General features: G+C 43.9%; 2 protein-coding genes across 2 annotated transcripts; one reads left to right on the top strand and one right to left on the bottom strand.

The window, feature by feature from the left end:
* Positions 1–27854: 27854 nt before the first annotated feature.
* LOC133445735 (interferon-induced protein 44-like) lies at positions 27855–35224 on the top strand. The gene is made up of 11 exons (XM_061723125.1): positions 27855–27918; positions 28358–28384; positions 28905–28937; positions 29267–29299; positions 29892–29915; positions 30158–30191; positions 31214–31415; positions 32440–32592; positions 32701–32869; positions 33615–33715; positions 33809–35224. Exons 2-11 carry the CDS (start codon positions 28369–28371, stop codon positions 33968–33970), a joined length of 927 nt encoding a protein of 308 aa, XP_061579109.1. The 5' UTR covers positions 27855–27918; positions 28358–28368; the 3' UTR covers positions 33971–35224.
* Positions 35225–40541: 5317 nt separating this feature from the next.
* LOC133446347 (uncharacterized) lies at positions 40542–59581 on the bottom strand. The gene is made up of 9 exons (XM_061724360.1): positions 59296–59581; positions 58367–58437; positions 57871–57900; positions 57591–57773; positions 43624–43935; positions 42235–42264; positions 41950–42132; positions 41521–41709; positions 40542–40953 (listed from the first exon to the last, which is right to left on the bottom strand). The coding sequence occupies exons 2-9, from the start codon at positions 58371–58373 to the stop codon at positions 40937–40939; spliced, it is 951 nt and encodes a 316-aa protein (XP_061580344.1). The 5' UTR covers positions 58374–58437; positions 59296–59581; the 3' UTR covers positions 40542–40936.
* Positions 59582–72089: the final 12508 nt, after the last annotated feature.

Raw genomic sequence — 72089 nt, 5'->3', positions numbered from 1 at the left:
TGATGGGAATATATCCCTTTATTCAATTTTTTTTTTATTACTGATACTTGCTTTTTGTGTAAAGTGTCTTGAGATGTCTGTTGTGAGTTAGTCGTATATGAGTACATTTAATTTGACATTAGTATGAATACGTGTAAAGCGCTGATAGAAATCTGAGAGCCTTTTATTTAATTCTTAATAGCTTTTTCTGGAAGGAAGTGCTTCCTTCCAGTGCAATCGATATGAAAACGTGCTACCGTATCACAATTAATTTTATTTGCTTACTTGGTCGGTTGACATGTGGTGCAGGTTTGTCATTTTAAAGCAATACCATGACTCCTGAACATATCTTTATTTCCAGTGAGGATCTACACACTTTTTGCATTTGAAGGGAATCAAACTGGACGGCGAATGTGATGTTCTTTTATTATCCGTTACAATAAATGGCAATATTGCAGTATGCACTGTGGATAAAAAAAAGAAACATTCAAAAGTACTTTGTAATGTGTTTATAATTTCCTATTACAGCAGGTTCTTTCAGTAATGCCAAATTTCTCTAAACTTTTTTCTTGTATGTAAGATATTAACTGATGCACTAAGTAATGACTTCTTAATTTTGCACCTGTGTCTTACAGAAGTAACTTTCATTTGCTGAAGAAGAACGAGAAGCTTCTGAGAGAGCTGAAGAACCTGGACTCATGGCAGTGGGGAACACCTTTTTATTTGTATTTCAGTCAATTTCTCCTTCAACCATCTGCTCTATCAATTCATCATTCAACATTTCTAAGCTCATGGATGAAACCAGTTGAGCGTTACCGCTTTAAAATAGTGGTCATTATTTTCCTTCATTGTCTTCCAGCCGTGAGACCCATAAAATTGCAGTATTTTACGTTGCTGAAGGTCAAGAAGATAAACACTCCATACTAACAAACACAGCCGGCAGCAAAGCTTATGATGACTTCGTCTCAGGACTCGGTTGGGAGGTAAGAGCACATTCACTAACTTACCCGACAGTGCCTCTGTTTTTCTTTGGTTTCAATGGGCTGGCATCATCTAATTAGTTATCTATTTTTTACTGTATAAAGAGCAGGAGGTTAATTTCATCCCCTGGTAGTTTCTATGATAGATCATGTTTTGTTTTTTTTTGTTTTGTTTTTTAATGGGTTTTGGCATTTTAGTAGTGTGATAGTTGGAAAGCAATGACATTGTCAACCATTTTAAAAATTGGTTGGATAAAGTCCAGTTTTTCCTGGACTTGAAGGTGGTCAAATCTATGCAAAAGGTGATCTGTGTTTTTTGGCCTATTATACGCTGTGTGTTTGTGTGTTTAAGCTGGACGTCACCACTCACTGTGGGTTCATGGGAGGCCTTCAGAGAAATCGCAGTACGGGCCAGACCACACTTTACTATGTCACTTCCACCACCGAAGTCATCTACCACGTCTCCACTCGCATGCCCCATGACCAGGACCACAACCTCACCAAGAAGGTAACAAGATTCACATATTCTTTTAAAATATTTTGCTGATAAGCCTTTTGTGATGCAATGATAATTTTTAAGGATCTTCATTGTCAAAACAGATATTGCCATTTATTAAAGCTAAATAAAAGCTTGTGGAAGTCGTGAAAATAGACGAGCCGACAACTTCTCACGGTGCGGACACAGAAGCGTGAGAAGTTGTCTATTTTCTTTTGTTTACTTTTTTTTCTTGCTGAAAACCCACGTCACGCCATCAGGACATTACTTTACATGACTGACAGGTAGCCTATTAAGGTGATTGGAGTATTTCATTGATAAAAACTTTTGTTTTTTTTGCACCTGTTGCACCGCCGATATTTACGCCTGTGGTACCAGCCAACAATGACAGACGAGCTGAGGGAGAGAGTAACTGACCGGAGAGATAAGATGGCTAAGATGACAATGAGTCAAGTACCACCAGAATGTCTCCTAGATGATGTGAATGCAGCAATAAGAGTGAACCTGACTGCGACCATCACTGAAACCAATGAGTTGATATAGAGAACAGCAACAGGGATCCTGGAGATGTTTGGCTACAGTGACCTGAAGGACAAGAAAGAGGCACCATGGCGGAGACCTCCATAAGTAGTTAACTGCAGATAAAGAATGAAAAACATACAGACTTTGCAGATGCATAGCTCTCCTGCTGCCACTAGGGGGCCACCAACATAGATGTTACATAGGTAAGTATATTTTGAGATTTGTGAACTTGATGTTCACAAACTTGGCCTGTAACAGATGAATGCATCATCATGGAACACCTTAAGGCGGAGTTATGGTTCTGCGTCAAAAACGACGCCGCGCCTACGGTGCATGTCAGTGACGGCGTGTGGTACGCGTCGACGCGTACCACACGCCGTCACTGACATGCACCTCCCAAAAATTGTAACTACGACCAGACCAAACGCAGACGAGAGGGCTGTGATTGGTTCGGTTGGTAGCAGCGCATTTCTTGTGTCCGGTTTGAAGCAGTCGTGAACTTTCAGCGCTCTTTTCTTCGTGTATGTGTGATTTTTTTTGTTTTGGTTTTTTGCACAATAGTTGTCCTTATCTCTTTGATTCACTGTGACCGGAAAAAGTCGGATAAACCATTCAGGAAAACATCGCGAATTAGCGGCGTCGATTTAACGCAGAACCATAATTCAGGCTTTACTCCAATCTTACCCCAAACAAAGCTTGACAGATATGATTCACACTTTGAATGACCTTTATTTATTTTATTTATTTATTTATTTATTTCAGATCCCCATTAGTTGCTGCCTCAGCAGCAACTATTCTTCTTGGGGTCCAACAGTATAAAAAATATACTATAAAACTTTTACAGTACAATATAAAATGTTAGTTAAACAGAATATAACAAAGTAGATAACAAGTACAAAGAACAACAACTAAAAAGAAAAACAAGACAAAAAAACAAAAACAAATAAAAACTAAAGATAATAATAAGCAGAAAACAATGAAAAAAAGAAAATGAATTTTCCTAAATGAAAATAACAACCAAAAACAGATAGATTAAAGATAAATCCAAGTACAACTAAAGATAAATAAGTGCATACTAAATAAGGCAAAAACAAAAAAAACGTATTTCAATAGAAGAAAATTTAAAAATAAGTAAATAGTGAAAATAACCGGAAACGTCACAAAACTTCAGCAAAATAAAATACTAAAAATTGAAATTAAATGCAAAACAAGAAAATATGTTTATTTATATAACACCTAACTCAATTAAATCAATAAGCTAAAACCATTAGACACAATCTAAAACAACCAGTTTCTTTTGAACTTAGTCTCCTCTTGAAGCCAACTCTGCCACTGGTTGAAATAAGATTTTCTGGAAGTCTATTCCAGTAAGTAACTGCCGTGTGCATTACTGTTCTTTTTAGTGCATCGGTTTTAGGTTTGGGCAGGGTGAAATGACCTCTTGTGGCATGTCTAGTATGATAGCTGTGGCTATCACTAGCAAGAAGCAACTGAGAAAAGAGATAATTTGGTGTATGTCATGTGTAAATATTTTTTAAAAACAGTATAAGGCTACATGCTAGTCTGTCATTGACTTTCATCCATGATAGTTTATTATGCATTTTTTCGACACTATATCTATACGAGCAATGCAGAGCGAGTCTCACTGCTCTATTTTGGGTAAACTGGATCTTATTTATTTCATGTTTGGAGGCGTTAGACCAGATTACTGGGCAGTAATCAATATGTGACAAAACCAGAGATTGTATAACTTGTTTACTAATTGTATTGGTTACAAAATAGGCACTCCTTCTAATGATTGAGATGCTTCTACTCATTTTTGCTACAATGTTGTTTATGTGAGTGGCCCAAGACAATGTTTCATCAATCGTAACACCCAGTAATCTGGCCTCCTTAACTTGCTCAATTTCAGCTCCATGCAAGGACACACAAAATCTGTGTTCCTTTTTTCGAGCATGTTTTGAGCAAATAACAAGCCATTTCGTTTTGTCTATATTCAGTTTCAGTTTATTCTCAGTGACCCATTTAGAAATCCGCGTTAACTCTTTTTGAAGAATACTGCTCAGATCTGTGTCATTCTTTGCAGATGCATATATTGTTGTGTCATCTGCATAAATTGCAGTGTGAGCATTTTTTTAAATATAAGGCATATCATTTACAAATATCGAGTACAGTAGAGGACCAAGGCAGCTTCCTTGAGGAAGGCCACAATGTAATGTTTTAATACATGAAAAAGTTCCATTAAACATGACACACTGCCTTCTATTGAATAGGTAGCTTTTCATCCCGCTAATAGATGAGGGTTGGTCGGAAACCATAAGCAGCTAGTTTTGAAAGGAGCAGTTCATGGTCAATGATATCAAAAGCAGCACTAAAATCCAACAACACTGTTCCCACCAATAATTTACCATCAATTTGTTTAAGCCAATCATCTGTCAGTTGTGTGAGAGCAGTGCATGTTGAATATCCAGTTTTATACGCATGTTGAAAATCTGAATTGATATTATTTATAGAGAAGTAATTTTGAATTTGTGTAAATATAATTGTTTCCATACATTTTCCCAAAACAGGTAAGATACTGATCGGCCTACTGTTTGAGCCAGTGAATGGTTCTTTTCTATTTTTAGGTAAAGGAGTGACTTTAGCTACCTTCCACACTTGAGGATAAATACCCTCTTCCAAACTCAAGTTGAAAATATGGGATATTGGTCCAGCTACAATTTCAGCTGAGAGTTTTAACAGTCTGCTATCTAAATTATCATGTCCACAAGGTTTGTTACATTTCAATTCAGACAAAAGTTTTTTAATTTCTAACATGCTAGTGGGCAGAAATTTAAATTGACATCTTTTGTTGTGCATGATATGTTTTTTTTATAATTGATTCAGAAAGTTGACTATTTACAGGCAGCATACTGTTTCTTATTGTATTTACTTTATCTATTAAATAATTATTGAAATGATCTGCAACCAGCCAATCCTCTGAGCACCCTCAATTTGTAGCATTTTTTTTTCAATTGATCTTTTTCTTTCATTAATTTTTCTCAAGTCAGAGTCGAGCCAAGGTGCTTTGACAGATCTGACGGTAAGTTTTTTCAGTGGTGCATGCTTGTCACAGACAGAGGAAAACAACTTCATAAATTCATGTAGAACATCTTCAGTGTGAGTAAACTATAATACACTGTCCCACTTTATTTTGTGCATATCTTCAATAAATGTACTATCACAGAAATGCTTATAGATTCTTTTATATATAATTTTAGGACCCATTTTGGGGACTTTGGCTTTTCATGTTATGGTCACTGAAACTAATACAACATTTGAGTATTTATCAGTTGAGTTCGTAAAGAAATGATCAATACAGGTTGAAGATGATACACCAGATTTCTTTATATTAATTCTGGTTGGTAAGTTTACCATTTGAGATAGGTTACATACAGTGGCAATGTCATTAAGCTTTCTTTTCATAGGGCAGCTTTTTGAGAGCCAGTCTATATTCAAGTCTCCTACAAAATAAATTTCTCTGTCTGTTTCTGAAACATTCTGAAGCATTGAACAGATTTTTTCAAGATAAACAGCATCAGAGTTCGGTGGCCTATAACAGCAACATATTAGTAATGGCTTGAGATGAGGCAAATTAACCTGAATCCAGATTGCTTCCATATCTGGATAGTTAAGATCACCTCTTAATTTTGTTGGAATATGATCCTGTATATAAAAAGCTACTCCACCTCCGTGTCTGTTTCTATCCAGTCTAATTATATTGTAGCCTTGTATACATATTTCAGTATTGTCGATTGATTCATCCAGATGAGTTTCAGAAACAGTTTCTAACATAATGTTACTCAACTCATTTACCTTATTTTTCAGACTACAGATGTTCAAGTGGGCAATTTTGAGTCCTTTTCTAGGGAGTTTAATAGACATATTGTATAAAATCAGCTATGCCGATAGATGTCAGAAAGAACAAAAGAACAATTAGCAATACTAAACACAAAGTCAAAGTCCCACACACCTGAACCTTCTGCAGAATTTTCCTTCTATGCATATTTTTCCAAATCTTTCATGCTTCTGACAGCTAGCACTTTTGCCCGTTCAGGTGTACCATTTAGCTTTATGTAGATTTTACAGTTGGAGGTCCATGTTGCTTGAATTTTTTTCTCTTTGCGTAGGTAGCGTGCTTTTCTTGCAATATCAGCATTATTTTTGGTTAAATGTTCATTAAGGTAAACATTTGTTCCCTTGAGCCTCTCGCCTTGTTGCAGAAGATTGCTTTTGTATTTTCTGTTTGCAAACCTCATGATGATGGTTGCTGGCTTGCTTTTGTCTCTCTGGGGCAGAGGGTGGCAGGCTTCTATGCTGTCCTTGTTTATACTGATTCCCTTATTCTGGAGGAACTTAACCACCTGCTGCTCCACTGAGTCCAGATCCTGGTCAGTGGGCTCTGGTTGTTCCGCCCCGGACTTCAATGCAGCAGCAAATGACCCCGGTCTTATCGACAGTCCTGTGACAATGACATCATTCATCCGAGTATATTGTTGATATTTGATAATCTGCTTTCCAATTGTGCAATCTTGACATCTTTCTCTTCATTCTGCTTCTTCAGTTCTTTGATCTCTTTTATCATGTCCATTAAAATGTCTTGCTTACTTGTCATAGCTTCCATTTGATGTCCCATGAACTCCAAGGATTTTCTCAGTTCATCATTCGATCTCTTCAGTTCTTCCATGTCTCTTTTCGTAGCCATCTTGCTACTGATTCTTTAACCAGTTGCTGCTGGAAGCTTCCTGGCTGCTGGTAGGAGCCACTTTGTTGCTGGGAGAGGCCTGCTTTCTGCCACTGGAAGCCTGCTTGCTGGGGTAGCCTGGCTGCTGGAGGCCTGGTGCTGGCCTGGTGGTAGCTGCCGCTGATGCTGCTGGCCTGGTGGTAGCTGTCGCTGCTGCTGGCCTGGTGGAAGCTGCCGCTGCTGCTGGCCTGGTGGAAGCTGCCGCTGCTGGCCTGGTGGAAGCTGCCGCTGCTGCTGGCCTGGTGGAAGCTGCTGCTGGCCTGGTGGAAGCTGCTGCTGCTGCTGGCCTGGTGGTAGCTGCCGCAGCTGGCCTGGTGGAAGCTGCCGCTGCTGCTGGCCTGGTGGTAGCTGCCGCTGCTGCTGGCCAGGTGGTAGCTGCCGCTGCTGGCCTGGTGGTAGCTGCTGCTGGCCTGGTGGAAGCTGCTGCTGCTGCTGGCCTGGTGGTAGCTGCCACTGCTGGCCTGGTGGTAGCTGCCGCTGCTGCTGGCCTGGTGGTAGCTGCCGCTGCTGGCCTGGTGGAAGCTGCCGCTGCTGCTGGCCTGGTGGTAGCTGCCGCTGCTGGCTTGGTGGAAGCTGCCGCTGCTGCTGGCCTGGTGGTAGCTGCTGCTGGCCTGGTGGAAGCTGCTGCTGCTGCTGGCCTGGTGGAAGCTGCTGCTGCTGCTGGCCTGGTGGTAGCTGCCGCTGCTGGCCTGGTGGTAGCTGCCGCTGCTGGCCTGGTGGAAGCTGCTGCTGCTGCTGCTGGCCTGGTGGTAGCTGCCGCTGCTGCTGGCCTGGTGGTAGCTGCCGCTGCTGCTGGCCTGGTGGTAGCTGCCACTGCTGGCCTGGTGGAAGCTGCCGCTGCTGCTGGCCTGGTGGTAGCTGCCGCTGCTGGCTTGGTGGAAGCTGCCGCTGCTGCTGGCCTGGTGGTAGCTGCTGCTGGCCTGGTGGAAGCTGCTGCTGCTGCTGCTGGCCTGGTGGAAGCTGCTGCTGCTGCTGGCCTGGTGGTAGCTGCCGCTGCTGGCTTGGTGGTAGCTGCCGCTGCTGGCCTGGTGGAAGCTGCCGCTGCTGCTGGCCTGGTGGTAGCTGCCGCTGCTGCTGGCCTGGTGGTAGCTGCCGCTGCTGGCCTGGTGGAAGCTGCCGCTGCTGGTGGCCTGGTGGCTTGCTTTTGTCTCTCTGGGGCAGAGGGTGGCAGGCTTCTATGCTGTCCTTGTTTATACTGATTCCCTTATTCTGGAGGAACTTAACCACCTGCTGCTCCACTGAGTCCAGATCCTGGTCAGTGGGCTCTGGTTGTTCCGCCCCGGACTTCAATGCAGCAGCAAATGACCCCGGTCTTATCGACAGTCCTGTGACAATGACATCATTCATCCGAGTATATTGTTGATATTTGATAATCTGCTTTCCAATTGTGCAATCTTGACATCTTTCTCTTCATTCTGCTTCTTCAGTTCTTTGATCTCTTTTATCATGTCCATTAAAATGTCTTGCTTACTTGTCATAGCTTCCATTTGATGTCCCATGAACTCCAAGGATTTTCTCAGTTCATCATTCGATCTCTTCAGTTCTTCCATGTCTCTTTTCGTAGCCATCTTGCTACTGATTCTTTAACCAGTTGCTGCTGGAAGCTTCCTGGCTGCTGGTAGGAGCCACTTTGTTGCTGGGAGAGGCCTGCTTTCTGCCACTGGAAGCCTGCTTGCTGGGGTAGCCTGGCTGCTGGAGGCCTGGTGCTGGCCTGGTGGTAGCTGCCGCTGATGCTGCTGGCCTGGTGGAAGCTGCCGCTGCTGCTGGCCTGGTGGTAGCTGCTGCTGCTGCTGGCCTGGTGGTAGCTGCCGCAGCTGGCCTGGTGGAAGCTGCCGCTGCTGCTGGCCTGGTGGTAGCTGCCACTGCTGCTGGCCAGGTGGTAGCTGCCGCTGCTGGCCTGGTGGTAGCTGCTGCTGGCCTGGTGGAAGCTGCTGCTGCTGCTGGCCTGGTGGTAGCTGCCACTGCTGGCCTGGTGGTAGCTGCCGCTGCTGCTGGCCTGGTGGTAGCTGCTGCTGCTGCTGGCCTGGTGGTAGCTGCCGCTGCTGGCCTGGTGGAAGCTGCCGCTGCTGCTGGCCTGGTGGTAGCTGCCGCTGCTGGCTTGGTGGAAGCTGCCGCTGCTGCTGGCCTGGTGGTAGCTGCTGCTGGCCTGGTGGAAGCTGCTGCTGCTGCTGGCCTGGTGGAAGCTGCTGCTGCTGCTGGCCTGGTGGTAGCTGCCGCTGCTGGCCTGGTGGTAGCTGCACCTGCTGGCCTGGTGGAAGCTGCTGCTGCTGCTGCTGGCCTGGTGGTAGCTGCCGCTGCTGCTGGCCTGGTGGTAGCTGCTGCTGCTGCTGGCCTGGTGGTAGCTGCCACTGCTGGCCTGGTGGAAGCTGCCGCTGCTGCTGGCCTGGTGGTAGTTGCCGCTGCTGGCTTGGTGGAAGCTGCCGCTGCTGCTGGCCTGGTGGTAGCTGCTGCTGGCCTGGTGGAAGCTGCTGCTGCTGCTGGCCTGGTGGAAGCTGCTGCTGCTGCTGGCCTGGTGGAAGCTGCTGCTGCTGCTGGCCTGGTGGTAGCTGCCGCTGCTGGCTTGGTGGTAGCTGCCGCTGCTGGCCTGGTGGAAGCTGCCGCTGCTGCTGGCCTGGTGGTAGCTGCCGCTGCTGCTGGCCTGGTGGTAGCTGCCGCTGCTGGCCTGGTGGAAGCTGCCGCTGCTGGTGGCCTGGTGGTAGCTGCCGCTGGCCTGGTGGAAGCTGCTACTGCTGCTGGCCTGGTGGAAGCTACTGCTGCTGCTGGCCTGGTGGTAGCTGCCGCTGCTGGCCTGGTGGAAGCGGCCGCTGCTGCTGGCCTGGTGGAAGCTGCTGCTGCTGCTGCTGCTGGCCTTGTGGTAGCTGCTGCTGGCCTGGTGGAAGCTGCTGCTGCTGCTGGCCTGGTGGAAGCTGCCGCTGCTGCTGGCCTGGTGGTAGCTGCCGCTGATGCTGGCCTGGTGGTAGCTGCCGCTGCTGCTGGCCTGGTGGAAGCTGCTGCTGCTGCTGCTGGCTTGCAAAACCCAGGATCTGAGTCACTGGTGGTGAATCCTAATAGCATTGTTTAGGCTCAGCGATCTGTCATCCCACCAACAGGTAATATGATAGTAGAGGAAACAGGCAGTGCAATTTATAAACAAAGTTGACTTTTACAAGTCAAAAATAAACTTGAACAAATCAAAGCGCAAGGCAACACATTTTATTTGAAAGTCGTAAGGGGCAGCATATCAAATATCCTCAAATAACTGAATAACAGAATATATCTGACATCCCTGCACATAATGTTACATTTCAATAAATATAAAAAATAAAAAGTACATTTGTCAGTTATACATTGCAGCCAAATGCTGAATCTAAAAACATGATTCAGTGGATGGACACTTTATAAATTCAAAACTAAACATGATGATCCTATATAAGGCGCACTGCAGGTTTATGAGAAAATAAAAGGCTTTTACGTGTGCCTTATAGTGTGGAAAACACGGTAGATAACCAGAAAAACCATGGAGTCCACTGTCAATGGTATGAATATTCTCTTATTGATCAGGGGGAATAGATTCTTTGGCATTGGGTGGAGTCCTGGGCAGGGGCCGCAGAGACGGCGGAGTCCTGGGCAGGGGCCGCAGAGCCGTCAGAGTCCTGCGCAGGGGCCGCAGAGCCAGCAGAGTCCTGGGCAGGGGGCCGCAGAGCCGGTGGAGTCCTGGGCAGGGGCCGCAGAGCCGTCAGAGTCCCGCGCAGGGGCCGCAGAGCCAGCGGAGTCCCGGGCAGGGGGCCGCAGAGCCGGCAGAGTCCTGGGCAGGGGCCGCGGAGCCGTCAGAGTCCTGGGCAGGGGCCGCGATGCCGGCAGAGTCCTGGGCAGGGGCCGCGATGCCGGCAGAGGCACTTTCCTGTTGTAGCTCATTCGTCTCTTGGCTGAGCTGTCCATCATCTGCCCAAATGTTTCTCCCTTAGGGACTTTGAGAACCTTAACTGTGAGTATTTGCAAGAAAATATAAAGAAGGTAAAGTATAAATACAATAGATAAAAACTAAACACTGCAAGAAGGATCTCATATTAATGGAAATCTATAAGACTAAACGACAACTTGAGAGTTCCTTGACACAAAGCTGGAATACTTTAAGTTTAAGTTAGTCCATCCATCCATCCATCCATCATCCGCCGCTTATCCGTTCTCGGGTCGCGGGGGCAGCAGCCTCAGCAGAGATGCCCAGACTTCCCTCACCCCAGACACTTCCTCCAGCTCCTCCGAGGGGAGTCCGAGGCATTCACAGGCCAGCCGAGAGACGGTCGATGTACGGTCCGGTACATCGACCGCATAACTGCGGACGCTGCACCGATCCGTCTGTCAATCTCCCGCTCCATCGTTCCCTCACTTGTGAACAAGATCCCAAGATACTTGAACTCCTCAACCTGAGGCAGGACTTCTCCACCCACCCGGAGAAGGCACGCCACCCTTTCCCGGTGGATAACCATGGCTTCGGTCTTGGAGGTGCTGATTCTCATCCCTGCCGCGTCACACTCGGCCGCAAACCACCCCAGCACATGCTGAAGGTCCCGGTCCGATGAAACCAACAGGACAACGTCATCCGCAAAAAGCAGAGTCGAAATCCTGTGGTTCCCAAACCGGATCCCCTCCGGCCCCTGGCTGCGCCTAGAAATCCTGTCCATAAAAATTATGAACAGGACCGGTGACAAGGGGCAGCCCTCCCAGAGTCCAACATGCACCGGGAACAAGTCTGACTTACTGCCGGCAATGCAAACCAGACTCCTGCTCCGATCATACAGAGACCGGACAGCCCTTAATAGAGGGCCCCGGACTCCATACTCACGAGCACCCCCCACAGAATGGCACGGTCAAATGCCTTCTCCAGATCCACAAAGCACATGTAGACTGGTTGGGCAAATTCTCATGAACCCTCGAGCACCCTACGGAGGGTGTAGAGTTGGTCCAGTGTTCAGCGACCGGGACAAAAACCGCATTGTTCCTCCTGAATCCGAGGTTCAACTATCGGCCATATTCTCCTCTCCAGTACCTTGGAGTAGACTTTCCCGGGGAGGCTGAGAAGTGTGATCCCCCTATAGTTGGAACACACTCTCCGGTCCCCCTTTTTAAACAGAGGGACCACCACCCCGGTTTGCCACTCCAGTGGTACTGTCCCCTTCCTCCATGCGATGTCGCAGAGGCGTGTCAACCAAGACAGCCTTACGACATCCAGAGACTTGAGGTACTCAGGGCGAATCTCATCCACCCCCGGTGCCCTGCCACTGAGGAGCTTATGAACCACCTCACTGACCTCGGCTTGGGTGATGGATGAGCACGCCCCAGAGTCCCCACTCTCTGCTTCCTCAGTGGAAGGCATGTCAGTCGGGTTGAGGTGATCCTCGAAGTATTCCTTTAACCGTCCAACGATGTCCCCAGTCGAGGTCAACAGCTCCCCACCCACACCATAAACGGTGCCGGCAGAGTACTGCTTCCCCTTTCTTAGGCGCCGAACGGTCCTCCAGAATTTCCTCGAGGCCTACCGAAAGTCTTCCTCCATGGCCTCCCCAAACTCCTCCCAGACCCGGGTTTTTGCTTCCAGGACCGCCCGAGCCGCGGCTCGCTTGGCCTGCCGGTACCCATCTACTGCGTCAGGAGTCCCACAGGCTAACATAGCCCGGTAGGACTCCTTCTTCAGTCTGACGGCATCCTGTACTTCCGGTGTCCACCACCGGGTTCTAGGATTGCCGCCACAACAGGCACCGGAGACCTTGCGACCACAACTTTGAGCCGCCGCGTCGACAATGGAGGCAGAGAACATGGTCCACTCGAACAAGATGTCCCCCGCCTCCCCCGGGATCTGAGAGAAGCTCTCCCGGAGGTGGGAGTTGAAGATGTCCCTGACAGAGGGCTCAGCCAGACGTTCCCAACAGACCCTCACAATCCGTTTGGGTCTGCCCGGTCTGTCCAACCTCCTCCTCCGCCAGCGCATCCAACTCACCACCAGGTGGTGATCAGTTGACAGCTCAGCCCCTCTCTTCACCCGAGTGTCCAAGACATGCGGCCGAAGGTCAGATGAAACAACAACAAAGTCGATCATTACGTCCGGCCTAGGGTGTCCTGGTGCCACGTGCACTGATGGACACCCTTATGCTTGATCATGGTGTTCGTTATGGACAAACCGTGACTAGCACAGAAGTCCAACAACAAAACACCGCTCGGGTTCAGATCGGGGAGGCCGTTCCTCCCAATCACGCCTCTCCAGGTATCACTGTCATTACCCACGTGAGCGTTGAAGTCCCCCAGTAGAACAATGGAGTCCCCAGTTGGAGCACTATCAAGTACTCCTCCGAGGGACTCCAAGAAGGCCGGGTACTCCGCACTGCTGTTCGGCCCGTAGGCACAAACAACAGTGAGAGACCTTTTCCCGACCCGAAGGCGCAGGGAAGCGACCCTCTCGTTCACCGGGGTGAACTCCAACACATGGCGACTGAGCTGAGGGGCTATAACCAAGCCCACACCCGCCCACCGCCTCTCACCCTGGGCAACTCCAGGGTAGTGGAGGGTCCAGCCCCTTTCAAGGAGCTGGGTTCCAGAGCCCAAGCTATGTGTGGAGGTGAGCCTGAGTATCTCTAGCCGGTATCTCTCAACCTCACGCACAAGCTCCGGCTCCTTCCCCCCCAGCGAGGTGACATTCCATGTCCCCACTGTGAGGGTTTTAGTCCAGAGATTGGGTCGTCCAGGCACCCCGCCACGACTGCTACCCAGTCCACATGGCACCAGCTCATCATGGTCCTTCCTGCGGGTGGTGGGCCTACGGGAAGGCGGGCCCACGTCGCCGTTTTGGGCTGAGCCCGGCCGGGTCCCACAGGCAAAGACCCGGCCACCAGGCGCTCGCCTTCGAGCCCCAACCCCAGGCCTGGCTCCAGGGCGGGGCCCCGGGGCCCCGGTGACGCCGATCCGGGCGACGTAGCGGTCCTTGGTCTTTTTTTCATACTTTTTTTCTTCTTTGGTTCATGATTAGCATGTGAAGTTTATATTTTATTTAGGGACCAAAATAATGTGGCTTCTCCTTCTGACGCTTGAATATTTAGTTATGAATATGTAATTACTGATCCATTTCAGAGGAATAAAATGTCCTAAACTCTGCTCTTTTTACATCCATTTTGTGCCATTTACCAAATGATTTGTCCAGAATAATAACAAGATAGCAGTAACCTAAAGGAGATTCCTGTCATTCATATCAGTGTTTTATATACTTTCTGTGTTTAAGAGTTCAAATTAAGTCAGTTTGTTTAAAGGAACTCGATGTAGAGGACCACTTTATTACATTTATTACTAAGGTTTCTTTTTTCCAGACGAAGTTGCGACTTCTTACCTTCAGTCTGACAGTTTCGGCGGATCTCCTGCATTCCTCAGAGTGTCACGTGATGGGAAGTGACAACGTCCTTCAGTTGTTTTACTATGAGGGCGTGGCCGACCTGCCAGGTTTGACAGGTTTCGTATATTACGTTGCATTTTTTGTTGTGATCTATTTTGTCCTTCGGGTGCACTAACAGTTGTCTGAGTTTTGTGTGTGGTTTGACCGGTGTATTGATGTTGTGTTTTCGCATGGCTCTCTGTATTTTTTCTGTGACTCCTCTGATGTACGGTATAGTCACGGTTACTCTGTCCTCGGTGTTGTTAGTGGGTTTTTTCTTCTTTTTTGGTTCCGTTTCTTTGCTCCTCACTTGTTCTGCTCCTTTGTTTATGGCCCATTGTGGGTATTGACATGCTTTTAATGCTTGTTTGATGTGTTTCTCCTCCATTGCTCTGTCCTCTGGGTCCATGATTATTGTCGCGTGTTCGTGTAATGTTCTGATGACTGACATCTTGTGAGCTGTGGGGTGTTCTGATGTCCATAATAAATATTGATCGGTGTGGGTGGGTTTCCTGTAGATTTTTATTTTGATATCTCCGCTGTCTGTGTGGTGTATTTTTATATCCAGGAATGCGATGGTGTTGTCTGTCTCTTCCTCATGGGTGAATTGTATACTTCCAGTGGTGTCTATTGCGTTGAGGTGGGCTGTAAGTTACTGTGTTCTGTGTTATTTTTTCCAGGATGTCGTCCACGTACCTTTTCCACAGCGTGGGTCTGAGCGCTGCAGGTGCTGATTTGATGGCTTTTTCCTCTTGATCCTCCATGAAAGAGCTGCACATTATGGCTGGCAGTGGGTCCCCCATCGCGAAGCCTTCTTTTTGTCGGTATATTTGGTTTCTGAAAGTGAAGTATGTGGATGTGGCAATAAACTGAAGTAGCCGTGTGATGTCCTGGGTGGTGAAGTTGGTGCGTTTCTTGAGTGTCCTGTCCTTCTGCAGTTGGTCTTGCACAATTTCCAAAGTTGCTTGTACTGGTGTTTTGGTGAAAAGTGAAATGACGTCATGCGATATGAATATCTCCTCCCGGCCCACCTTGATGTTCTTAAGTTCTTTTGCCAGTTCTTTTGAGTTATTGCAGTGTTGTTCTGTTTGTCCTAGTATGGGTTTTATTATTTCTGCTATTGCTTTTGATAAGTTGTATGTGACTGAACCTATGCTGTCCACTATTGGGCGTAGTGGTGTTCCTGCTTTATGGATTTTCGGCGTGCCGTATATGCGTGGTGTGATACTTGCCGTGGGTATCAGATGGTTGTATGTTTGTTTGTTTATTTTATTATCATTTAGTAGTGGTTTTAACAGCGCCATGAGTTTATTTTTCTTCTGTTGGGTCTTTCTTGAGGATTTTGTAGGTGTCTGTGTTGTTCAGCATGTCTTGCATCTGCTTTTCATATTTTTCCGTGTCCATGATGACTGTGGTTATTCCTTTATCCGCCGGCAAAATGGTGATTTCCTTGTTTTTTGTAGTGCTGGGCGGTATGACCAAAAATTTATATCACTGTATTTTTCAAAATTATATCGGTTTCACGGTATATCACGGTATTTTTTTTTTTTCATGCACAACTGGGTGTTAACCACATTTTCTAATGATTTGGAAAGGAATTGCTGCAGTAAATTGGCTTAGAATGGCCTATTTTACTGTCAAATCAAATCAAATAAATTTGATTTAGGCATACTTTTCAAAGAAAAAAATCTTTTACAAAATTACAATGTAGAAAATATTTATTGAACATAAAAAACTGAACATTTTTTAATTTCCCAGCATTATGTTGTTTTGGTTCCTTCTCCTGGTGAATGTTGGGTAAAATTCTTATGTGGTTACTTTTTGGTTGGCCAACGATTTATGTTTGTGGTGCGCAACTGGTACAGGAGCGGAGAGTCTATTTCCTTGTATTACAACGCCGTTATTAATTGTTCGGTTTTTTCCCACTTATTCCACCGAACACCGGAAGTGTTTTTTTGCTATTTTCGCCAGAACAATTTCGGTTACCGAACAATCGGTGCATCACTACTGCTAAACAGTCCCCTCACAGCCGCGCTACCGGCGGAACGTTGCGCCGCGCCGCGTTCCCAACGTTGTGTACGCCACTGTACATACTCACCGGTATTACGGTATATGAAAAATTCATATCATAAGAAAAATAAACACCGGTATTCGGTATGAACCGGTATACCGCCCAGCACTAGTTTTTTGTTAATGAATTGATGGCTCTTGCTTCCTCTTTCGTGATATTCCTGGGTGGTGGTCGCGCTGTTTTTGAAATGCCCGCTACCTCGTTGCGTAGTGCTGCTTTTTTCCCTTGGTCTGGTATTTTCTCGCATGCCAGTTCTGTTGGATGGGGTTTTTTATTTTCAAACTGTTTGGGATGAGGCCTTCGTCTTTGCAGCGGAGGTTGAATCTGAGGTGGTTTCTTTGGCGTGCTAATTTTCTAAGAGTGTCTTCGATGAAGCGAAAGTCTTTGACGCATTGTTCTCCAAAACTTATGCATAATAGTTGTATTGTGTTCATTATGTCTTCAGTTAGATATACTAAGGTTTCTTTTTTTCAAGACAAATTTCCGACTTCTTACCTTCCGTCTGACAGTTTCGGCGGATCTCCCGCCTTCCTGGGACAAAGCCAGAGTCATCCGCACTGAGGACAATAGACACCAATGCTGGATTTTGGAGGCCATAGAAATAAGGAAACAAGGACAACAAACGATGAACAGGGATCAGGGAGCGTACATGCTTTCTCACGCATGGACCAGCATCTTGGAGTGGCGGGAGGACAGCGGGGGGCGTGGCCGACCTGTCAAACCTGGCAGGTCGGCCACGCCCTCATCGTAAAAACAGCTGATAAGGACGTTGTCACTTTTCATCACGTGACACTCTGAGGAAGGCGGGAGATCTGCCGAAACTGTCAGACGGAAGGTAAGAAGTCTTTGTCTGGAAAAATTAAACCTTAGTATATTATTAGAATAAAGTTTCAGGCTTTCCTGGCTAAACAAAAGCTAATTATTTTAATTCTGGTCAATCAGCTTAAGTACTAACATTAATGAGCATTTTTCTGGAAATACATTTTCCAGTCTCAGTAAAAACTACCAACTCTATTATCATACTGACCTAAAGCATCCTGTATTTGGCGGACGGCCTTCCTGTTTTCTTTACAGATCAGTAGTCCTGGTACAGTCTCGTGGAAGAGGACATCAACATCCAGGACAACATTACTGAAGGTCTCAGACCACCTTCTCCCACCGGTTGAGTAGTCGACATCTTGGGTGTGATGCATCACAACAAGAATGATCTTTTTATCATCTGCTGACACCAGAAAAAAGAGCAAGAGATGAAACTGAGGCTTCAACCTTGTTTATTAAAATAGTATTTATTCATGTTTATTTTAGCTACTAGCTACTACATGTGTATATGTATTTATAAAATGCATCCATGTGTACATTAACATGATGGTTTCATGTGACACATCAGTCCAACATGAAGTAATCTGTTGCATACCAACAGATAAAACAGATGGAACACAGTACCTGAAACCTCCCTCATGGCTGCTTTCACATCTGACCCAACACGAGAGCTGATTGGACAGAAGACAATGATGACATCACTCTCCTCTGGGCCTGTGAACTTCACATGTAGCACATCTTTCATTTGTTTCAGCAGCTGCTTTTTTGCTCCAAATGTTTCTCCTGTAGTGACTTTATGGACCTTAACTGGTGGTACATGCAAGAAAATATAAATCAGGACAAACATGTACAGATGAGAAATAATAACTGCAAACTGGATCTTCATATGAGCGAAGACACTCACCCACACCACTGGATGTTATCTTGTGCCTCCCTAATAGGAAATAAAGCACTTTTAGATCATATTTAGATGCATGAAATTAACTGATGTGCAACTTGAATTTCCTGAATGAAAAGGTTGAGGAAAATAAAAGGAAATATTTGAGCATTTTATCTAATGTTCACACTTGATTCACAGTCTCCCAAATTACTACAGAATCTATCAAATTCTGTCGTGGTCACAGCAGTTACCTTCACAAAGTCCACAAAAGTGTTGAATGTTAACATCAAGAAATGTTGGCCTTCATTTGAGATAATTTTCTTTTGGTGCTCTTCTTGTTTCATGTATGGAATAACACGTTTGCAGGGTTTTTCTGTCTTGCTTGGGCCAGTGTGTAAAAACCAATGATGTAAAACTGGTGACACACTTTTACATAAATGTTACAGAATGCCAGTATTGAAGAGCCCACAACTGACGATCCAGAAGAAAGTTAACCCAAAGATAGTGTATTGTAGGAAGTCCAGATCTCTCTGTGAAACCTCTTTGTCTTCATGTAAATCAGATTCAGAATCTACTTCATTCACCACGTTTGTTCAAACAAACAAGGAATTTGGCCTGTTCCTCTAACGCTTGAATATGTAGTTATACATATGTCATTACTGATCCAGATCTGAGGGCGCAGAGGACATAAACTCTGCTCTCTTTGCATCTATTGACAGTATTTTGTGCCATTCACAACATGACCTGTACAGACGTATAATGAGATAGCAGTGAACAGAAGGAGATGTCTGTACTAACAGTATTTTCATACACTTTCTGTTTGTTTAAAGAGTTCAAATGTCAGGCTTCACGTAAATTATTTAAATGTTGGTCAAACGGCTTATGTGCGAACATTAATTTGTATTTTTCTGGAAGTGGATTTTCCAGCTTCAGTAAGAACTGCATCAACACATATAGTCTTTGACACTAACAAAAGATTAAACTCCATGTTTCCTAATAATTCATCTATGGTGATTCAAATCAATAATCTTCCTTTAAATGTTCCAATTTAAAAGTCCTATAACTTATATTATAAAAGTTGTAGAAGAGGAGTGCCATGACATGTAAAACAAAGTTACTTTCTTTGTCGAACAAAACAACTTCGTCATATACAACTTTATTTTTGTTTTTCTTTGATCTGCATTTTTCATAGTTTTTTTCTGTAATAAATCTCATTTTAATATTCAAGAAATGAAATGGTTCTAAATTTATAAAAGATAAAACATTTGAACAGTTTTTAAGTATAAAACCCACAGTTAACACTAGAACTTGCATTAATCTGGATTCCTACCTTTGCTGCTGCTGTCAGAGACTGATTCTGACTGAGTGTCAGGTCGTATCTTCCGTAATTTTCGTGTAAACCAGTTTCCATTGTTATCAGAAATGCCAACACTATTATTATACTGAGCTAAAGATTCCTGTATTTGGCGGATGGCTTTCTTGTTTTCATCACAGATCAGTAGTCCTGGTACAGTCTCGTGGAAGAGGACATCAACATCCAGGACAACATTCCTGAAGGTCTCAGACCACCTTCTCCCACCGGTTGAGTAGTCGACATCTCGGGTGTGATGCATCACAACCAGAATGATCTTTTTATCATCTGCTGACAACAGAAAAAAGAACAAGAGATGAAACTGAGGCTTCAAACTTGTTTAATAAAATGTGTCTATGTATTTATCAAATGCCTCCATGTGTATGATGGTTTCATGTGACACATCAATCCAACATGAAGTAATCTGTTGCGTACCAACAGCTAAAACAGCTGGAACACAGTACCTGAAACCTTCCTCATGGCTGCTTCCACATCTGACACAACACGAGAGCTGATTGGACAGAAGACAATGATGACATCACTCTCATCTGGGCTTCTGAACTTCACATGTAGCCCAACTGTCATTTGTTTCAGCAGCTGCTTTTCTGCTCCAAATGTTTCTCCTGTAGTGACTTTATGGACCTTAACTGGTGGTACATGCAAGAAAATATAAATCAGGACAAACATTTACATATCAGAAATAATAATTGCAAACTGGATCTTCATATGAGCGAAGACACTCACCCACACCACTGGACGTTATCTTGTGCTTCCCTAATGAGAAATAAAGCACTTTTAGATCATATTTAGATGCATGAAATTAACTGATTTACAACTTGAATTTCCTGAATAAAAATGTTGAGGAAAATAAAAGGAAATATTTGAGCATTTTATCTAATGTTCACACTTGATTCACAGTCTCTTAAGTTTGATTAATACTCTGAAGACTTCTGTCAAATGTAACAGTTTGCTGGTATTTACATGTTTTTCCTATGCTGCAGCATCACAGATCGGATTATAATTTAAAGGGGATTTCTATGGGCTCAAATTAATGCCATAAATACTTTGTATCCGTAAATAAACTTAGTACTTGTAGAAATATTTTGTGCGTGTGCAAAAAATATTTGTACTTGTAGAAATATTTTGTGCATGTGAAAAAATATTTGTACTTGTAGATACAAAGCTACAAACCTTTTAACAAAAGCTACAAACTTTTTACAAAGCTACAAACTTTTTTACAAAAGCTACAAACTTTTTTCAAAAACTACAAACTTTTTTTACAACTACGAATTACGGCGAATTATGGCACTGTTTTGACGTGCCAATAATAAGAGCCAATCAGCGATCTTTGGCACGGGTTTCAAAGCGTTTCTGGAGAGCCAATCAGCACATTGCATCGCCTACTGATGTCGCCGCCATATTGGATGTGGCAAGACTGGGCTGCAAACTAATACAAGTAAATGGACTTATTTTCATCAAGCGCCTTTCTACAAAGAAATGTGCGTTTTACGTCTCATTTATTCATTCACACACGCACTAATATACTTGGGAAACAGTTAGGCACCAAATATAACTATATTTAATTTTCTCAGACGGCAAAAATAAGAAGTTTATTGATCCCACATAGGAGTAATTCATGTTATATCAGCTATAGAGAAATATCAACAAATTGGAAACTACTATTATATCTTTAGATGCTGAAAAGGCATTCGATCGGGTAAAGTGGAAGTTTCTATTGGCAACTTTACATAAATTTGGATTTGGCGAATCTTTTATTGACTGTAATAGTCATAGTTGCAGCTATAGAACAAGACTATAATAGTTAGTCTCAAATATAGCTTTGCGGTAGATATGCTGCTATAGGCTTATGCTGCAGGGGCGCACCGACATGATCCGCTGGGCGGTGCCTCTCACCCTTCTTCTCCTCTCCTTTTCCCTTTCTCTCTTCTCCATTTCCATTTTTATTTATTATAAATACTGTATCTCATAGCTATCATTTTTGTCCATCGTTCCTGTAGTTTCTTGTGCCGGCCCCCCTTTTTTCTCTTTTGTGCATGTTTGCAGGCCGGAGCCTCGGGAGCTGCGTCCCGGCCCCCCCCCCCCATCCCCGGTCATCCTGTTGCTGCTCCCACCTGCCTACGTGGATGTCTGCTGTGTGCTACTGACGCCCCCCCCTCCCCTCTGATCATCCCGTTGCTGCTTCCGCCTGCCTGCGCCCCCCACCCTCCTCTGGTCATCCCGTTGCTGCTTCCGCCTGCCTGCGCCCCCCACCTCTGGTCATCCCGCTGCTGCTTCCACATGCCTGCTGTGTGCTGTTGACGTCCCCGACTCCCCCAGTCTGGCCTTCGGCAGGAGGGTCCCCCTTATGAGCCTGGTCCTGCTCAAGGTTTCTTCCCTCCTAAAGGGGAGTTTTTCATTGCCACTGTTTATGTAATAATTGCTTGGGGGTTTATGTTTATGTTCATGTTCTGGATCTCTGGAAAGTGTCTAAAGACAACATCTGTTGTATTAGACGCTATATAAATAAAATTTAATTGAACATATTCATAAATTCATGCACGCACACATATACACACATAGCCACACATATGCATACACACACAGACACATTTAGTCACACATACATATACAAGCTCATACACACACACACACACACACACACACGCACACGCACACACACACACACACACACACACACACACACACACACACATAGCCACTCAGTCACATACGTATACACACACATACACACACATACACAGCCACACAAACATATACATACATACACACACACATACACACACACCCACATAGCCACAAAGACATGTACACACAGACGCACGCATATACACACACACACACACACACACACACACACACACACACACACACGCATGATCATATACTGTACATACACGCACACACACACATAGACATACACACTGGCTTGTTCACCTGCATGCTTGCTCTGTAGTTTTTGGGGTTAGTTAGCGGTAGCTTAGCTCAGACTGTGATCAGATCTCGAGATTTGGGTCGATTGCTGCTCGTGGTTTGGTCGGCTCCGTGTTGGTTTTGTTGCAGATTTCCAGTGCTTGACGTGTGCCTCCGTGTGTTCCTGCTTCCTAGATTGGCAGTGGATGTCACCCCCCCCCCCCAAAAAAATAATAAAAAATCACTGGGTTTGTATGTGTATATTCATGTATGTGTATGCATTCATATATGTATATATATTAAATATAGTAATAATGCACATATATATGCCTTTGGTTATTACTTGCATGGTAATCAATCATTAATATGTGTGGAGACAAGGTAAAAAAAAAAAGCTATAGAGAACAAGGTAGTGCCGAAAAACAATATATATCCCCCCTCACAAAAATAGACATATTTTTTCATCAACAAAACAAATTTAAAAAAAATTCAAATAACAAAATAATATATTTGAACCATTTCTCAGACAATAAAATAACAATAACAATAAAATGTAATGTAATGTATAAAAATGTAAAATATGCTTTGTTGATGAGAGAATATGTTTCTCTATTTTTCTTATTTTTGTGAGGGGGGATATATATTGTTTTTCGGCACTACCTTGTTCTCTATAGCTGATATAACATGAATTACTCCTATGTGGGATCAATAAACTTCTTATTTTTGCCGTCTGAGAAAATTAAATATATTATATTTGGTGCCTAACTGTTTCCCAAGTATATTAGTGCGTGTGTGAATGAATAAATGAGACGTAAAACGTAAATTTCTTTGTAGAAAGGTGCTTTATGAAAATAAGTCCATTTACTTGTATTAGTTTGCAGCGCAGTCTTGCCACATCCAATATGGCGGCGACGTCAGTATGCGATGCAATGTGCTGATTGGCTCTCGAGAAACGCTTTGAAACCCGTGCCAAAGATCGCTGATTGGCTCTTAGTATTGGCACGTCAAAACAGTTCCATAATTCACCGTAATTCGTAGTTGTAAAAAAAAGTTTGTAGCTTTTGTAAAAAAGTTTGTAGCTTTTGTAAAAAAGTTTGTAGCTTTGTAAAAAGTTTGTAGCTTTTGTAAAAAGGTTTGTAGCTTTGTATCTACAAGTACAAATATGTTTTGCACACGCACAAAATATTTCTACAAGTACAAATATTTTTTGCAAGTACAAATATTTTTTGCACACGCACAAAATATTTCTACTAAGTACAAAGTTTATTTACAGTTACAAAATATTTATGGCATTAATTTGAGCCCGTAGATTTCGACCATGCATTTTGAGACTTCAGGGCTTTTAATTCAGAGTCCTAAATAAGAGAGTGTGGTGGACTCTTATTGTGAAGAGGCAGGAGAGCAGATACTGTATATAGGAGGGGGTTAAAATGGTGGGGAGAGTTGTCTTGACCGGGTTGAACAGGCGCAAAATAAACAACGGAAATACCTTCCATGTCTCCTGGCTGACTTCCACAATTGGGTGGATCCAGATGGAATCCGCTTTATTTCCTTCCAAAGCTGGAAGTTGGACACAGTCAGAGAAAGTAATGAGGAAGGAGCTGTGTAACTGCAAAGAAGTGATCCTAATCCCGATTTGGTGTGATTTGTTAGGGAACAAGGACATGGTCATTGTCTCTTTGTTTACTTTCCTTATTATAAAGCAGCTCGATTTATTAAATACGTTTTTCTTTTTATTATATATAAACCCAAGACAGTAGATGTCCCAAAATATGTAAAACAGTATGCATTTTAACAATAAAATAAGCATTTAACACAAGACTAAGTATTAATCTGGAGTCCTACCGTTGCTGTGTTGTTGCAGAGAAGAACAGACTGAAGCAGCTGAATAACGGCCAGGGGCTGTTTTATAGAGAAATCTTTTACTTTCACTTTCCATGTGAGACGCTCTCAGCTGCTCTGCTTTGCTGACTTATTTTGCTTTTAATATTCATAAGCTGGGCAGCAAATATGGAGCCAAATCAAGGCTAATTTGAAAATGAAATTGTAATTGAAAAACTAAGACTTGAACCTGAAAATTCAAGTTTGAATTGATTATCAACTTATTATTTTACAAGCTCACTGGCGTCTCCAGTCGGCCGGTGAGCAAATGATGATCAGTCGCTCCTCACACAAAACCTCAGGCACGGCTCTGTCTTCTGGTGTCCACCACCAAAATGTGACAAAAGTCCAACTTGACACTCCAGTTGTCCATAATTCAAACAGTTTTTGACTTGAATTGTAGAAGCTAAGCCAACGCTTTAAGCCACTGAGGTGTATCTTGACGGAAAACCTTTTTGATGTTTAATGAATCTCCACTTAAACTGTCTTTCTGATGCACAATATACATTTATTTGTCACTCACAAAATCTAATTTTTACAAATTACAGACATACACCGGCCCGGTACGGCCTGACATTCCTAACATGCGTGCGGTCAAAAACTTTCCTCCTCTTTCCTCCTGCAAGTCGGAAACACACCTGGTGAGCCATCAAAGCTGGATAGACTAAATAGATTTCAGCGTCACACTGAAACCAATCAGCACCCATTACCTTGTAATCTGCTCTTACAATTACTATGACCGAGAATAACCAATGTGATGGGCATTTTTCAGCCTGTTAAAAACCTACATGGACCTCAAATACAAATTCAATTCAATTTGATTTTATTTATATAGCGTCTATTACAACAGAAGTTGTCTCTGGGGGCTTTCCAGAGACCAATAACATGACCCCTGAGCAATTGTTATATAAAAAATAAAAATTCCCCTAGTGCAGAGGTCACTAACAGGCGTGCCGCGGTCCGGGTCCGGACCCAGACGCCGTCCTCGGCGGACCCAGACCTGTAATCAATAAATTACTGAGGGATTCTACATTTTGACGAGACACTTCTCTTTTAACTAGCGCAGCTTTACTATTCTTTACGGCATTTGTTTAGCAGACCTTACAGACCAAATGGATACGAGTTAAGCCATCCCACATGATGCTGCTCAGCCAAACAAATCCGTGTAATTAGCCTGACTCTATATACAGAGATGACAGGTGCTTAACAGGTGGAAAGGGAAGTTAGCGATAGAGGGAGATGACACGGAGAGAGGAGTGAGCCGGAGACGTGCACCGTACGGCACGGCGTAGGCTACGCGTCGATTTAACGTGGAACCAGAATTCAGGCTTAAGAAGAGAAAAGTGGTCAGTGAAAATAAAGCTTTCAACCCGGAATGGACAGATTCATCCTTGTTCAGTCTTCCCACTGGGACACAAAACCAGTGTGTCTCATACGTTCAGATACTGTGGCGCTCATTAAAAATGCTAATGTGAAACGCCACTGAGACCAAACACAAAGTTTTTTCATACAACATATCCACTCAAGTCTGAACTAACGTCACAGAAAATAAGCTGACCATCTTAAAACATCCTGCCCATGTTTGGGTCCACATACAGCTGTGAGGGCAGCTTTTGCCACAATGAACATAATTAAAACTAAATATCGTTCCAGGCTCACCAATGAGCCCCTTCTCATGTGTATGAGAACCTGACTCCATCCAGCCCAGATTTAAAGTCCTGACAGGAGAAATTGGAGCTCAGTTCTCTCACTGAACGACAGAAAGTGCGGACAAGAAGCCAAACAGCTATCATCACTGTAACTGCCTCAGAAATCACAAATTACTGAGTTGGGATAATCTTACCAAATTCACTGATGCTTGTCTTGTCTATAAGATACTGCACAACTTAGCTCCTCCCCCCTTAGTGCTTTTGTTAAGCAGAAAACAACTGACAATAGTCGTACTAGGTCTGCAGCAAGAGGGGACTGCATAATACCTAGGAGGAGAACTGCTTTTGGACAGTCAGCTTTTTCAGTAAGAGCATTTCATACATGGAACAGTCTGCCAACATCTATCAGAAACAATGACACATATCATTCATTTAAAATTGAGATAAAATCATGGTTAAAAGACAATCAAGTGTGTGACCATACTCTGTGACCTGTTCAAATAACATGAAGCATGTTTTATTTGTTTAATGTTTTACGTATTTATTGTTTTTATTATTAAGTGTTTTATGTGCTCTTCTGTGTTCTTATGTGCCCTGATGAAGTGCACAGTGTAGTTGCCATTACACCTGCCCAGGGACTGCGGTTGAAAATTAGCCAGGATGGCTAAACTGGCACATTTACAAATATGTTTATTGATGTGCATTGTCCCTGCAATCTTAAACTGAATAAATAAAATAAGATTATAAGAGGGAAAGAAAGAGAAACTGTAAAACTGATTGTTAAGATGAGTTTATATTCTTTTATTATAAAAATGTGTTGAGACAGTTAACAAAGAAAAAGGGAAATTCAAACTGCTGGTAGATTTTATTTTTCAAATGCTATTTTTATTTTTATTTTCTCTATTTTATTTTTTATTGCAGTCCTTTAACCTAATAAGCGAAAAAGATGTGTAATTAAAGTACTTCAAAGTTAAGTAACAAATATTTTGTATATATATATATAACTCCCATTTAGGAGGGAAGAAACCTTGAGCAGGAACAGGCTCATAGGGCGGGACTTTCCTGCCGAAGGCCAGACTGGGGTGGTCGGGGGGCCGGACGTCAGCAGCAGACCAGAGGGGGGGGAGGGGACTGCAGGTCAGCACGGCAGCTCCTGAAACTCCGGCCTGCAAACATGCACAAAAGAGAAAAAAGGGGGACAGCACAAGAAACTACGAGAATAATGGACACAAATGATGGCTATGAGAAAGTTATAGTAAATAAAAGAATGGATGAAGAGAAGAAAAAAAGGAAAGAGGAGAAGAGAAGAAGGATGAAGGCACCGCCCAGTGGATCATGTCCCCCTGCAGCATAGGCCTATAGCAGCATATCTACCATGAAGCTATATTTGAGACTAACTATTATAGTCTTGTTCTATAGCTGCAACTATGACTACTGACTCTAACACACTAGAGTTTACACTAACTATAGATTTACTAACACCAGCTAGAGGTTTACTAAACACTAACTATAGGCTTTACTAAACAGAAAGGGGTTTAAGTTTGGTTGTAAAGGTGGAGGTGTTGTCAACCTCCTTAGAACCACCTCAGACGGAACCAGAGACGACCCCAAACCAATCAGAACCGCCCTTAACACATCCAGTACCAGCCCAAACACAAACAGCAATAGGGGTGAATTTGCAGTCGGGCATGCCCATATCAAAATGTCCTGAAAGTTTCTAGTTTTTGAGTGTTATTGTATTATTTCAGTCTTACTCAGATGTTGCTGTCACTTAGTCCTTAAAACGTGTTTATAAAGATGTATTCAACACTTTTTTACACAATAGTTATAGAATCCTTATTAAATGATTTTGTATTGACTACACCATTTTCTGATGGATGGACAGGATTATAGCCCTGGGGGAAGAAGATGTGTATATGACACATGTGTATTTTTTTTTTTTTTTTCAAAAGTCTATGTAACCCCTGTACTGGAACTGTAAATACATATTTATACTGAAAGAGGTTTTCAAGAATTCAAGTTGTGAAATTCACGAGTCTCTTAGCAAGCCCATTGCTGGACAACAGGTCACTTGGTTCATGACAGTGAAAGTGAAAGTATAAAATGCTTTATAAATGGACACACTGCTATTTGCTGCACCACACCTTCAGTTTCTTCCCAGCTGCAGGACATTTGTACTAAAGGTAGGATTCAACTTTTTTTTTTTAAAATGTACCAGTTTTTCTTCTTTCCACTGTTTTAACTTATCTTTAGTTGGTATTTTCAGCGGGAGACTCAGCTCATGTGCATGATTAATAAAAGGCTTTAAAGCTTGTTGGGTTTGCTTTTGTTTGCTCTAACACCAGTTCGGATCATTTACAGTTTTAGAAAATAAATGTGTCCATAATGTGAAAAGAGGACGAAGAGAAATAACTAAGACGACTTCAGTGACTGCTTGTGTTTTCTTTCTTCTCTTTCTTTCTTTCTTTCTTTCTTTCTCTTTCTTTCTTTCTTTCTTTCTTTCTTTCTTTCTTCTTCTTTCTTTCTTTCTTTCTTTCTTCTTTCTTTCTTTCTTTCTTTCTTTCTTTCTTTCTTTCTTTCTTTCTTTCTTTCTTTCTTTCTTTCTCTCTCTTACATATCCAGTTGTTGCAGCTATGGACCTTTCAAAACGTAAGTAAAATAAATGCGACCATGTATTTAAGATGTGTGTGCCAACAGTTTCACTGATATTCTTGTAATTTTTCCCTCCCAAATACAGTTAAATACTGCATGTTTTTCAAAATAAATAGAAAAACCGTTTATTAGGAATTATCTGACTAAATCTTTGCATTTCTAAGCAGCAGCACCGGTCCCTAGTCCTCCCCCACATAAGTAGAGAGCTTTGCTTCTCCCTCCCTCCCTCCCCTCACTCCAGTGCTCCAAGAAAACATGACCCACCCTTAACTCTCTGAAGCTCCTTCCTCTCCTCCTCCCCCTTTGCATGCGCACGAGCATGAACCCCCCTCCTGTTGATCCAAATTTGGCATGGTTAATAAATGGAAAATCGTTTTTTTAGGAAATATATGACTAAATCTTTCTTTCTTTCTTTCTTTCTTTCTTTCTTCTTTCTTTCTTTCTTTCTTTCTTTCTTTCTTCTTCTTTCTTTCTTCTTCTTTCTTTCTTTCTTTCTTTCTGTCCCTTACATATCCAGTTGGTGCAGCAGTGGGAAATACCCTTTCAAAACGTAAGTAAAATTAATAGACCATGTATTTCAGATGCGTGTGCCAACAGTTTCACTGCTATTCTTGTTATTTTTCCCTCCCAAATACAGTTAAATACTGCATGTTTTTTCAAAATAAATGGAAAATCGTTTTTTAGGAATTATATGATTAAGTCTTTCTTTCTTTCTTTCTTTCTTTCTTTCTTTCTTTCTTTCTTTCTTTCTTTCTTTCTTTCTTTCTTTCTTTCTTTCTTTCTTCTTTCTTTCTTTCTTTCTTTCTTTCTTTCTTTCTTTCTTTCTTTCTTTCTTTCTTTCTTTCTTTCTTTCTTTCTTTCTGTCCCTTACATATCCAGTTGGTGCAGCTCTGGGAGATACCCCTTCAAAACGTAAGTAAAATGAATATGACCATGTATTTAAGATGTGTGTGCCAACAGTTTCACTGGTATTGTTGTAATTTTCCCCTCCCAAATACAGTTAAATACTGCATGTTTTTTTTTAAATAAATGGAAAACCGTTTTTTAGGAATTATCTGACTAAATCTTTGCATTTCTAAGCAGCAGCACCGGTCCCTAGTCCTCCCCCACATAAGTAGAGAGCTCGCTTCTCCCTCCCTCCCTCACTCCAATGCTCCAGGAAAACATGCCGCACCCTTAACTCTCTGAAGCTCCTTCCTCTCCTCCTCCCCCGTTGCTTGTGCACGAGCATGAACCCGCCTCCTGTTGATCCATATTTGGTATGGTTTTTGGCCAATGCTGCTCTGCTCTGCTGACTTAATTTGATTTAATATTTATAAGGTGGGCACCAATGGCTTGTTGAGGAGATGTTAAGCAAATGTGACAAAATTGTTATTGAAATTGTGTAGAATTTTAACCCAAATTCAAATTTTGAGTACTCATAAGATACTTTATAGTAAAACTAAACAGCATAGTTTGATATTTTATATCCTACCTAAAAGTCTTACATCTGTCTTGTGTTTAGGTCCGTCCCCACCACCTTCCCCACGTAAGTGATAAACATCTCGGTCCATGCAGTACACACACACACACACACACACACACACACACACACACACACACACACACACACACACACACACACACACACACACACACACACACACACACACACACACACACACACACACACACACACACACACACACACACACACACACACAAACTGAGTGTGTACTGTCGCATGACTTTAATATTTTGAATTAACTGAATTAATTGCTCCTTTGTCAGTATTGAGAGTTCCTTGGAGACAAATATCGTGGGGGTGAGTACATCTCTATTTTTATACACTTGCACGGTGACAGTAGCTAATATTGCTTGTCTTTTTATGTTTATTTCTAAAAAAAAACAAATAAAAAAAGAGCCATATTTTCAGCTCCAGCAGTGTGGCTCACTGGCTGGCCCTGCCGTCATGTTTCACTGAAATATCCCATAGTTGTAAAACTGACAGAAACCATGGAGTGAGAACTCTTGGATGGATCTGTTGTAGTGCACAAAGGAAAAAACAACACGCCTCTGACGCACAAGCAGACACTTTGAGACAGGATGTGTTACGCCCCTGTAAGGGGAAACAGAAAGAAAATGAAGCGAGAGACGCTGTTGGCTTCAGGTTCAGACTGTAATGAACAGGCAACACGCAACCCCTACAGGCCAAACCCGGAACACAAGAGCAATCAAGAAGAAACATTTCTCAAAATAGTAGACTACAGGTTTTTCTGGACAAAAAAACAACTACGCAACAACAATGCATCTGGAGAAATAAAGAAAAACTTCAAAATATTATTTCAAAATGCCTCCCTACAATATGGAATATGAAATAAAACACAAGAGTGCATCCCAACTGTTTAAACTGCAAGTTCTTCTCTCTCTTTCCAAAACATATTTCCATATCCATTACAGATGCAGCAGGTAATGATGATGACTTACCTTCAGGACTTTTTTAAAAACTGATGGAATACCTTATAGAAGTATGAGAAGCTAGTAAGCATTGCTACGACTATCCTTAAAAAATGCAAAATACACAAAAATATATATTTTTAAATATTATCACATACCCTTATTATTATTTGAATCCTTATTTAAGTTAAAACACATATTTCTGGACTGTGAGAGGAAGCCAGGGTACCTGGATAAAACCCACACATTGATGGGGAGAACATGCAAACTAAACAGAAATATTCCTGTCAGGCCTCAAAAAGCAGGAACCCTCTTCCTCAGAGGCATCAGTGAGACCCATGTTCAAAACTGTTTTATTAAATGATATTCTTTGTTTCTGCATGTCAACAGAGACAATGAGAAAGATCTGAAGTACGTGAAGGACTATCAACCACAAAATTATGAAATCAGTCATCTCAGAATTTTGCTGTACGGACCAGTTGGTGCTGGAAAGTCCAGCTTCATCAACTCTGTACACAGTGTTGTCAGAGAGAGACCAGCCATCCCAGCATCAGCCAGCGGTACCAGCTCTGACAAAAGTCACACAAAGATGGTTTGTTTCACCATTTGAAATAAATATGCCTTCTGATCTGGATATTTTCACCATACCTGTATAGCTAATTTACCTAATTTAAACTAGAAACTACAACAGTACTTTTATATACTGTCATGCACCCTAAACAGCATTATTGTTTGAAGATAGACTGGATTTTTGGAGCTGCTCTGATGTGCACAGCCAGGACTTTTTTTGGCAAAATAATTTACATAATTTACTGTCTGATTAAGACAATATGATACCTTTATGCAAAACTCAGAAGCCTTTCATCTCTTTTGATCCTACGTTTCATTATGTAAAAGCATGTTCAAAATAATTTGATCTCACTGAGTTGTTACAACCACAGATGAACGACATCTAATTTGTTTTCACTGTGGCATAATTTTGTTCAATAAAAAATGAAGACAAAAAGGAAGATAAAAAAGAGGTTAGAAATATTTAATATCTACATTATTCAATGGGGATGCGTCAACATTTTTGGGAATTAGATTCCCAAACATCTTCCTAATAACTCTAAAATGCTTTTATTTACATTTTATGACTGTTATCGTGTGTAGAAGAAATTATATAAAATGAGTTCCAAAATATTATTTATTATGTATAATGTATTTAACTGGCAGAGTATTTGCCTCCAGCAATACTGTTAATGTGCAATCAGTGTCATAGATTATAATAGTCTTGGAAAATCCTGCATAATAAAATGTTTATGATGAGTTAAAGGGCCACTGTCCAGCACGACTACTTGGTGTAGGGTGGGGGTTTTTTTTGTATGTTTTGTCACACTGGGATGAAGGATGTGATCTGCTCCAGCACCTTAGACACAGAAGTGAGGAGGTTGTCACACATTTTATCTCTAATGAAAACAATCTTATTTAGCAAAATATATTTTCTGTATGAGTCGATTTATTATTCGGTGTGTTATCTGAATAAACATGTTGTTGACAACCTTAAGCAGTGCTAAAAGAAGTTTGTGGTGGTTACATCATACGTTGATTTTCTAAATTTCTGGTTGATCTTACAGTATGAAACCCATAAAATCCAGAAGGAAGGAAGAGGAAACTTCTACCCCTTTGTGTTCAATGACTTCATGGGTTTGGAAGAAGGGGCTGCAAACGGAGTTAATACATATGACATCAAACTGGCTCTGGAGGGACGTGTGAAAGAGGGTTATAAGGTTGTTACATACGTCCTTCATTTACTTTGTTTGATGAAGAATAATATGCTCTTATACAGTAGAAACCTGTTTAATTTTCCAGACTTCTGTACTTTTCAATTTCTGCAGTTCAATCCTTTATCTCCCCTGTCCTATGACGATCCTGGCTACAACTCCTCACCATCGCCGGATGACAGAGTCCATGTTCTGGTTTGTGTTTGTTCTGCCAATGCCAGTGAAGTGAAATCCTCCATTTTAGAAAAAATGAAGGCGATCCGAGAAGCAGCCACTGAGTTGGGTAAGAAAACATAAGACAGTAGAGGGGATCGGAGAGAGATGAACTCTGTACCCGTTTTAAAATAGGTTCAGGAAAATTGTAATATTTTTGTTTTCCAAGCAAAATATTGTATTATGGTGAAAAAAACTATGCTGAATACCATTACTTACATATGCATTATGTAAAGTGTGAAGATGTTGTGTCACAAAGGTTTGCAGCTGCTTAAAGGTTTTAGTCCTGTCTTTAAAAAAATTGTGTTGCACTTGATTGATAACAAGTAAAGTGTTAAAATCAGCTCCCACAGATTGAGTCTTTTTTCAGGTTTATGATGACATGCTACATGAGTTTTATAATTAATTATAAATAAATAAAAATGTAAGACTTTTTTTCCAATCCTGGAAGACCGTTAAGATTACAGCAAATAGATCCTAAATAATATTTGTTATCTTAAAGAAAAGTTAAGAAAAACAGAACAGTGTATACATGAGATGTCTAAAACAAACTCCTAACAAACAGAAAAACCTTCATTGAACATTTATTTTGAAATATATCTAAAGAAGGTACCATATACACACTTTTGCAGAATTAATTTTCGGCCTCAAATGGCTTGCAAAACTTGATATCAGACATTTTCATAATTACATTGTAAATATGTATAATTAAATATACATTATTTATACTTCTGTCTAGTCTGAAAGCATGGTAATGCTCATGTTGAGCAAGTATTCATGCTAAAATAGACAAAAATACACCTCCTTATCTGCAGGTATTCCTCAACTGGCTGTTTTCACCCACATTGATAAGGCGTCTGGTGAAACTGAAGAGAGCCTGAGGAACGTCTACAGGAGCAAATATCTGAAGAAAAAGGTGAATTTCAGCTGGAGTCTTTTATAATGTGAGGTCAGACCCACAGAGGTAAACATTGAAGTTACAATAAAATGTTTTTCATTTTAATTTTAGATGTCAGACTTCAGCTCCAAACTGGGGATTCCAATGAACTGCATTCTCCCTGTGAAGAACTACAGTCATGAAATCAGCTCAGATGAGGATGTCAACACTCTGATCCTGAATGCGCTGAAACTGATGATTTACTTTGGCAATGACTTCATTAACAAACTATAAAGAGGCAGCGTGTTTTTTTGACGAGTGTCACTGCATGAATTATGGCTTTGCTTACCTACTCTGTCATAAGGAATCTATCAAACCAGCAACACCCACCAGTGTCCCATCAAATATTTAAAATCAGTGTGGGATACAGTCCTGGCTGCATGACATACACCTCTTCTTGTCACATTTAAGTCTCTTCATAATTATAACATTTTATATGTAAATATTAGCTCATTAGCTCCTCGACAGCTTTAAACACAGTATTTTTTTTTTTAAAGTTAAGCAACATTTTTATACACTCAATACATCCACTCTACAACTTCTTATCTTATATTAAAATTATAAACACAAAGATGTTGTTTTTGTCCTTTTTACTTTACAGTCATGTCTTGGCAGGTGCTATTCAGTGTTTAACATTGTGCACTAACACAATCTTGGTATGTTTCCATGAACAAAGGAGACTTTTGCTGTGATTATATTCAGCCTTGATCTTATACCAGCTATATTATCACGGTGGTGTTAATCTTTATTATTGAATTGACCAAATACACAATAAAACCTGCCTACTAAAAATCAGTTGTCCATGATATATTCACCCTTTACTTGCTGAAAATGACACACGCTCTGGTATCAATCTGACCCTGAATTCCAATCTCCGCCCTAAACCCGCAAGCCCTGAACCTTCACAGACTTAAGTGACGTCAGCTGGAAGTGATCAAGTGTGAGAGGGTGTGAGGGCTCCAAATGGTAGAAATAAGAATGGGACCGCACTTAGCAGAAACCGGAAACACGTCAGATCAAAATGTTACGTACCGGTATTATAAGTTTGGGAATGATCATCCTACGGATGTTTGAAAAACAAAGTGGTAGCCTATATAAAGGAGCATAAAATTCAACAAAGGACACAATTTAAATATGCGCACAGTACAATATGTGTTTCCTTGTTAATGTAGTGTCTTTTGTTCAATCTACCCATACCAGCTCATCCAGTATGCCAGGCTCAATCGCCGAGTAATTTCATTTTCGTAAGAGCGTGTAAACTGATGGTATCCTGAGTTAAATATTCCAGCTGTGTTATGACCATCTAATATTACTTTCCATTTTGAGCATGATGTCATTTCATTTTTGTAAGAGAGCATATATATCGATGGTAACCTGAGGCTGAGCTAAATATTTCAGTTATATTATTAGTATTTACTGCAACGTTTTTGTTCAACTTGCTGAAATTGTTTAAATTTTGTGGTCATAAATAAATGAATAATCAAATTACTGCCTGACTTGTTTGTGTTGGATCTAAAACTATCTTGCTAGTATTTACATGTATGCATTTCCTTTAACAGAGGGAATCTTAATTCAAACACTGTACTCAAATTAAAGAAAAGCAAGTCTTGTTTATTCAACACCTGGTCAACTGAGAATTGGTCTAATATAAAATGAAAACAAAAGAAATTGAACCTCAAATTATGAATAGAAAAATGATGAAGAAAACTACATTTTGTCCATCATCTTCCCAAAAATGTGAATTAACTTAGATAACTGGTCATCTCTATTCTTTTCCCTCTCCTCCTCCTTTTCATCCAGCTCCCTCAGCCTCTTTTCATGTCTTTAGTCTTGAAGAAAGTCCAAAACTTCATTTGTCCTTTTTTTGGTGTTCTTCCCTCCGTTTGTTGATCGCTCCGTGTTTGTAATGGAAATAATAGGGCCGTTGAAAAATCATCACGGGACACCAGTTTCTGAATTTAAATCACCAGTGGGCAATGTATTTATACTTACAGGTGAACTTCTTTCGTCTCGCAGTCGCACATGGTTCCTTTTCCTCCGCCCCCTGTTTTGTTTACATTCTCCATGGTCCTTTTATGTCACAACGCAATGAACTGTGGATAATTCCCTTTCCAAAAGTCTGCGGAGATGCGGACTTACGGTAAGTGAGCAGTAAGGGCTCAAAATGTCTGCTGGGAGCCCTCGCACACTTAACGACTTTAGGGGACAGCCCTGGGGCCTCATTTATAAAAGAGTGTGTAGGATTCATACTAAAAGTGCACGTAAATCCAAAAGCCGAAAATAGCAGGCGCAAAAAAAAAATCCGGATTTATAAAACCGTGTGCACGCACACCTGCACGCAATGTTCGCTTTATCAATCACAGTCCAGCTGGAAGGTTGTGCAGGTGAATTCGCCTCATATCCCGCCCTCTACACGCCCACTTTTTACCATAAATGGGCAATGCAAAGTAGTATTTGCATATGAATGAGCCTGCTGAGCATGCGCAGCGGCTTCCTGCAGCCTGTTTGGGCGTCAGGATGAATGAGACGTGTCGAGCCACCGTGCCACTGAATTTCATGGAGACTGAGATCGAGATGTTGTGGACGAGGTGGAGGCCAGAAAAACCACATTATTTGGTGGTCACAGTAAAAGTAGAAAAAGTATATAAATAGTATAAAATAAAGCAAGTGAGTGGCAGCACGCCGTTGCTGCGCTAAACGCTGTGAGTGCCACGGCACAATTTCCACTGGGGACAGGGGGGACATGTCCCCCTCACTTTTCAAAATCATGTTTTTGTCCCCCCCACTTTTTACAGTTTAAAAACTAACGGTAGGCTCAGCCTGTAATTGCAAATCATCAACACACTCTGTGCGAAGGCGATGCGAAGACGGCCCGGCAGCCCCGCTCCCCCTCCTCCCCTCCCGTCTCCCCTCAGTGCTGCTCAAGGCTGATTTATGGTTCCACGTCACACCAACGCAGAGCCTAACCCCCCGTTCACACTGAAAGCGTCACGGGCGTCATAGGCGTCTGGCTGCCATTCATTGTCTATGAAAAACGGGCGTCCAGAGGCGGCGGGGGCAGCGGGACCGGCGGGAGCGGCAGGAGCGTCGGGCGGAGGGCGCGGCGCGTCAATTTGAAAGTTGAAAAATCTGAACTTTATGTAAATGAGCAGCGGCGACGCCGAGGCGTCGTCCAATCACAGACCGGGATTCCCGAAGCGAGAACTCTCAATGCAGATTGTACTTGCATGTTCACACAAACGTACACTCATTCACATGCGTACAGGAGCAGAGCTGTGCACTAACAAACTTATTTTATCAGGAATTAATATATTTCATCCAGCAAAATGACATTTTTGCTGGTTTGACTGCCGTTTTTACCTGAACTGCTCATGTGAAACACATAACTGATGGTTGAGGAACTGGATCGTCCCAACGATTTTAATTGCTACATTGATCCAACGAAAAATAATAAAACCCGTGCTTATTAATCACAAAACACAGGTTAAACATCATGACCAAATCCGCTGGGACCCGGTGTGTCAGTGATCACCGCACAGACTGCAGCTTCGCCTGATTTATGGTTCCGCGTTAAATCGACGGCGTAGGGACGCGGTGCGGTGTGCGTCGCCGCGTACCCTACGCCGTAGGATCTGCGTTGGTGTGACGCGGACCATAAATAAGCCTAGGCGGATTTATGGTTCACCGGGAGTGGGATCTGGCGGTTGATGTTGAATCCACGGACCAAACTTGTTAAAGGAGCATCAAACTCACTCTTATCTACGCGGAAATAACGCTAAAACATAAAGAAGGCGTCCCAAAGTGTGATCTATGGTGAAATAGGAAACTGAAGATCAGAGGTGGAAAAAGTACAAAAATATTGTACTTAAGTAAAAGTACAAATTTTCTGCTTGAAAATTACTTAAGTAAAAGTAAAAAGTACCCATTAAGAAAATTACTTAAGTAAAAGTATAAAAGTACCTCAAATTAAATATAATAAAGTACCAAAAGTACATGGTGTAAAATGTACTTAAGTACAAAAGTAAAAAGTAAAAAGTACAAAGTACAAAGTACAAAATTCAAAGTACAAAATTATTTTCAAAAGGATTGCAAAGAAATGAAGAATCCAAGAATTTGCTTACAACTCTAAATAATGGTGATATTATTCTGACCCCTTTAGCGTTTGTTTCCATTACCCCATTTTAACAAATAAAGTTTGATTTGACTGGTCATTTTTTACAAGCTGCTACAGCGTTGTCTGCTTTTGACGAGATGGGGGGGCGGAGCGGAGCGCTGCGCTGCGCTCTTTAGGCTGATTTATGGTTCCGCGTCAACGCAGAGCCTACGGCGTAGGGTACGCTTCGCCGCGTACCCTACGCCGTACATTACGGCGTAGCTCTGCGTCGATTTAACGCGGAACCATAATTCAGGCTTCAGTCCTCATCGGTACTCAACGCGACGGCGGTTCCTCCGGCCTTCCGGCCCGCCTCTGCGGGGCAACTCTCCCGGGAGATGCGGCTCCTTCTCGGTATATTCACGCGCCCCCCTTCCTTTCCTTCCGCCTTCCGCGTTAAATCGACGCACGCCGTAGACTACGGCGTAGGGTGTGCGTCGCCGCGTACCGCCGTAGCTCTGCGCCGGTGTAACGCGGAACCATAAATCAGCCCCCGCTGTATTTTCATTTAATGTAAGACTTTAATTTGTAGCGAGTAACGACGTGTCCAATTTTAAATATAGCGGATTAAAAGTACGATTTTTTCCTTGAAAATGTAACGAAGTAAAAGTAAAAGTACAGAAAAATGAAAGTATCAATAAAAGTACAAATTCTCAAAAATCTTACTTAAGTACAATAACGAAGTACTTGTAATTCGTTACTTTACACCACTGCTGAAGATATGTAGGCTACGCTATATGTGTAGGCTGTTCCCACTGTTCCCTTCAGTTCTGCAGCGCAGCTTGCAACCCCGCCCCGCTGCATGCACTGACGCTTTCAGTGTGACTGCACCAAGCGGCGAGATGCTGGCGTCGGGACGCCCGTGACTCTTTCAGTGTGAACGCAGGGTAGGTGCGCGTGGCCGCGTACCCTACGGCGTAGGCTCTGCGTCGTTTTAACGTGGAACCATAATTTAGGTTTACGCCCATGCGTAAAGGTTTCACGTGTGCGTAAAACTCATAAAAAAATCTGTGTCCCTTTAGGAGCTCCGTAGAACCCCTAAACACTCCACGGAGCCCCTAATTTGTTCTGTCCTCAGTCACTCTACGGTTGGAAGAGGTGGGTGACGAGGAGGTTCCCGGCATGTCCTGCACCGCGGCTGCAGCAGCAGCGCCAGAACGTCCTGACTGACGCTTCACACACAGAGGTCTTGGCGTCGGAGGCAGAATAATGTCATACAGTCCTCGATCTGTGCCTGTGGGCAGAATAATCCCTGAACCTTCAGGTCCTTAGTGGGCCCAGCCGAGTCCACCGACCCCCAACTCTGAGACTGCGGTGGCGGGAAGTCTCCTCCTGGCCCCCCAGCGATCAGGTCAATGCTGTTTCATTTATGGTGGTAGCTGGCAAGCTATCCTCTAATTTTGTCATTTTTGCTTTAAGGCCATCCTGGCTCTTTTTTTCTTTTGTGCAACACTTTTTTGTGTGGGTTTACTATACATGATGCTATGCCTTTTTTGTTGATGATAATAATAATAATAATAATAATAATAATAATAATGGATTACATTTATATTGCGCTTTTCTTGCACACTCAAAGCGCTAGTCAGTGTATTAAAAAAAAAAGAAAAAAAAAGGGCACCCACCTGCTAACAAGACAGTTATCTGTGTCAAATTTACAAGAGGAGGTTAAACTAATGTTTGCTCTAAGCATTTGTGTGTACGTGGGTCAGTCGTGAATGCAAACTTAGTGAATAAGCAATATGTGCACTAACGGTTGATTTTATTTACGGGGAACGGGTTCAAGTTGATAGGCCCATGATGGCGTCTGGGCCAGGGTGCAGCTGCACCTGTTGCACCGCCGATATTTACGCCTGTGGTACCAACCCCCAATGACAGACGAGCTGAGGGAGAGAGTAACTGACCTGAGAGATAAGATGGCTAAGATGACAATGAGTCAAGTACCACCAGAATGTCTCCTAAAGGATGTGAATGCAGCAATAAGAGTGAACCTGACTGCGACCATCACTGAAACCAATGAGTTGATATAGAGAACAGCAACAGGGATCCTGGAGATGTTTGGCTATTACAGTGACCTGAAGGACAAGAAAGAGGCACCATGGCAGAGACCTCCATAAGTAGTTAACTGCAGATAAAGGATGAAGAACATACAGACTTTGCAGATGCATAGCTCTCCTGCTGCCACTAGGGGGCCACCAACATTGATGTTACATAGGTAAGTATATTTTGAGATTTCCACTTGAATGTGAACTTGCTGTTCACAAACTTGACCTATAACAGATGAATGCATCATCATGGAACACCTTACTCCAATCTTACCCCAAACAATGCTTGACAGATATGATTCACACTTTGAATTACCTTTATAAACAAAGTTGACTTTTAAAAGTGAAACAAAAAGTTTGATCCAAGTCAAAAATAAACTTGAACAAATCAAAGCGCAAGGCAACACATTTTATTTGAAAGTCGTAAGGGGCAGCATATCAAATATCCTCAAATATCTGAATAACAGAATATATCTGACATCCCTGCACATAATGTTACATTTCAATAAATATAAAAAATAAAAAGTACATTTGTCAGTTATACATTGCAGCCAAATGCTGAATCTAAAAACATGATTCAGTGGATGGACACTTTATAAATTCAAAACTAGAGAAAATTAAAGGCTTTTACGTGCGCCTTATAGTGCGGAAAATACGGTCGATAACCAGAAAAACCATGGAGTCCACTGTCAATGGTATGAATATTCTGTTATTGGTCAGGTGGAATAGATTCTTTGGCATTGGGTGGACTAACATGTTTCCCTGGTAAGAGTGTTCCCAACTCCTCAGTAAGGAAACCAGCCTGACCTAAAGTCTCCACGTGACATCATCTCTTATTTATACGAATTCAAGGAGTCCTGGGCAGGGGCCGCAGAGTCGGCAGAGTCCTGGGCAGGGGCGGCAGAGTCCTGGGCAGGGGCCATGGAGCCGGCAGATGCACTTTCCTGTTGTAGCTCATTCGTATCTTGGCTGAGCAGTTCATCATCTGCCCCAAATGTTTCTCCCTTAGGGACTTTGAGTACCTTAACGGTGATTATTTGCCAGAAAATATAAAGCAGGTAAAGTATAAATACAATAGATAGACACTAGACGACAACTTGAGAGTTCCTTGACACCAAGGTAGAATACTTTAAGTTTAAGTTAGTTTATATTTTATTTAGAAAATAATGTGGCCTCTCCTTCTGACGCTTGAATATTTAGTTATGAATATGTAATTACTGATCGAGTTCAGAGGAATAAAATGCCAAAAATTCTGCTCTTTTTACATCCATTGACAGTATTTTGTGTCATTTACTAAATGATTTGTCCAGAATAATAACAAGATAGCAGTAACCTGAAGGAGATGCCTGTACTATTAGCGTTCTATATACTTTCTGTGTTGAAGAGTTCAAATTATTTCAGTTTGTCTGTAGGATCTCGATATAGGGGACTACTTTATTAGAATAAAGTTTCAGGCTTTACTGGCTAAACAAAAGCAAATTATTTTAATTCTGGTCAATCAGCTAAAAAGTACTAACATTAATGAGCATTTTACTGGAAATACATTTTCCAGTCTCAATAAAAACTACCAACACTATTATTATACTGACCTAAAGCATCCTGTATTTGGCGGACAGCCTTCTTGTTTTCATCACAGATCAGTAGTCCTGGTACAGTCTCGTGGAAGAGGACATCAACATGCAGGACAACATTCCTGGTCTCAGACCACCTTCTCCCACCGGTTGAGTAGTCAACATCTCGGGTGTGATGCATCACAACCAGAATGATCTTTTTATCATCTGTTGACACCAGAAAAAAGAACAAGAGATGAAACTGAGGCTTCAACCTTGTTTATTAAAATAGTATTTATTCATGTTTATTGTAGCTGTTTAAAGTTTTGTTACAAGACTACTACATGTGTCTATGTATTTATAAAATGCATCCATGTGTACATTAACATGATGGTTTCATGTGACACATCAGTCCAACATGAAGTAATCTGTTGCGTACCAACAGATAAAACAGCTGGAACACAGTACCTGAAACCTCCCTCATGGCTGCTTCCACATCTGACCGAACACGAGAGCTGATTGGACAGAAGACAATGATGACATCACTCTCCTGTGGGCTTGTGAACTTCACATGTAACCCATCTGTCATTTGTTTCAGCAGCTGCTTTTCTGCTCCAAATGTTTCTCCTGTAGTGACTTTATGGACCTTAACTGGTGGGACATGCAAGAAAATATAAATCAGGACAAACATGTACAGATGAGATGAGAAATAATAATTGCAAACTGTATATTCGTATGAGCGAAGACACTCACCCACACCGCTGGATGTTATCTTGTGCTTCCCTAATAAGAAATAAAGCACTTTAAGATCATATTTAGATGCATGAAATTAACTGATGTGCAACTTGAATTTCCTGAATAAAAAGGTTGAGGAAAATAAAAGGAAATACTTGAGCATTTTATCTAATGTTCACACTTGATTCACAGTCTCTTCACAGCCCCTTACTACACAATCTATCAAATCCTGTCGTGTTCACAGCAGTTACCTTCACAAGATCCACAAAAATGTTGAATGTTAACATCAAGAAATGTTGGCCTTCATTTGAGATAATTTTCTTTTGGAGCTCTTCTTGTTTCATGTATGGAATAACACGTTTGCAGGGTTTTTCTGTCTTGCTTTGGCCAGTGTGTAAAGACCAATGATGTAAAACTGGTGACACACTTTTACAAAGTACATAAATGTTACAGAATGCCAGTATTGAAGACCCTACAAATGACGATCCAGAAGAAAGTTAACCCAAAGATAGTGTATTGTAGGAAGTCCAGATTTCTCTGTAAAACCTCTGTGTTCATGTAAATCAGATTCAGAATCTACTTCATTCACCACGTTTGTTCAAACGAACAAAGAATTTGGCCTGTTCCTCTAACGCTTGAATATGTAGTTATACATATGTCATTACTGATCCAGATCTGAGGGCGCAGAGGACATAAACTCTGCTCTCTTTGCATCTATTGACAGTATTTTGTGCCATTCACAACATCACCTGTACAGACGTATAATGAGATAGCAGTGAACAAAAGGAGATGTCTGTTCTAACAGTTTTTTTCATACACTTTCTGTTTGTTTAAAGAGTTCAAATCTATTCAGTTTGTTGAAACACAATCTAGAGAACCACTTTCATATAATAAAATGTCAGGCTTCCCGTAAATTATTTAAATGTTGGTTAAACGGCTTATGTGCTAACATTAATTTGTATTTTTCTGGAAATGGATTTTCCAGTTTCAGTAAGAACTGCATCAACACATATAGTCTTTGACACTAACAAAAGATTAAACTCCATGTTATCTCATAATTAATCTATGGTGGTTCAAATCAATTATCTTTCTTTAAATGTTCCAATTTAAAAGTCTGATAACTTAAATTATGAAAGTTGTAGAAGGTGAGTGCCATGACATGTAAAACAAAGTTACTTTCTTTGTCGAACAAAACAACTTCATCAAATACAACTTTATTTTCTTTTTTCTCTGATCTTCATTTTTCATAGTTTTTTTTCTGTAATAAATATCATTTTAATATTCAAGAAATAAAATGTTCCAAATTTATATAAATTGTTCCAAATTTATAAAACATAAAACATTTTAACAGTTAAAAGCATAAAACATGCAATTAACATTAGAACTTGCATTAATCTGGATTCCTACCTTTGCTGCCCCTGTCAGAGACTGATTCTGACTGAGTGTCAGGTAGGGGTCTCTTCCGTAATTTTCGTGTAAACCAGTTTTCATTGTTATCAGAAATGCCAACACTATTATTATACTGAGCTAAAGATTCCTGTATTTGGCGGACGGCCTTCTTGTTTTCATCACAGATCAGTAGTCCTGGTACAGTCTCGTGGAAGAGGACATCAACATACAGGACAACATTACTGAAGGTCTCAGACCAACTTCTCCCACCGGTTGAGTAGTCGACATCTCGGGTGTGATGCATCACAACCAGAATGATCTTTTTATCATCTGCTGACACCAGAAAAAAGAACAAGAGATTAAATTGAGGCTTCAACCTTGTTTATTAAAATAGTATTAATTCATGTGTATTGTAGCTGTTTAAAGATTTGTTACAAGATTAGTAAATGTGTATATATATATATATATATATATATATATATATATATATTTTTTTTTTTTTTTTTTTTTTTATTTAACCTTTATTTAACCAGGAGGAGAACCCCATTGAGATTAAAAATCTCTTTTGCAAGGGTGTCCTGGCCAAGAGGCAGCACAAGATTTCAGATATTAAAATTTACAGAGGTGTGATGTGAAATATTAAAATCAAATAAAATCAAATGAAACAAAAAATGGAAATAAAAAAAAAAAAAATGGAAATCATTTTAAACAGTTACAAATCAGAGATGCTGTCTCAAGTGCACTCATTCTGGACTTAAAATCACCCAGTGGAATAAATTCTGTTATTTTTAGATCCTTTTGAAGTTTGTTCCATGTACATGGTGTAGAGTATGTGAATGCTCTTTTTCCTTTCTCTGTGTGCACACATGGAACAGAAAGCAATAAATGATCATTAGAGCGTAGTCCATAACGATCAACATTACTCAGTGTAATTAGGTCACTGATGTAGGGTGGCAGTAGTCCAAGTATTGCTTTGTATATAAAAGGTATACCAGTGACACAACCTCCTGGTGGACAGTGACGGCCATCCGACTCGGGAATATAGTTCACAGTTATGGGTCAAGGCCCTACAACCAGTAATGAACCTTAGAACAGCATGGTACACAGAGTCAATCTTACTCAAACATTGAGCTGAGGCATTCATGTACAGCAGGTCACCATAATCTAAAATAGGTAAAAAGGTTACTGCAACAAGACGTTTTTTAACATTAAAGAAAAACACAATTTATTTCTAAATAAAAAGCCCAGTTTCAGTTTAAGTTTCTTTACAAGGTTTTCAATATGGGCTTTGAAAGTCAGGGTGTCATCAAGTAGTATACCAAGATATTTATACGGACCACCTCTATTTCACTTCCTTCAAGGGTGAAAACTGTGGGGATGTTTAAAAGTCGCTTCTTTGGCTTTGAAAACAGCATTTGCTTAGTTTTGTCAGCATTCAGTACTAATTTTAGCTGAATAAATGCTTGCTGGATCGCATCAAAAGCCTTTTGCAGCGATACAATGGCATTAGTAGGGGATGATCCAAAGCAATAAATAATTGTGTCGTCTGCATAAAAATGCATATTAGCATCAGATACGTTTTGTCCCACGTCATTAATATATATAATAAATAGGAGGGGACCTAATATAGAGCCCTGTGGCACCCCCTTGTGGACGCTCACAAAGTCTGAGCACAACTCGTCATATTTGATACATTGGGTCCTATCATTTAAATACTTTGCAAACCAGGAGCCTACATGATCAGGCCAAAACTAGAGAGCCGTTTCTTTAGAACTGAGTGGTCTACAGCACAGTACTGTTTTTCATCATGGTCATTTATCACTTTTTTGGAAGCAGTGACAGTACTATGCTTTTTCCTGAAACCTGATTGCAGTTTTAAGAGAAGGTCATTTGAGTATAAAAAATCTTTAAATTGCTCACATACCAAAGATTCTAGGATTTTTGACAGGACACACAGATTAGAAGTGGCCTGTAGTTGGTTAATAATGCTGGATCACCACCCTTAAATAGAGGAATAACAAAGCCTGACTTCCAAACTGATTGTAACTCTTTGCTTACAACTGACAGGTTGAAAAGTGCTGTGAATGATGTGCAATTAAATCAGCAGTCATTTTTACAAAATAAGTGTTACGGCTCGCTCCTCTTCACCTTCACATCCACCCCTCCCCCCTCACTGATTGCTCCATGGCTCAGCCCAGCACACCTGATGTCCCTCACCAATCTTCACACCAGCCTGCCAATCTACAATCAACCACTGCCAGTATAAAGACCCAGTCTGCACTTCATTCCTCGCCAGAGCTTCACCTGTCTACACGTATGGTAAAGTACTACAGGCCAGCCTACAGTTTAGCTCCCTAGAGTTATAGCAGAACTATTTAGCCTCACAGCTATTGCTAAGCTGTTAGCTTCATGCAGTTGCAGCCTTTGTTTTTCTCCTGCTGTGGTTTTTTCACCACTGACCCCGTTCTTCTCTTCTCCTCAGTTCTCTGGATTTCTACGCTGAGCTGCGGTCACCTGCGGAGCCCACACCCCACTCCAACTTCCTCATCACTGCTTTTGGCCTCTTAAATAAATAAGCCCACGGGCTTCACCAAGCTTACGTCTCCTCGTTGCTGTGCGCTTGGGTCACACTCACTAGCCATAACAGTAAGCTCTGGCCAAACTGACCCAGCCAGCATGACGGATAGGACTCCGCCCTTGACCCCGCTTCAGGCCCAGGAGGCTAAATTGGCTCAACACTCTCGTCTGCTATCCGAGGCCTCTACGGTCATTGCAAACATGAAGACTGATCTCCAAGCGGTTTTAAGTGCTCAGCAGGCCCAGGCCTCTTCCCAGCAGACCCAGGTCAGCCGTCTCGCCACCTCAGTCCAGGCCCTCACTGACCAGGTCGCCGCTCTCATAGCACAGACCGCTCCGCCCTCAGCTCCTCCGATTCCAGCGCCCAGGCCCAACTTAGTCCCTGAGCCAGACACGCCTCCACCACGGGAGCCCCATCTTGTTGCTCCGGCTCTCTACGATGGGTCATTCGCTCTCTGTCGGGAGTTCATAATGCAGTGTGAATACGTTTTTGATCTACAGCCTAGCATGTATTCCACTGCCACTGCTCGCATAGCTTACATTGCTAATCTGACCACGGGGCAGGCTCGTCGGTGGGTTATGGCTAGTCGAGAGGGCTCTGCACCCTATATGCAAGACTATGCAGCCTTTATTGAGGAATTTAGGACTGTGTTCGATCATGATGTCCATGGGCAGGATGCCGATTCAGCTCTTTCCGCCCTCCAGCAGGGTTCTGTCTCTGTGGCAGAGTATGCCACAGAGTTTCGCATCCTTGCAGCTCGCTGCAAATGGAACGAGGCCGCATTATTCAGTGCTTTCCGGCGGGGCTTGGCAGAGCCTGTGAAGGACGCCTTAGCCGGTAGAGAGAGGCCTAGTACCTTGAACGAGCTTATCTCCCTCTCCATTTCTCTTGATGAACGTCACCGGGAGCGCAAGCGAGAGAGGGCTCACCACAGTCGTAATGTACCCAGGCCACTCGCTCCGCCTCCGGTCAGCTTTGATCGGCCTGTCCAGGTCTCCCCTTCAACTTCTTCAACTTCTGCTGCTGAAGAGGAGCCTATGCAGTTGGGACGAGCTCGCTTGACTCCTGCAGAACGTGAGCACCGGAGACTACAGGGGCTCTGCATGTATTGTGCTAGCTCCGCACACTCTGTTGACTCATGCCCAATCCTGTCTTCCAGAGCCTCCTCAGCTCGGCAGTCAAAAGACAGGGCTCACCCGCTCGGGGGTTCCGAGTGAGCCGCTTGGTTAACCCCCAGTCTCTCTCCAGTAAGGCCAGGTTCATTGTCACTCTTGCCTGGCAGGGAGGGACGCTCACCACTCCGGCGCTGATCGACTCTGGGGCTGATGAGAGCTTTATTGACCATCGCTACGCCATGGAGGTGGGTCTCCCCATTGCACCTCTGGAGAGGTCACTCTCAGCATTCGCTCTGGATGGACACCCTATGGGGCCCGTCACCCACCGGTGCGACTCACTCACCCTTACGGTCTCTGGTAACCATGTGGAAGACATCCGCCCCTACATTATCAACTCTCCTGATATGCCATTCATCTTAGGCAGACCTTGGCTGGAGCTCCACACCCCTCACGTCTGTTGGAGCTCGGGCCGCATTCTCAGCTGGAGCATTCCCTGCCATGCCCGCTGCCTTCGGTCCGCCCAGACGCCTTCCCCGGTTAAGCGGCCCAGTCCTGTTCCTCCTGATCTCACCAAGGTTCCCGCTGAGTACCACGACTTGGCAGTGGCCTTCAGTAAGGAACGCGCCTGCACCCTTCCTCCCCACCGACCTTATGACTGTGCCATTGAGCTCCGTCCTGACGCCCAACTTCCAGTGAGTCGCCTCTACAATCTCTCTCTACCTGAGAAGGGGGCTATGGACCGTTACATAAATGACTGTCTGGCTGAGGGTCTTATTCGCCCTTCCACATCTCCGGTGGGAGCAGGGTTCTTTTTCGTCAAGAAGAGGGGTGGGGATCTGAGGCCCTGCATAGACTACCGGCAGCTCAACAACATCACAATCAAGAACAAATACCCTCTCCCCCTCATGAGCTCCAACTTCGAACCCCTCGTTGGTGCTACCATCTTCACCAAGTTGGACCTCCGGAATGCGTACCACCTTGTGCGTATCCGTGAGGGGGATGAGTGGAAGACCGCCTTCAAAACCCCCCGTGGACACTACGAATATTTGGTCATGCCCTTTGGACTCACCAACGCACCCGCAGTCTTCCAGGCTCTTATGAATGACGTGCTCAGGGACATGCTAGAGGTATTCGTGGTCCTCTACCTGGATGACATCCTTGTGTTCTTCCGGGGCCTCCAGGAACATGTCCAGCATGTCCGCATGGTCATTCAACGCCTCTTGGAGAACCGCCTTTTCATTAAGGCTGAGAAGTGTGTCTTTCACTCACCTTCTGTGGAGTTCCTAGGACTCATTGTTGAGGATGGCTGCATTCGTCCTGACCCCCGCAAGGTTCAAGCAGTCGTCGACTGGCCTCAACCCACCACCCGCAGACAGCTCCAAGGTTTCCTAGGATTTGCAAACTTCTATCGCCGTTTTATTCGGAACTACAGCCGCATAGCTGCCCCCCTTACTCAACTCTACTCAACGTCCCTACATCTGGACACCTTCTGCAGACGCCGCCTTTGCTGCCCTCAAGAAGCACTTCACCACAGCCCCAGTCCTCCTCCATCCTGACCCCTCCAGGCCTTTCATAGTGGAGGTAGACGCTTCAGAGGTAGGCATAGGGGGTGTCTTGTCCCAACGGTCAGCAGAGGACCAGAAGCTACACCCCTGTGCTTTCTTCTCCCGTCGGTTTAGTTCAGCAGAGGAGAACTACGATATCGGGAATAGAGAGCTGCTAGCCGTGGTGGCAGCCTTTGAGGAATGGCGCCACTGGCTTGAGGGCGTGGAGGAGCCCACAGTTGTCTGGTCTGATCACAAGAATCTAACCTTCATCCGGGCTGCCAAGCGCCTTAACTCTCGTCAGGCAAGATGGGCACAGTTCCTGGATAGGTTCAACTATATCCTTACCTACAGACCTGGCTCCAGTAACACTAAGGCTGATGCTTTGTCCCGACTCCACGCACCTGAGAAGTCCTCGTCCGAGCCTGAGCCCATTATCCCTGCTTCTCGTGTCATAGGGGTGGTCACGATGAACATCGAGGCAGAGGTCAAACGGGCCCAACATGCTGAACCCGGGCCGGACGACTGTCCTCCTCGCCGCCTCTTCGTTCCCCAGTCGGTGCGGTCTCAAGTGCTGCTGTGGGGCCATACCAGCAAGTTTGCTTGCCATCCCGGATTCCAACGGACCCTCTCCTTCCTGAGCCGGCGGTTTTGGTGGCCGTCCATGAGAGCTGACGTCCGGGAGTTTGTCGCTGCCTGTGCCACCTGCTCCAGAGCCAAGGCGTCACATCAGCCACCAGCTGGACTTCTACGTCCTCTTCCTGTGCCCAGTCGTCCTTGGTCTCACATCTCCTTGGACTTCGTGTCCGGGTTTCCCCCTTCCCATGGAAACACCGTCATTCTCACCGTAGTGGACCGGTTTTCCAAGGCTGTTCACCTGGTAGCACTTCCTAAGCTCCCGTCCTCGGCTGAGACGGCTGAACTCCTCACCCAGCATGTATTCCGGCTCCATGGACTTCCCAGTGACATTGTTTCTGACCGGGGGCCCCAATTCACGTCCCAGGTCTGGCGAGCCTTCTGTAGGGAGATCGGCGCCACTGTAAGCCTCTCCTCAGGGTACCACCCACAGACCAATGGCCAGGCGGAACGGACCAACCAGAGTTTGGAGTCTGCCCTTCGCTGCGTCTCTGCTCTCCATCCCACCTCCTGGAGCAAGGATCTACCCTGGGTGGAATACTCAATCAACACCCTGACCTGCTCCGCCACTGGGACGTCTCCGTTTGAGGCATCACTGGGTTACCAACCCCCACTCTTCTCTCTCCAGGAGTCTGAGGCCTCTGTCCCCTCTGTCCAGGCCAACTTCCGGCGATGTCGGCGGGTGTGGAAGGAGGTTCGCGCTGCCTTGGTACGCTCCAATAAGCGCTCCTGCCGTGGGGCCAACCGTCGCCGCACTCCGGCACCGGTGTACCAGGCCGGACAACAGGTCTACCTCTCCTCTACCGATCTACCGCTCCAGGTATCCTCCAGGAAGCTGGCTCCGCGGTATGTCGGTCCCTTCGAGATTGACCACGTCCTGAGTCCAGCGGCTGTGCGTCTCAAGCTTCCGGTCTCCATGAAGCATGTGCATCCCGTGTTTCATGTGTCCAAGGTCAAGCCTGTCTCCTCAAGCCCTCTCATGCCCTCCGCCCCAGCCCCTCCGCCTCCTCAGATGGTCGACGGTCATCCCCAGTGGACTGTTAGAGGGCTGCTGAAGGTGCGGCGGCGGGGTCGTGGGTTCCAGTACCTGGCGGATTGGGTGGGTTACGGCCCAGAAGAGCGCTGCTGGATCTCCAGGAAGCTCATCATGGATCCCTCTCTCCTGCGGGACTTCTACCGGGCTAACCCCGACGCTCCCGGACGGTCGCCAGGTGGCGCCCCTCGGAGGGGGGGTCCTGTTACGGCTCGCTCCTCTTCACCTTCACATCCACCCCTCCCCCCTCACTGATTGCTCCATGGCTCAGCCCAGCACACCTGATGTCCCTCACCAATCTTCACACCAGCCTGCCAATCTACAATCAACCACTGCCAGTATAAAGACCCAGTCTGCACTTCATTCCTCGCCAGAGCTTCACCTGTCTACACGTATGGTAAAGTACTACAGGCCAGCCTACAGTTTAGCTCCCTAGAGTTATAGCAGAACTATTTAGCCTCACAGCTATTGCTAAGCTGTTAGCTTCATGCAGTTGCAGCCTTTGTTTTTCTCCTGCTGTGGTTTTTTCACCACTGACCCCGTTCTTCTCTTCTCCTCAGTTCTCTGGATTTCTACGCTGAGCTGCGGTCACCTGCGGAGCCCACACCCCACTCCAACTTCCTCATCACTGCTTTTGGCCTCTTAAATAAATAAGCCCACGGGCTTCACCAAGCTTACGTCTCCTCGTTGCTGTGCGCTTGGGTCACACTCACTAGCCATAACAGTAAGGCTCTATATAGTATGGTCCAGGAGGTTTATTGGGATTCAAGGTTGTGAGTGCCTTATGTACTTGTTGCACAGTAAAAGGTACAAATGTAAAAGGTTCTCCAAGATATGCTTCAGAGCTTGTAGTACTGTCAGGTCTATGACAGGTATGGGTTCTTGCATGTTCAAACAATGACCCAGATGAAACAAAATGCTTATTAAAACAATTTAAAATCTCAGTCCTATCATACACTGGGGTTGAGTCTTTTAAAACAAAGGAAGGAAGTGTCTGGGGACTTTTGTTCACATACATCGACTTTATCACCTTACAGAATTTCTGTGGATTATTGAGATTATCAGCTGTAATAGAGTGCATTTATTTATCAATTGTCTAAAAATGGACCAATCATCAGCAGAATCACTTTATCTAGCCTTTGCCCAGGCTTCATTGCGCTGATGAATGAGATGAATGATGAAGTTTTCTTTTGGGAGCATGTTTATTTACGATTCTCTCAAAGTTATCTTTAAAAAATGTCCAAGCCAGCTCCACATCTGGCAACATATATATGTGCCCCCAGTGGACCAAGGACAAATCATGATGAAAAGCCTGCACATTAAATTTTCCTCTTGTAAATAATACGAAGTTTACATTTAGGGATCTTTGTCATCTTTGTCAAGCTGCAGTGGTCACTCAAATCATTGCAAAAAAAAAATGCCCAGGGATGAAAACTTATGTGGAAAATTTGTTAGAATTAAATAAATCAATGTTGACTTCTCAGGACATTTAACATTTGGCCTGGTTGGCTGATTGATCAACTGGCTAAGATTTACCAGGTCACAGTAGGATTTAAATTCGTCAGAGGATGAGTTCAACCAGTCCCAGTTTAGATCTCCTGCCATTAAAAGCTCATTGTAATTTAGCTTGGACAGAAATTGTTGTAAGGATGCTAATGTTTCCTTGGAGGCAGAAGGGGGTCTGTAACATCCAACAATTGTTATGCAGAAGGATTTGGCTATTTCCACATTCAAGGCCAAAAACTCCATTTGCCTACTAATTGACCACAGACAAGACAATTGATGCATCAAACCTTGATTTAAGATAAATGACTACCCCACCACCTTTTTTGGGTCTGTCAGTACGATATGTCTATGTTAATGTCATCATTTGTGATAGACTGACAGCCACGTTTCAGAGATGATCACAATGTCTGCATTGGTTGACTTAAAACAGATTTTAACAATGTCCATTTTAGGTAGTAAACTCCGCACATTTAGATGAAAAACCTTGGGACCAGACATTGATTTAAAGTCAGCCGGTGTCTGGGTGTGTTGCATTTCTGGTCCAGGGTTAAGTTGCACATTTCCAGAAATAAGTATAGCACAATCATCAGTCTTTGCCTTGCAAAACATTTTGAGGCAACATATTTGTATGTTTGGGCCAGAGCATTATTTTTGCTTATGAAACTGTAAGATTGTATAAAGGAAGGACAGTTTGAAGTTCAAGTAGCACCCGGGAGGCATTTGGGTTTAAGTGCCATGTCAAATGAGTCTGTGACTGCTTGATCTCCCGGAAGTCCTGTTTGGCGGATGTGCTGTTGCAGACACGTTGGTGGGACCTGATACACCTGAGTACCAGAGTTTTTTGTGGAACTGTTAAAACACGCTATTTCATTTAGCTTTGCAACCGCGGCCTAGCCGAGGTGGTAGGTGGGAGCGACCGGCCGACGGCCTGTACAGGTACGGTATACGGTACGCTTTCATATATTCTCTTTGCTGGCTATGGCGGGGCCTCAGGGAGAGAGTAGTTGGAGTATGGAGGAATTTGAGGAAGAGGAGGAAGGGAGTGGTAGTTGGGAGGTAAGGACAGTGAACAGGGGAACTAAGAGGCTTAGAGGAATAGAGGCAGAACAGGCGAGGGAGGAAAAGTGGAAAGTTGTTGTGAGGTTTGATGGAGAGGGAGTAAAGAATATAGATCCAATAAAACTGACAAAGATTATTAAAAACCATGTAGGGGATGTGAAGTTTGCTAGAGTTTTTAGTGATGGTAATTTGCTAATTGGATGTATGTCGGAAGAACAGGTTGCAAGGTCTCAAAAGCTGCAAAGTATGAGGAAAATGGTGGTGACGAAGGTGGTGAGAGTGGGTGAGCAGGGAAGTAGGGGAGTCATCCTATGGGATTCCCTTGTCTGTTGATATGAGGGAGCTGATTAAAAATTTGAAGGAGACGTGTGATGAGGTTCAGAGTGCAAAGCGGTTGACTAAGGGAATTGAGACAAGGGAATCTGAGTCTGTTTTGGTACAATTTAGTACTAAGAAGCTGCCTAGTGAGCTGTACTTTGGATTCGTGAGATATAGGGTAAGAGAGTTTGTGCCAAAACCAACAAGATGTTTCAAGTGCCAGAAGTTTGGCCGTGTGCCAAAGTTCTGTAGAGGGGACAAACGGTGTGCAAAATGTGGAGGAGGCCATGATTATGGGGAGTGTGGAGAGGGAGTAAGGCCAAAATGCTGTAATTGTGGGGGGGCCCATAGTGCAGCGTATTGGGGTTGTGAAATAATGAGGAGGGAGGCTGAGGTGCAGAATATTAAAGTGAAGGAGAAAGTCTCACATGCAGAAGCAGTTAAAAGGATGGAAGTAACAGTGAGGGATAATGGAGGAACTGACAGGTGCGGAAGCAAAAAACACTCAGAGAGAAGGAGGAGAAGGCATGGAGATAAAGAGGGATCTGGTAATCTTTATTGCAGTTGTAATCAACGCTACAACAGAGGTTAAGTCTAAGACGGAAAGGATCCAAATCATTACAAAAGCGACAATCCAGCACTTGGATATGGTGGGGTTAAAGTGGGAGACGATACGGGATGGGTTAAGTGCAGGGGCACTGCCCAGCCAGGAAGGGAGAAGTGTAGGATGTTCCTCCTGATCATGTTGTTGTTACAGTGGAATGCAAGAAGCTTGTTAGCTAATGGTCAAGATTTTAAACAGTTTATTGATAGTAGAAGGGTGAAGCCTGATGTAATTTGTATCCAAGAAACATGGCTAAAACCTCACTTGGATTTTGTTCTGTTAGACTACATTGGTGTTGGACGAGATAGAGACCAGTGGAATGGAGGGGTGTGTGCTACTTTTGTAAAGAGGGGAGTACTGTATAGAGTGGTGGGTACAGGGGAGGAACAAGAGTATGTAGTAGTGGAAATATGGGCAGAATTATTATAATCCGTGTAAAGAGTTGAGATTGAATGATTTGGAGAAGGTAGAAGGCCAAGATGCAGACATTGTTATATGGTGCGGGGATTTTAATGTGCATAGCACATTATGGGGAGGAGAGAAGACAGATAGTAATGGGCAGGTAATAGAGGAGATGTTGAGTGATAGTAATCTAGTGTGTGTGAATGATGGGAGAAAGACGAGGATAGATGTAAGAACTGGGAAAGAGTCAGTGTTAGATCTTCCGTTAGTGTCCAGTAGATTGGCGCCAAGGTGTGAATGGGAGATATGGAAGAGGGACTGTAGGGAGTGATCACTATTCTGTTATGTGTAAAATGGGTATTGATGTGGTTATGCAAATTGGGAAGTATTTAGAAGAATGAGTGATGTGCATTTCAGGGAAATCCAAGAAGGAAATGATATTGATGAGTATGAAGTGAGAATACGACAGAGTTTATACAGTCAGTCCGGAAAGTATTCAGAACGCTTCACTTTTCCCACATTATTTTATGTTACAGCCCTATTGATAATAGGAATAAATTCATTTTTTTTCTCAGAATTCTACACAAAATACCCCATAATGACAACATGAAAGACGTTTTGTTATGATTTTTGTAAATTTATAAAAAACAAAAAACTATAAATATCACCTGTGCATAAGTATTCAGAACGTTTGCCATGAAGCTCAAAATTGAGCTCTTATCTCCTATCTGGTTCATTCTGTTTCCACTGATCTCTCTCAAGTTGTTTCTACAGCTTAATCGGAGTCCACCTGTGGTGAATTCAGTTGATTGGACTTGATTTGGAAAGACACACACCTGTCTATATAAGCTCTCACAGTTGGCAGTGCATGTTGCAACACAAACCAAACATGAAGTCAAAAGAATTGTCTTCAGACCTCCGAAACAGGATTGTTTCGAGGCACAAATCTGGGGAAGGGTACAGAAACATTTCTGCTGCTTTGAAGGTCCCAGTGAGCACTGTGGCCTGCATCATCCTTAAATGGAAGAAGTTTGGAACCACCAGGAATCTCCCTAGAGCTGGCCGCCCGCGTAAGCTGAGCAATCGGGGGAGAAGGGCCTTAGTCAGAGAGGTGACCAAGGACCCGACGGTCACTCTGTCAGAACTCCAGTGTTCCTCTGTGGAGAGAGGAGAAACTTCAAGAAGGACAACCATCTCTGCAGCAATCCACCAATCAGGCTTGTATGGTAGAGTGGCCAGGCGCAAGCGCCTCCTTACTAAAAAGCACATGGCAGCCCGACTGGAGTTTGCCAAAAGGCACCTGGAGGACTCTCAGACCACGAGAAAAAAAATCTTCTGGTCTGATGAGACAAAGATTGAACTATTTGGCATGAATTCCACGCGTCGTGTTTGGAGGAAACCAGGCACCGCTCATCACCTGGAGAACACCATCCCTACAGTGAAGCATGGTGGTGGCAGCATCATGCTGTGGGGGTGTTTTTCATCAGCAGGACCTGGGCGACTAGTCAGGATTGAGGGAAAGATGAATGCAGCCATGTACAGAGACATCTTGGATGAAAACCTGATCCAGAGTGCTGTTGACCTCAGACTAGAACGACGCTTCATCTTTCAGCAGGACAACGACCCAAAGCACACAGCCAAAATATCAAAGGAGTGGCTTCAGAACAACCATGTCAATGTCCTTGAGTGGCCCAGCCAGAGCCCAGACCTGAATCCCATCGAACATCTCTGGAGAGATCTGAAAATGGCTGTACACCAACGCTCCCCATCCAACCTGATGGAGCTTGAGAGGGTCTGTAAGGAAGAATGGGCAAAACTGCCCAAGAATAGGTGTGCCAAACTTGTAGCAACCTATGCAAAAAGACTTGAGGCTGTAATTGCTGTCAGAGGAGCTTCTACAAAGCATTAAGCAAACGTTATGAATACTTATGCTCATATGATTTCTTGTTATTTTTATTTTTAATAAATTTACAAAAGTCGCATCAAAACTTCTTTCATGTTGTCATTATGGGGTGTTTTGTGTAGAATTCTGAGAAAAAAAATGAATTTATTCCTATCAATAGGGCTGTAACAGGGCTGGGAAAAGTGAAGCGTTCTGAATACTTTCCGGACTGACTGTATATGGCTGCAGAGGTTGCAATACCAAAAAGCTCAGGCAAAAGTAAGAAGAAGGTGGTTCCATGGTGGAATGACAAATGTAAAGAGGCAGTCAAAAGTAGAAATAGATGCTTTAGGATCTTAAAGAGGACTCATAACTTACAACATTTGAGTATAAGAAGCTGCAAGCAGTAGCAAGGAGAACTATAAGATAAGCAAAAAGAGCATACTGGAGGGACTACTGCAGCTCCATAGGAAGTACAACCACTATAAATGAAGTATTGGGAATGATAAAGAAAATGGAAGGAAATAGAAGAGAATGGAGTTACCCAATCTTATCAGATGGGGAACGGGTGGCTATATCAAATGAGGAAAAGGCAGAAATGATGGTGAACACGCTGAAGTGTCATTAACTTTTTGCAAACCAGTGGAGCAAGAATCAAAAGTTTAGAGATCTTACAGATTTTCCAGGAGAGGGTTAGCCAGGTTTCAGGATGTTTTAGCAGTGTCAGGTCTCCAGACCCAAACTCCGGGCCCCACCCAGTTAGCTGCGCTCCAGGAAGACTAATCCAAGCCAGCTAGTTCAGGTTCCAGATGGATTCAGAGTGTACCAACCAGGCAGCTCAAATTCCAGGTGGATGTAGCAGGCCCAAGCTACCTAGCTCAGGCTTCAACTGGATAGAGCAGGTCTAGGCCAGCCCACTCGGGCTCCAGGTGAGGTGTTACATGCCCAAGGCAGCTAGCCCAGACTCCTGGTGGATGTGCAGGCCCAAGCTAGGTTTGCTCAAATTCCAGATGGATGTAGCAGGCCAAAGCTAGTTTGCACAGGCTTCAACTAGATACAGCAGGCCCAGGCCAGCCCACTCAGGCTCCAGGTGAAGCAGGCCCAAGCTAGTTAGCTTAGGCCCAGGGAGATGTTACATGCCCAAGGCAGCTAGCTCAGACCCCTGGTAAATGTGCAGGCCAAGCTAGGTTGCTCTGATCCAGAAGGATGCATCCATGTGTACATTAACATGGTGGTTTATGTAAAACATCAGTCCAACATAAAGTAATCTGTTGCGTACCAACAGATAAAACAGCTGGAACACAGTACCTGAAACCTTCCTCATGGCTGCTTCCACATCTGACCCAACACGAGAGCTGATTGGAGAGAAGACAATGATGACATCACTCTCCTCTGGGCTTGTTAACTTCACATGTAGCCCATCTTTCATTTGTTTCAGCAGCTGCTTTTCTGCTCCAAATGTTTTTCCTGTTGTGACTTTATGGACCTTAACTGGTGGGGCATGCAAGAAAATATAAATCAGAACAAACATGGACAGATGAGAAATAATAACTGCAAACTGGATCTTCATATGAGCAAAGACACTCACCCACACCGCTGGACATTATCTTGTGCCTCCCTAATAAGAAAGAAAGCACTTTTAGATCATATTTAGATGCATGAAATTACCGGATGTGGAACTTGAATTTCCTGTATAAAAATGTTGAGGAAAATAAAAGAAAATATTTGAGCATTTTCTCTACTGAATACCTTTGATCAATACTCTGAAGACTTCTGTCAAATGTAACAGTTCGCTGGTATTTACATGTTTTTCCTATGCTGCAACATCACAGATCTGATTATAATTTATAGGGGATTTCGACCATGCATTTTGAAACTTGAGGGCTTTTAATTCAGGTTGTTTCTGCCTAAATATGACTTGATCTCATCCTTGAGCTTCATAATCTGGAAATCTTCTGTTTTAGCGCTATCGCTCAACGGGCTGCTGTGCGCGCTCCCGCGGCCAGAAATCAGATTCTGGCAGGCAATCACTTTTTGGCACGACACCGGGTTGGAACAGGCTCAAAATTAACAATCGGAAATACCTTCCATGTCTTCTGGCTGACTTCCACAATAGGTTGGATCCAGATGGAATCCGCTTTATTTCCTTCCGAAGCTGGAAGACGGACACAGTCAGAGGAAGTAATGAGGAAGGCAAGGCAAGGCAAGTTTATTTATAGCACAATTCAACACAAGGTAATTCAAAGTGCTTTACATTGACATTAAAAGCGGCAAGACATAGGAGAACAGGAGCTGTGTTACTGCAAAGAAGTGATCCTAATCCCGATTTAGTGTGATTAGTTAGGGAACAAGGACATGGTCATTGTCTCTTTGTTTGCTTTCCTTACTATAAAGCACCTCGATTTATCATATACGTTTTTCTGTAACAGAGTCAATTTTCCATTTGTGTATATATATTTATTTTATAGTTTATAATCACCAAAATCTGTTAATTTAGTATACCTGACATGTCAAACCTCCAGAATTATTTGGAACCTTTTGTGTTTAGTTTGTTGTCCCCCTACGGACATTTCTGTGACCCCCCCCCCCCCCACCTGTATAAATTATTTCTCCCGCCTTCACCTCCCCCCTTTTGTTACTGTTGTCAATGGGAGAGGTGAGTGATGTGAAGTCTGATAGACCACAATTTGGGTTTCCCTTGTAACATGTTAATATTCCTTGTTATTATCTGTGTAGGGGCTCAACTTGCTGCATATGTTGACTGGAGGAAACGTTATTTTATTTCTGTTTGTCAGGAAATAAATGGAGAGCGCCTCCAAGAGAGTCCTGCTGGTCTGAGTCCCGTCTGTTAAACACAACGCACACCACTACAGATCCCACCGGTTACATTTCTTTTTATTATATATAAACCCAAGACAGTAGATGTCCCAAAATATGTTTAACATTATGCATTTTAACAACAAAAAAAGCATTTAACACAAGACTACCGGTAAGTATTAATCTGGAGTCCTACCGTTGCTGTGTTGCTGCAGAGAAGAACAGACTGAAGCAGCTGAATAACAGCCAGGGGCTTTCACTTTCCATGTCAGACGCTCTCAGCTGCTCTGCTCTGCTGACTTATTTTGCTTTTAATATTCATAAGCTGGACAGCAAATATGGAGTCAAATCAAGGCCATAAGTTTTGCTAATTTGAAAATGAAATTGTAATTTGTTATGTAAACGTCATAAACGTTATAGTTTACATATAAAAGGATGAGACGGAGAGGTGCGTTCAGTTTAGTTGTTTACTTTCCTCAAGTGCCGACGTGCATATGTGTTACATACTAAACGGTCCGTGTATAAACTCAAACCCTGGCTTACACCTTCCCTTTTCAGTAAGCAATATCACACTTGATAAAATATCAAACAGTATCAATAATATCACCTGTTTTCACATCTCTCTATCCTTTTTTTTCTTCTTTTTTTCTCTCAGAAAACAAATAAGCAGTCTCAGAACATCAGAACAAAACATCCATACCATCACAATACGTCTTTTTTTTTTAGGAACATAATAGAACAGATATTTACGCCTCCCCCAGTCTCTCACAAGTTCAGCCTAACCGGAGGTCACAACACTCTCCCAGAGGAGGTCACATAGCAATGCACCATTGGTGGTATCTAGTTTCTATTATTTCTATTGTTCCTGTCACCCAGAGCTGGTTCATGTGTGTGTGTGTCTCTGTGTTACCTTGTTCCATGGTTGCCTCAGTTATGATAGGTGTTGTTATCTGTGGAGCAGGTTGCTGAAAAGTGCGCAGGTGAGCGTGGTTTCTCCTCACCTGTCCGTCGTCCATCTCTACGATGTATGACCTAGGTGTTGACGCCTGCTGCATGACAGTCCCTCCCCTGTTCTCCCTGGGGAGCCATACATTTTGGCCACACTGCATGGTGCAGGTTGTAGCAACGTTGTTGACTCTCCTTCGACAGCATCTCTGATTTTCTGAATTCTCTGATGTTTGGCCAGCGAGGAGTAGTGCCTTTGGGTGTTGTGGTATGTTGGAGCGAATCTGTCTCCCCATGAGGAGTTGCGCTGGGGAATACCTACTCTCCAGGGGGATTGAAGAACTAAGACTTGAACCTGAAAATTCAAGTTTTCATTATGAACTTATTATTTTACAGTTTTAATTTTTTTTTCATTTTCAGATCTTTTTTTCAGTATCAGATCTTTCTTTTGGTTTCAGATCTTTTTTTCAGTTTCAGATTTTTTTTTCAGTTTAAGAGTTTTGGCCCTGATCTGGCGTAGGGGGCGTGGCATCAACTGAGAGGGGCGTGAACTCATGAGTGACCTTCATCAGTCATGTTGCCTTCAGTAAACGTAGGTTGCAGAAGTTATCAGTAGAAGTATGATTCAACAGTTTATATACACCATATTCACGTGATTGACAGTGGAAAAAACTGCCACTAGTGACACATTTCTGTTTAAAAAGCTGTTTTAGACTGTACTTGGAACCAATCGGTGAGGAGAGACGCCGGCGTCTCTCCTCACCATGGTCTATTCACCGGCGTCTCCAAAATGATGATCAGTCGCACCTCACACAAAACCTCAGGCACAGCTCTGTCTTCTGTTGTCCACCACAAAAACGTGAAAAGTCCAACTTGACACTTGACACTCCAGTTGTCGATAATTCAAACAGTTTTTGACTTGAATTGTAGAAACTAAGCCAACGCTTTAAGCCACTGAGGTGTATCTCGACGGAAAACCTTTTTGACGCACTTCCTTTTTGCATGCCAGGTGCACGGTGAATGAATGTCCACTTAAACTGTCTTTGTGATGCACAATATAGATTCATTTGTCACTCACATAATCCAATTTTTACAAGTTACAGACATACACCAGCCCGGTACGGCATGACATTCCTAACGTGCATGAGGTCAAAAAATGTTTCCTCCTGCCAGTCGGAAACACACCTGGGTGAGCCATCAAAGCTGGATAGACTAAATAGATTTCAGCATCACACTGAAACCAAATCAGCACCCATTACCTTGTAATCTGCTTTTACAAGTACTATACTCGAGAATAACCAATGTGATGGGCATTTTTAAGTCTGTTGAAAACCTACATGGACCTCAAATACAAATTCAATTCAATTTTATTTATATAGCGTCTATTCCAACAGAAGTTGTCTCTAGGATCTTTCCAGAGACCCAGAACATGACCCCTGAGCAATTATTACATAAAAAATAAAAAAAATCCCCTAGTGGGAGAAAAACCTTAAGCCAATCAGTGGCAAGAAAAACTCCCCTGTAGGAGGGAAGAAACCTTTAGCAGTAACAGGCTCATAGGGCGGGACCTTCCTGCCGGATATGTGAGGCCAGACTGGGGGGCGTCGGGGACGTCAGCAGCACAGCAGACATCCACACAGTCAGGGGGGAGGAGGGCACAGGCCAGCACACAGCTCCTGAAGCTCCGGCCTGCAAACACAAAAGAGAAAAAAGGGGGCCAGCTAGGGCTGGGCGATATGGACCAAAAGTCATATCTCGATATTTTCTAGCTAAATGGCGATACTCGATATATATCTCGATATCTTTTCTGTGCCATAATTGGGGTTTCCCCCAAAGCATTATAGCATAGCATCTCTGTTAGCATCTCTGTTAGCTTCATTTTTTTTCTGAGGCAAACCCTACAAAGCCTCGTGCCAAACGTCACACAGGTTCCTTTATTAACAGAGGTCTGCACAATATCAAAATGTATAAAACAAATGAAATAAAAATAAACTGCCTGCATATATAGAATAAAAATGCTTCTTGAATAAAATAAAACAAATATCCCTTTCCTGCATAACAATTAAATTAAAATACACTGTACAATTAATACAGTGACAGTAACAGGCAGACTTTTCAACTGAGGTTGATAGTTGTGCAAATAACAAAACATTTGTGCAAATCTCAAATAAAACATTCAAGTCAATTTGTCACAAAATAAGCTATATCAAAATAAAAAATCAAATTTTTTTTTTAATCGATATAAACGATATTGTCTCGTACCATATCGCGTTTGAAAATATATCGATATATATTAAAATCTCGATATATCGCCCAGCCCTAGGGCCAGCACAAAAAACTAGTACGAAAGTACGATGGACAAAAATTATGGCTATGAGATACTTGGAAAAATGGAAGAAGAGAAGAGACGAAGGAAAGAGGAGAAGAAGGGTGAGAGGCACCGCCCAGTGGATCATGTCGGTGCCCCCCTGCAGCATAGGCCTATAGCAGCATATCTACCACAAAGCTATATTTGAGACTAACTATTATAGTCTTGTTCTATAGCTTCAGCTATGACTACTGACTCTAACACACTAGAGTTTACACCAACTAGAGGTTTACTGAACACTAACTATAGACTTTACTAAACAGAAATGTTTTAAGTTTAATTTTAAAGGTGGAGGTGGTGTCAGCCTCCTTAACCCAGATTGGAAGTTGGTTCCATAGTAATGGTGCCTGATAGCAGAACGCCCGCCCTCCAAATCTACATTTAGATACTCTAGGAACTACGAGTAAACCTGCACTCTTAGAACGGAGAGCTCTGTTAGGAACATAAGGCACTATCAGGTCTTGCAAATATTTCGGAGCTAAGCCGTTTTGGGCTGTATACGCAGGTAATAACATTTTAAATTGGATTCTGAATTTTACAGCTAGCCAATGGAGCGACGCTAACACTGGAGAGACGTGGTCTCTCTTGCTGATTCCTGTTGGACTTCTAAATGTTAGAAGATAACAAAAATGTGAATGACCAATCTTTGCTTCCAAATGAGGAAAAAAAAACAACACTAGAGTTTAAAATCAAAAGGTTGTCACATAAGAAGTCAAAGTAAATTTGAAAACATGAAACCATGTGTGGCGAGACGTAGTGCAGAGGGGGAAGTTGTCCAACAACGCCACCTGGGGAATTGCACCCCAGGAAATAAACTCGACTCGGTCTACTATGAGGTCACACAGATTCGTTACACTAAGTTAAAAGAGTACATGAGACGGACTTCCAAAGATATATAAATTACTTTTATTTAACAATAGTTTAAAATTAACATGTTCTTTTCAACCCGAGTGTCTGCTAAAACTACAGTAGTTTAAGGGGAAAATAAACAAAAAAAAGGGGAGCAGGGCCAAACTCAGGGAGGCGGACAGATTAAAGAAACTAAAAAAACACACAACACTACAAACCAAACCACCACGTGCCACAGCAACTTAAGGGATGTGAGATGGGGACCACCACCAGGGAGTCTGCCACGCACTACCCAGCTCCTGTCTAGGGGGAAAAGAAACAAAATTAGGGGAAGTGACACTCAAGGGTTGGATTATACAAATATTTAAAATAGCCTATTCTAAAACACTCACAACGTTCACACCCACATGCAGACCAACATAAAGAATACAAATTAATTGTTTTAAGGTAAACAGAAATACTTAAATACTAACTCAGCTATGGGTGGCAACCCATAGCTAAATAACAAAATCAGACATGTAACCAAAAACTAAACATAACCAGATGTGACTCAAAAAAAAGAATATAAATGAACAGAAAGAAAAATGCTCTAAACAGCTGGCACAAGGAGGAACCAGAAAGCAAATGAATAATTAGCCAAAAACAAACAAAAAGAAATAAACCAACAAACAAAGAAACAACAATTGCGGTGGGGCTTCCGTCCGATGCTGCGCGGAGAGCCGCAACCAGAATTAAAACAATGGCGAGGAAGTCAGAGTGAAAACGAAGCGGCTGCACCAAGGCTGGAGGCCGCAGAGGTTTGACTTGGATGGCTGTGATGGTCAGCAATAAGCTGTGCAGTGGATCCTAGGAGCGCAGGAGGAGAGAAAACTTCTGTAGATTCCACAGCTACAGCAGGACAGAGCAGAGGGCAAAAGCTGTTAGCACAGGGCTACTATAACTAAACAGAGATGAATAAAAAGAAGAGCAGGCATACTGATAAAGAGAGCTTTAACACTCTAGATCCAGTCCCAGTCTGCAAAACAGCAGAGAGAGGGGACACCACACCTCCTCCAGCTGCAACCCAACTGACACGGCCAACACTGAGAACATAATCACGGCGGTTGTTACACCAGAATGTGCCACACGTTGCATAACGTTGACACCTACACTTACCTTGTGAACAACCACACACTAATCATGCCAAGACCAAGCTAACAGAGCACGCCAAACTGGAGCAAGCCGACACAGGTCCTTTCCAGGTCAATGCCAGAGAGAGGATGCAACCTGCAGGAGTGCAGTACTTAACAGGTGATGCCAAATGAACAATCAAGCACAGGTGATGCCGATTGAGTGGGAGGGGGTGGGGCAGAGCAACACCCAACCTGCCACATTCCACCCCCGCTTTCTGCGTCGTCGCCCCGACGACGGACTACACCAAACTAGGACCAAGGCCTAAACAGAACAGACTGCGAATTTACCACTGGCTGTGAAGGTTCAGGCACTGCGTTACCCCTAGTGCCAACAGACTGGGGAAGGCGATGAACATTGGGGTGTTGACCGGCGGTGGAACGGCCGGTTCGACGCAAGACTGACTGAGGAGGACTGGACTGACCAGTAGAGGGAAGGGACACAGAGCGAAGATGTTCTGGTTCTGCAGTGGTGCCAGGATTAGGCTCAATACTTGATGTCATCACAGCTGGCCCTGTATGACAGGGATGGGCTGGCGCCTCGGTGGCAGAGGGTGAAACAGTGTCACGGACCAAAAACCATAGTTCACCACCTTCAGGTGAACCTGGGGAGGCTGCAGGCGCTGCCAAAGCTGGTGGAAGCGGCGCCCTAGGAAGATGGGTACCAGACACGACCAGGGGCTTCAGCATGTCTCGGTGCACCTGCCGAGCCCTATGCAACTCTTCCACAGGGGCAATGGTGTAAACTGCCCCATCTCTGGGTGGGGCTTTCAGCACCTGGTAGGGGACGGAGCTCCATTTGTCATGAAGCTTGTGTCGACCCCTAACACCAAGATCTCGGAGGTAGACATGCTGGTCCACCTGCAAAGGAGCCTCTCGAACATGCTGGTCGTGTCGCTCTTTTCGTCGACCTGCAGCCGCCAACAGCCTACCACGAGCATTCTCAAATGCAACCTTGAGCCTCGCCTGATGTTCGGTCATCCAGTCCTGTACTTCCCCTGGCTCAGCATCCTGAACTCTGCCCAAAAGGAAGTCCACAGGGAGCCTAGGTTCCCGACCGAACATCAAAAAGAAAGGAGACTCTCCTGTACTTTGATGTGGCGTAGTGTTATAACAAAACAATACTTGTGGGAGACAAGAAACCCAATCCCGCTTCCGGGAGACTGGTAGAGTCCGCAAGAGGTCATGGAGAGTTCTGTTAAAACGTTCACACTGCCCGTTGCCGGCCGGATGGTAAGGAGTGGTTCGTGATTTATTGACCTCGTACAAGCGACACAGTTGTTGGATCAGGGAACTCTCAAAGTTCCGACCCTGATCGGAATGAATGCGATTTGGCACACCAAACCGAAAAAACCATTCGGTCAGCAGGACTCTAGCCACAGTCGCTGCCTGCTGATCTCGTGTTGGAATTGCCACTGTGTATTTACTGAACACATCGGTCATTACCAAGACATTTTCCTACCCGTTCCGTGAAGGTTCCAACAACGTGAAGTCGATGGCGACAATCTCGTTCGGCCGAGACGCCAGAACGTGGCCCATAAAACTATGGGGCACTGACCCTGAATCCTTAGCGACTTGGCAACGCTCACATGTCTGGACCCACTGTTTGATGTCAGCGGACATCCCCGGCCAGTAACAGCGTTGCCGCACCAATTCTGTGGTACGCTCAATACCCTGATGGCCATGATCTTGGTGCAACTGGGTAAGGATCTCCTTTTTAAGGACAGCAGGTAAAACAAGCTGGAAGCATTCTTCACCTCCGTCCGAACGGAAGGTCCGGCGGTACAGCACGCCCTCCCGTTCAACCAAGCGGTCCCACTGTTTTAGGAGCGTCAAAGCAGAAACGGGAAGTTGTTTCCTTTCTTCGAAAGTAGGCTTAACCCGCCTCTTCCAAAAGGGCAGAACGTGATCACACAAAAGAGGATCCACCTCTTGCAAAGAACAAAGGTCCGCTGGAGAATGACTCCGGAAGACAGACACCATCGCCTGGGCAGCAGGTACCACTGGGGCGGAGACTGCAGCTGGCTGAGAGAATGATGGAACTGAAGTGCCCGGTAAGACATGTTCAGCCAAGCTAGACCCCGATAAATACTGGCGGGAGAGCGCATCAGCATTCCTGTTGATGCGTCCGGAGCGATACCTGATTTCAAAATCAAAGACAGCAAGTTGGGAGGCCCACCTCTGCTCTGTGGCTCCCAACTTAGCTGAATTGAGGTAGCTCAACGGATTGTTGTCTGTGAAGACCACACATTTGTGCCCCAACAAATACTCCCGGAACTTTTCTCCCATTGCCCATTTAAGTGCAAGGAACTCCAGCTTCATCGAACTGTAATTTTCCATGTTGCGTTCTGTGGGTCGAAGCCCTCTACTTGCGTAAGCAACCGGTCGAATACCATCATCAGTCTCCTGTGAAAGGACGGCGCCAAGGCCACTGTAACTTGCATCAGTTTCCAAAATGAATGGACGTGAAAAATCGGCATAAGCCAACACTGGGGCTGAAACCAACTTTGCCTTTAAGGCTTCAAAACTTTGCTCGCACTGGGGTGTCCATGAAGAGCTCAGATCCTGCCCAGATCCTCGCTTTGACTTGGTACCTGCGAGTTTTGCCACCAACTGATGCAAAGGGCCCGCCAGCTTAGCGAACCCCTCCACAAACCGCCTGTAATAGCTAGCGAACCCCAAGAACGAGCGCAGCTCTGACACATGGCGGGGCCTCTGCCATTTCGCCACAGCCTCAATCTTGGCAGGGTCTGTGGAAACTCCTTGATTGGAGATGATATGCCCCAGGTAGCGAACCTCTTTTTGAAAAAAGGCACATTTCTCAAGTTTCACCTTCAAACCCTCTCTCTGCAGCCGACTGAGGACCACTTCCAGTCGCTGCAAGTGTTGTGAAACAGAAGAAGAAAAGACAACAATATCATCTAAGTACAAGAGCAGGGACTGGCACTGTTGATCTCCAAACATCCTCTGCATGAGCCTTTGAAAGGTGCTTGGCGCATTGCACAAGCCAAATGGCATCCTGTTCCATTCAAAGAGCCCGAAAGGTGTACAAAAGGCGGTCTTCGGCTTGTCTTGCTCAGCAACAGGGACCTGATTATAGCCACTCGCCAAGTCAAGAGTGGTAAACCAGCAAGCTCCGGCAAGTGAATCAAGGCTCTCCTCAATGCGAGGTAGAGGGAATGCGTCCTTCCGTGTTTTTCTATTAAGTAGGCGGTAGTCAACGCACATGCGGAGACTACGATCCTTTTTACGGACAAGGACAATGGGAGAAGCAAAGGGGCTGTTGCTTTCCCGGATCACTTTGGCTTCGAGCAACTGATCAATGTGAGCCTTCACCTCCTCATACTCCGAGGGGGGGATTCTTCGGTACCGCTGTCTCACTGGAGCCTCGTCAAGCAAGGGGATTTCGTGCGAAATGAGGTTAGTACAACCCAAGTCGCCTTCATGGTTCGAGAAAACTGACTGATACCTCTGCAACAAAGCATGTACACCCATCTGTTCTTGTTCTGTCAAAGCAGACAGGTCCATGGCTTGGACGCCCGGTGCCACACCAGAAGCTGCCTGCGATGAGATTGAGGCTGTAGTGGGCTTCACCTCAGCCACACCAGCAGGTAAGCTGACAACCTGGGCCCTACTCAAGGAACCAAGACCAGTGCGTGGGTGAAGGAGGACATCAGTCGTTCCCACATTGACCACTGGGACATAAGCTGTACCACGAATTACTTGGACAAGGCAAGGAGACACCAATAACCCTGCAGGTAGGCGGGACTCTGTTGGTTCAAACAGCACAGCCTGACCAACCAGCTGTTCTGGACAAGTGGCGGCCACAAGCTTCATTACCCCACCAGGTATGCGTACCGCCCATCTACCGCGGACCCTGGCGAAACCCTTGAGGTTCCTCTGGGGTTCTGTGGTGGCCTGATGGCACCGTTGTAAAGCTTCAAGGACAGGCACTGGAGCTTGAACCACTGAGGGAGCATCGAAAAGAGCAGGACCGTAGACCTCAAAGAGTTCCCGATAACATCGACGGATGATGTTGCTCCCCAAAATCCCAGGGGCTACAGATGCAGCACCGGGAGGGTCTTTTACCACTAAGACCCCACAACCAGGGACCACCTTCCCACACAAAGTGACATCCAGCTCTAAATAGCCAATGTAAGGAATACAAAGACCGTTGGCTGCTCGTAGCTGTAGCCAATTACAAGACTGAAGGCGCTCTTGGCCCCATGGTGCAAAATGTTCAACAAAGAAACTTTCAGGAATCGTGGACACCATGGACCCGCTGTCCAACAAGCACGAGACAGTGGTCCCACCCATCAGAACATCGATATGTGGGCAGGGCGCCATTATTCGACCGATGAGGTCTTGTTGCGAGCCTCCAACCTCCCCATCTGAGCTTTGGCTCCTCAGCTCAGAGGGCTTCAGTTTTCCGACTGGGGTGCAAAGCGCGCAGACCCAGCCACATTAAGAGACCGACCAGTGGCAGAACCAGTACGGGGATGAGGGGGGACCCGCTCCCCATCACATTCACTGGCATAATGACCTGGCTGTTGACACCTTCGGCAGATCACAGGACCGTTGCGAGGAGGCCGTGCTGGAAAGGGACGAGTCTGAAAAGAAGCCATGGTCCGGGTCAACTGGTCAAGCTGTTCCTGCTGACGCTTCAAGTGTGTCTTCACTTCACTCAACTCTGAAGCATGGGGTGAGACAAGTGGGGCGGGGCGAGAGCTACCCTGGACCCCATACTGAAGACCATAGGCCGAAGGAAGAGAGTGGCTACGTTCCCTAGCGTCCCTTGGAGACCCTTCCCTCTCCCATCTAATGGCCTCTCCACGTGTCTCAAGCAAAGAAGCAGTGGGATGGCGGCGAACGTACTGCTTCAATTCCCTGCGAAGGGCACCATCTAGCACATGCTCTACGAACTGGTCGCGAAGAAAAATTTCTGCATTTGGCAAGTCATCTGGTGCAGAATGTTTGACACGCTCCATCAGGGCCATCAGAGCCAGGGAGAACTCCAACAGCGTCTCCCCTTCCTGCTGCTTTCGAGAGAAGAAAGATTGCTGCAGTGTTACATACGACTGAACACAGCCAAAAAGCTCAGTCAAGATAGCTAAAACCTTGTCTGGGTCTTCCCTCTCCACACGGGGGCGATATTTGATCTCCTCTCTGGCTTCCCCTTCTAGATGGTCAAAAATGAAAAAGGCCCGATCACGAACAGAGAGATGACGTGCCCGTGTACATGCCTGTACTTCTTCCTTCCACTCAACTATGCCTATACCCGTTCTGCCGTTAAACATGGGACACCTGCGATCTCTAGGTAAAACAACCAACCGTTCAGTGGCCGTGGCGCTAGTACTTGCAGCTGGAGGAGCACCTGAAGTGACAGAAGCGGGATCTGTTCTGCTGGAACTGGCCTGAGAAGCATCCCTCGCTCGAGACAGCTGCTCATTGTCTGCTTTAAGCTGTGCCACCAGCTCCCTAAGCTCCTGAAGTTCTTCCTCCATGGCAAACCACGGAGACCACACCCACTACTTTCAAAATGGAGACCTGTGTTACCACTGGCAAAAAGGAAAAGAAGAGAAAGATGCTGCCGCTCCGTCTTCACTCCGTCTGCCACGCACCATAAAAACAATTTCACCCTAATAAACAAAAAAATGGAAGTCACGTCTCTGTCCTCTAACAGTGTGTCCTGCCAACAATGCCAATTTGTGGCGAGACGTAGTGCAGAGGGGGAAGTTGTCCAACAACGCCACCTGGGGAATTGCACCCCAGGAAATAAACTCGACTCGGTCTACTATGAGGTCACACAGATTCGTTACACTAAGTTAAAAGAGTACATGAGACGGACTTCCAAAGATATATAAATTACTTTTATTTAACAATAGTTTAAAATTAACATGTTCTTTTCAACCCGAGTGTCTGCTAAAACTACAGTAGTTTAAGGGGAAAATAAACAAAAAAAAGGGGAGCAGGGCCAAACTCAGGGAGGCGGACAGATTAAAGAAACTAAAAAAACACACAACACTACAAACCAAACCACCACGTGCCACAGCAACTTAAGGGATGTGAGATGGGGACCACCACCAGGGAGTCTGCCACGCACTACCCAGCTCCTGTCTAGGGGGAAAAGAAACAAAATTAGGGGAAGTGACACTCAAGGGTTGGATTATACAAATATTTAAAATAGCCTATTCTAAAACACTCACAACATTCACACCCACATGCAGACCAACATAAAGAATACAAATTAATTGTTTTAAGGTAAACAGAAATACTTAAATACTAACTCAGCTATGGGTGGCAACCCATAGCTAAATAACAAAATCAGACATGTAACCAAAAACTAAACATAACCAGATGTGACTCAAAAAAAAGAATATAAATGAACAGAAAGAAAAATGCTCTAAACAGCTGGCACAAGGAGGAACCAGAAAGCAAATGAATAATTAGCCAAAAACAAACAAAAAGAAATAAACCAACAAACAAAGAAACAACAATTGCGGTGGGGCTTCCGTCCGATGCTGCGTGGAGAGCCGCAACCAGAATTAAAACAATGGCGAGGAAGTCAGAGTGAAAACGAAGCGGCTGCACCAAGGCTGGAGGCCGCAGAGGTTTGACTTGGATGGCTGTGATGGTCAGCAATAAGCTGTGCAGTGGATCCTAGGAGCGCAGGAGGAGAGAAAACTTCTGTAGATTCCACAGCTACAGCAGGACAGAGCAGAGGGCAAAAGCTGTTAGCACAGGGCTACTATAACTAAACAGAGATGAATAAAAAGAAGAGCAGGCATACCGATAAAGAGAGCTTTAACACTCTAGATCCAGTCCCAGTCTGCAAAACAGCAGAGAGAGGGGACACCACACCTCCTCCAGCTGCAACCCAACTGACACGGCCAACACTGAGAACATAATCACGGCGGTTGTTACACCAGAATGTGCCACACGTTGCATAACGTTGACACCTACACTTACCTTGTGAACAACCACACACTAATCATGCCAAGACCAAGCTAACAGAGCACGCCAAACTGGAGCAAGCCGACACAGGTCCTTTCCAGGTCAATGCCAGAGAGAGGATGCAACCTGCAGGAGTGCAGTACTTAACAGGTGATGCCAAATGAACAATCAAGCACAGGTGATGCCGATTGAGTGGGAGGGGGTGGGGCAGAGCAACACCCAACCTGCCACACATGAAATTATTAAAATAAATTTGAACCTTTCGACCGTATTAAATGCAGTTATAAAGATAGTTTGTCGTCTTCATACTAAAGATTAAATCGGAACATATCAGAGCCGGGCCAGGGGGGCTTTGCAGCCTGGAGCCTCTCGTCTCTCCAGGCTGCAGAAATACCCGTCTCATTAACATAGCCTAGACATGCCCAACAACGGGGCTTACAAGCATTACCAGATGTAAGAGCAGAACATAGCCTATTTGAGATTGTGAAAGATAATTCTCAAACTTGTTAAAATACAATTTTTCAGAATAATTATGTTTACTTGCAGCAGGGTAACATAATTTACCCTATGACTCCGGTGTGTGAACCTGTTGTCTCTCGCTGCAGGAGCACACTTTAAAAAATGTTTGAAAGAAAAGAAAAAGGTGAAATATCTAAGATTTCATTTCTACAAAGGGTAATTTTAATTTTGAAACCTGTTTTGTTG

This window comes from Cololabis saira, chromosome 6 (assembly GCF_033807715.1).
Source record: "Cololabis saira isolate AMF1-May2022 chromosome 6, fColSai1.1, whole genome shotgun sequence".
Taxonomy (NCBI): domain Eukaryota; kingdom Metazoa; phylum Chordata; class Actinopteri; order Beloniformes; family Belonidae; genus Cololabis; species Cololabis saira.
Note: the sequence above shows the minus strand (reverse complement) of the source record. Positions and strands in the feature narration are given on the sequence as shown.

What these genes read in the sequence shown, in the direction of transcription:
- LOC133445735 (XM_061723125.1), top strand. An exon ending in ACAAAAGTCACACAAAGATG is followed by an intron (nt 31,416 to 32,439) that starts GTTTGTTTCACC and finishes TTGATCTTACAG; the next exon opens with TATGAAACCCATAAAATCCA. An exon ending in AGAAGCAGCCACTGAGTTGG is followed by an intron (nt 32,870 to 33,614) that starts GTAAGAAAACAT and finishes CCTTATCTGCAG; the next exon opens with GTATTCCTCAACTGGCTGTT.
- LOC133446347 (XM_061724360.1), bottom strand. An exon ending in AGCCATGAGGAAGGTTTCAG is followed by an intron (nt 43,936 to 57,590) that starts GTACTGTGTTCC and finishes TGGTGTCAGCAG; the next exon opens with ATGATAAAAAGATCATTCTG. An exon ending in CTCTGACAGGGGCAGCAAAG is followed by an intron (nt 42,265 to 43,623) that starts GTAGGAATCCAG and finishes ATTTCTTATTAG; the next exon opens with GGAAGCACAAGATAACATCC.